The sequence below is a fragment of the Salvia hispanica genome, chromosome 2 (assembly GCF_029641045.1).
Source record: "Salvia hispanica isolate PSC_SH4W2 chromosome 2, Shi_PSC_v1, whole genome shotgun sequence".
NCBI classification, from domain to species: Eukaryota; Viridiplantae; Streptophyta; class Magnoliopsida; order Lamiales; family Lamiaceae; genus Salvia; species Salvia hispanica.
The window spans coordinates 15,926,702-15,998,790 of record NC_142693.1 but is presented as its reverse complement, the minus strand read 5'-3'; the positions used below and the strand labels follow the sequence as shown (position 1 = coordinate 15,998,790).

General features: G+C 35.3%; 3 protein-coding genes, 1 non-coding gene and 3 pseudogenes across 5 annotated transcripts in view; 4 read left to right on the top strand and 3 right to left on the bottom strand.

The window, feature by feature from the left end:
• LOC125202650 (ribonuclease III domain-containing protein RNC1, chloroplastic-like) overlaps positions 1-2,360 on the top strand; it is a 3,641-nt gene extending 1,281 nt beyond the window's left edge. Inside the window, exons 2-5 of the mRNA XM_048101099.2 lie at positions 655-859; positions 1,406-1,606; positions 1,765-1,851; positions 1,931-2,360. Coding sequence (XP_047957056.2) covers positions 655-859; positions 1,406-1,606; positions 1,765-1,851; positions 1,931-2,248 — 811 coding nt within the window. The 3' untranslated portion in view covers positions 2,249-2,360. The remainder of the gene's footprint in view (positions 1-654; positions 860-1,405; positions 1,607-1,764; positions 1,852-1,930) is intronic.
• A 2,433-nt stretch (positions 2,361-4,793) lies between these two features.
• LOC125202324 (myb-related protein 340-like) lies at positions 4,794-7,738 on the bottom strand. The gene is made up of 3 exons (XM_048100700.2): positions 7,535-7,738; positions 7,285-7,414; positions 4,794-5,484 (listed from the first exon to the last, which is right to left on the bottom strand). The coding sequence occupies exons 1-3, from the start codon at positions 7,668-7,670 to the stop codon at positions 5,193-5,195; spliced, it is 558 nt and encodes a 185-aa protein (XP_047956657.1). The 5' UTR covers positions 7,671-7,738; the 3' UTR covers positions 4,794-5,192.
• Positions 7,739-19,657: 11,919 nt separating this feature from the next.
• On the top strand, positions 19,658-24,707 carry LOC125223197 (ATP-dependent RNA helicase-like protein DB10; annotated as a pseudogene). Its single transcript, XR_016135651.1, has 9 exons — positions 19,658-19,818; positions 20,327-20,649; positions 20,833-20,973; positions 21,421-21,489; positions 21,981-22,250; positions 22,469-22,819; positions 22,949-23,226; positions 23,630-23,995; positions 24,088-24,707. The product of XR_016135651.1 is annotated as an ATP-dependent RNA helicase-like protein DB10 (transcript).
• Positions 24,708-27,675: 2,968 nt separating this feature from the next.
• LOC125213776 (uncharacterized) lies at positions 27,676-29,789 on the top strand. The gene is made up of 3 exons (XM_048114513.1): positions 27,676-28,184; positions 28,316-28,442; positions 29,415-29,789. The coding sequence occupies exons 1-3, from the start codon at positions 27,676-27,678 to the stop codon at positions 29,787-29,789; spliced, it is 1,011 nt and encodes a 336-aa protein (XP_047970470.1).
• A 6,239-nt stretch (positions 29,790-36,028) lies between these two features.
• Positions 36,029-38,077, bottom strand: LOC125215570 (uncharacterized; annotated as a pseudogene).
• A 4,581-nt stretch (positions 38,078-42,658) lies between these two features.
• Positions 42,659-42,730, top strand: TRNAW-CCA (transfer RNA tryptophan (anticodon CCA)). The gene has a single exon. It is a non-coding gene; the product is annotated as a tRNA-Trp (tRNA).
• Positions 42,731-63,039: 20,309 nt separating this feature from the next.
• Positions 63,040-64,679, bottom strand: LOC125224090 (tetrahydroberberine oxidase pseudogene; annotated as a pseudogene).
• Positions 64,680-72,089: the final 7,410 nt, after the last annotated feature.

The window sequence follows — 72,089 nt, the reverse complement described above, 5'->3', positions numbered from 1 at the left end:
TTGTCAGTACTACATTTCTGTGATGGTTTTTAACTGAATAACGTGAGAGGGGAATGGATTGCTTTAAGTTGCTGCTGAGTGAATCATTAGTGTGCCGTCTGCATCTTGTGATCCCTTATAGAATTCGTAGAGTTGATGTTGGCAGCATTCTGTGCAATGCAATTGCTCATATTAAAAGGTTTAAGTTCATCATTGTTTATTTAGTATGCAAGGTTTCATTGCACTGATATCGTTAAGTGATCAAGTTGGTATTGTTCGATGAAGTCACGTTTGGTTTTCAATTCTAGGGAAAGAAACTCATACTATAGCCCTTTGCCCTATTGCTTGTAGTATAGAATTAGAAGTGGACAATCTAGTTGCTTGTGGTCTTGCTAAACTCTTTATTCACATTGTATCCTGCGTATGATTTTTCTTCTGCCTGAGTGTTCTGGTATTTTGTATTGGAACTATGATATTCTGCTTGCACTCTGATGTTCATGACCTTGACAATTTCAATAGTATCATCTCTCATTAATCAACTTCGTGTATTGTATAAAGTATGGACCTGTTATTGTAGTTTGTATTAAAGCACCGCTTCTTGTGAGTAGTAGGGTTATTAATTTAGTTAACTAGTTATTTTAAGTTCTGACGGGGTTGGTGATATTCGTTTGGTAGATCTGTGTTCTGGGCGTTGTTTGGAGCAATATATCTGTGTTTTGGAATGCCAGAAGTATATCGTGTTCTCTTTGAAGTGTTTGGGCTTGACCCGGAGGCTGAAGACTGCCAGCCTAAATTGAGGAGACAGCTTGAAGATATAGACTATGTATCTGTTGAGTTTGATAACCGAAAACTCAGTTGGCAAGATGTTGCTGCTTATAGGGTAATTGCTTCTTCCCTTCTTATTTGTTTAACTTTTTACTGATCTTCTAGTGAGGAACTATTAAGATTTTCATGAAGAATTACAATAATTGATTCTTCCTCTATCTTCAAAGAGAGTTCCACTACATTGTCCTGTGCAATTTTCCTGATCTATTCATACCATTACTTTACATACAACACTCCTACTTGCAAATGAAAAATGTCATTCCTATGAGACACGAACTACTCGATACTGTCAAAAGCAAAAAGTTTACATTCATGGCCTGTAGTCAATAGTGGGAAATGAGTTTTGAGTTCTGAAGGTATGATAGTAAGTGCCAGAAGTAAATGTCGATTTGATCGCAAATTTCATGTCATTTGACATTTCACCAATTACCATAACAAGATGTGTAAAATAAACAAATTACTTGAATATGTTGATTTTTTTTTATGTGGTTTAAATCTGGAGGTGGCATGACCATATCTACTATGGCAGGGCATGAGTTTAAGTTAGTTATTAACATCTTTGTTAATCATATATACCTTTTAATGCAACAACTATTTTCAGCCACCAGAAGATGCCCTTTTTGCTCATCCTAGGCTTTTCAGAGCATGCGTGCCACCTGGTATGCACCGATTCCGTGGAAACATATGGGATTTTGAATGTAGACCTCAAGTGATGAGAACACTTGGATATCCCTTGGCTATGGTGGATCGGATACCTGAGATAACAGAAGCAAGGAATATTGAGCTTGGCTTAGGATTGCAGGTATTTCTTACAACTTTGTTGTAGCATCGCTGCTCTCTGGACTGATTTTATGTGCAACTATCGGATACCTGAGATAAGGCGTGTGACGTTATTACAAAACACAAGCTCGGTTTGAAATGAATTACACCTAACATCATTGTACTTGAAATGCAACCCAGCTCTGTTTCATGCATCCATCAAAACACAAGTTTGAACACCCACGGTTCTGCTTTGAGCGCTTGGAATATGTTGGTCAGAAGATCCAGGTAACGCGAGTTTCAGAACTAAGACATGTTATCCCTTCCTCTGCCAATGTTGCTTCATTTTAACAAGATTTTCTGGCAGGATCTTGTGATGGCCGAGAGGTTGCTTATGAAGCATATCGATGCTCCGGGGAAATGGCTGCAGGAGAAGCACCGTTGTCTTCTGATGAACAAGTTCTGTGGAAAGTTCTTGAGGGAGAAGTATCTCCACCGTTTCATCATCTACAGCGATCAGGTCCAGGACTCGTATGAGCACAACCGGAGGCTCAGAAATCCAGCTACAACCTCGGTTCAGCAAGCCATCCATGGGCTTGCATACGCTGTTTATGGGAAGCCAGACGTTAGACGACTCATGTTCGAGGTTTTCGACTTTGAGCAGATACAGCCAAAGGCCGTGTGAACAAGATGGACATGGTTTAAATCAGTAGTGATATGTATTCATTAGCAAAAATAGATCGTGTACAGATAACATTTTGACCATGTTATAGATGATGAATTATAATTTGCCACAACTATCTACACTTCGGAAAATTGAACAGATTTGAACAAAAAAATTTATCTAATCCATTTTTATACCTTCATAATTTTTGTCTTAATTCTCTAGATATAATTGATGATACTAATCAAACAACACATTAATGGCATTGCACTTTTGCTTTAATTGTTTGCTCAAATATACAAATGTGTCATAGAGCAACTACAAATGGTTCGAGAAAGATTTGTTTGGTGGAAATTTTGATATCGACTTTATATCCAACAAAATCATTGAAAACGATATTCAATGAGAGCAATGTATTTTAATTTTTAAATCGAACATATACTAACAACCAATGGTGTATTATTAAATGTACTTTTAAAGTACTTCCTTAGATCTGAAGTCTAACAGAATTAATGCTGATTAACATAAAGCATTTATAAATAATTAAACTGATGCTAATGGATCCATCAATTTACATGCAATATACTTTTATTTCGAATATAATAATAAAGTAAATTGTGCTTATGTGTTGCTTAGTATACTAATTATGGTCCATTGTGGCCCACACTCCTCACGATATTGTAGGCCCATTATATAAACCAAAAACATTAAGAAGATCATCACATCTTACAACACAATTATTCGAATGCCCAAATTTCCAGCTGTAATATTGAACGCTCTTTGTTAGTCTATTTATATTTATTATTTTAACATCATGTTCTTTATATATCATGCATAACATGGACACTCGTTAAAATACTTCGAAGAGAAGTTTCGTTGAACAAGTATACATGCATAAAATGGACATTCATACCTCCACGTTGGATTATACTTTGATATGGCATTTTTTGGGAAAAATAGTTGGAAAAATTATTAATTTTGATCAAGTTCTGTTTAGTTGTAAAATTACTACGAAATTTAATATTTTGCTAAGTTTTTCCATGATAAAATATTCTAATTTTCTATTTTTATATTGTTGATTTGGTATATGTGTGTTTTTAAATTAATGACATGATTGAATTATTAATATGATTTTTTAAGAAAAATGATAAAATCCACGGGTGTTCTCGTCCTTGTAGAAAATGAAAAAGTTAAAATTTATGTATTTTACAGTTGATTTTCAAAGTTGTGGAAGAAATCAGAATTTGTTCAAAATTTAAGATTTTTCAAGTAAGTTTCCATTATTATTAGCGTACTATATTCTGTTAAAACTTCATACATATCCTCCTCTAATGCACATTTTTTCATCTTTTCTTATAAATCATCATTCAACTACGAACATAAGAGTCCAGTACGTCTTTTATATATACGTGCGTATTTTAATTTGAATATCTTTTTGTAAACAAACGAATAGAAACTTAAAAATCAGCTCACAATGAATTCGAATCCAAAACTCATAAATCACTCAACCCCTATGCCAAGTTACATGCATAATTTGATTCTCTTTAAATTTAACATTGGATCACGCTTGTGTCTCTATAATTTTCACCCATTTGTTGATTTATTCGCTTCGAAACATACAACATGGTGACTAGACTAATTGGTGAGTATAATTTTTTTTTTTCCATGAAGTTATAGCCGACCCCCCATGTGACATTTACTTATCCTTCACGTGCTGCCTTAAACTATCTTTCAATTTCACACTATAAACATGTGCGCTAAAAGAATGCTAGTGGCTCAAATTTCATTTCTTATTCACTCTAATTTTATATTGAGAATATTAAGCGTTCATAGAGAGAAAGATGCATGCAAGTAAGGATAATTCCTAGAGATTAAGCTCATTTCTTTATTTTATATTTGGGCCGCCTAGAAATTGGAACTGAATAAATTAAATTATTGGACTTGGTGTTCTTTCAATTACATGGCTACATTGGGAATTACTACTATTTAATTATCTATCCACATTTGGATAATCTGGCTACAATGAGTCAATGACTATATGTGGGTTTGTATTAAATATAACTAGGTCTCTAGATTAAATTAAAAAATTGACGATTTAATTTAATTTCATAAATTGAACCTATATAATTTCCTTATTTGATTCTGTAAAATAAATTTCCAAATTATTATTATAGTAAAAAGAGGGGACCACATTCCGAAAATGAGGTAAGGAATTGGGTAGCAGTCATATTTCCAAGTGGGGTGGCAATGAACATATATAGACATATATAGAAAGTAGATATTCAATTTTTCCATATATAGATTCATCACCTTTCCACGTGGCTAATTCTCCTCAATTCAGTTTGGTATTTGTTTCCCGCATGATTCAATTCACTCATAATTTCATAATGCATTTCATTAGCATTCCACTTTATGAGGATAAGATCGACAACAAAAGGTCAGCTTTCAAAATTGATTAAGACAACACGTTAAGATGAGTGAGTTCATAATAAAAGTAAATTCTTAAGTGTAAAGCTAATTCCAAAAGAGACATAATACATAGTTTCAAAAAATTAAACCAAAGAAAGAAACAATCAGCCATCAATCATTATAACAGTAGGATTAATCATTGTTTGAAGAAGACTAAGTAGTACCAAAAGTACTAATTGTCCTAATCTCAACACTTGTTTATAATAGTATGTGTATATATAAATGTGAGAAAAAAGTAAAAAAGAAAAGGAAAACCCTTTACTCACCAAAGCTCATCATACTTTAATGTACAATATTTCCTCATCCTTTAGTATATTATATTTATATAGTATTATTATAAATGCACCTAACTTCATATTTCATCACATCATATTACACGTCGCCCCTTAATTCAAGAACTATATAAAATGGAAGAAGGAAGTAGTACTAGGGAGGAAATTTAACTACTTTATACACGGAGGTGATAGCGAGGTCCATTGAGTCAACGAGGTCTGACTCAGTATCCGTTGAGTAACTGCAAAGACCACAGATCGTCCACACTCCAGAGGTTTTCGTTTTGTTCGGTCGGAAAATGACCCTGTGGTGGTTCCACATTATTGCCATTAAAAGAAGGTGGCGAGTAGGATTCAACTGTATGGTCCGGAGGGCATGAGCTCGAGACATGGCTAGTGCTAGCTTGATCGTTGGAGTTCTCCGCGTGCTTGATATGCTTCTGAATTCGAGTCCTCCAATAATTCTTTATCTCGTTGTCCGTTCTTCCGGGTAAATGCTTTGCAATCTTTGACCACCTATATTCACAAAAATATTTAATCACTACCCAAATTAGCTACCACTTGATAATATCTCTTTGTTTTCAAGTATTGTACATAATGGAGTATATAAAGTACAAAGCCACGTGAAATATCACAAATAATTTACCGTGAAACTAGAGAAGTAAATAAGTACTACTAAGATTGGTCAAATTGATATCAATCGTGGGCCACTTTTGCTCTTTTTTTTCTACTTGCAATTTTCTTTTCTAAGATCACGCATATGTACGTGTATAGATATAGCTATATAGCCATAGAAACCATGCACAAAAAATATAGTTTTTCTTGTAATATCTTATGATATATGGTTTTTTTTATAAAGTTGATGGGACAGCTACCACTTCCATAGATTACACCTTTGAACATTTTATTGTGTGAAAACATAGTAACACGTGTAAAACGAGCTAAAATAGTTTCCACCATGGGCCACTATATTCATAGGAAATATTTCAAAAAAATTGCATCAACACATGATTTTTTTTATCGGCAAGCCATGTTCTACGGTTGACATCAAAGTTTTTTGCCATTCCCTATATATTTAAAGCAATTGTTAAGGGAAGTCTCTCCAAATTGAAAAACATTTGTTAGGAAAAACTAATATATTCCACTACCAAGTATTAGGAGTGCATGAGTATTAACACCCCTCGCATGTGTATTAAAAATGTGTTTTATTTTTCAATTAGACAACAACGTAGAAAGTGTGGCATCTCATCTTTGATTCTCTCCCTCACAGGTTGGTAAATCTTTGCATTCACTCACCATCTCTAAATTGGAAACTTTTTACATAAAAAAGTATAATTCTTTAAAGCGGCTCGAAAATTCTTTTTTTTTTTCCCTCAATGAAAAAACACTTTAAGAATTTCCCATTTTCCAATATTACAAAACCTCTCAATAAGCTTCGTTTATGGAAAATATTGCAAAACTTCTCATTCAGGGCTAAAAGACATCTCTCTCTCTCTCGGTTCACCTTATTATCAAATGGATATTAAAAGGTAGGAAGTACCCATTTCACCTAAGATGCAATTTTTACAATAAAAAGGTTAAAATGAAAAATAATATAAAATTTTTGAGGGGGGCTTTTGTTGAAAACGGGCAAAACATTATGGGCAGATGTCAATTTCAAGATAATAAATAAGCAAATGGGAGCATCTCATCCAATTGGTTGAAGGTGTAAACATGTGATTTATTAAAAATGGTTCTCCTATATATGAAAAAACTTCCATACCCCAATCTCTTTGGCTTCTCCTCTCACAACCTTCCTTTTTAGCACTAACTTACCAAATACTTATCTTCTTCTTTTTTTTTCAAATTAAGACACTATATAAAAAAAATAAAAGAATGATAACCAAGAAAATGAATTGCTAAAAATAACTAAAATAGATCATATTTAAACCTCTATAATTATCGGACTAACAAGGCTATTTAAACCTATTGGATAATAATTGTTCAAGAAAGGTATGGGTTAGATTGCCATAAACTACAAAATCGCATGTTTCTTAAAACAAATTTGCGGCTGAGTACTTAAATTCCTCACATTTAGAACTTGATGATTTCTTCCTCTCTCTCTCTAAAATCTAATCATAATAAGCCCAAATTGTAACACAATAAAGTGATAAAAAAAAGTAGACGGTTAATGATCAAATTCATACACGAAAAAACTAACAACCTACCATTTTTTTTCCATTTCAAATATATAAACGATTATTAATTTATTTAAAAAAAATTAAAACACCGCCATTTTAAAATAAAAACCCTACCGGAAAAAGAAATAGGACATACCTATTTCCCCACTTAGCATGCAGCTCCATAATCAGAAGCTGCTCCTCCGGCGTTATGTTTCCACGTCGAACATCCGGCCTGAGGTAGTTAAGCCACCGCAGACGACAGCTTTTTCCAGTCCGCTTGAGCCCTTTAAATATAGCATAAAAAAATAAATCAAAGTATTTCCATCAAATATCAAAGTGAAAAAAAAAAAAAAAAAATCATTAGGGTTTTGTTGTATATAAATGTGTGTGTGTGTTTAATTTACCTGCGGATCGAGCTAAAGAGTTCCAAACGCCTTCGCCATGATTCGCAATGTAGTTCATGAGAATGAGATCCTCTTCCATAGTCCATGGCCCTTTCCTCACTTCAACATCTATAGATTTGCATGCTTTCTTATCCATCTTTAGAGAGATATAGTGAGAAAAGAAGAAGAGAAGAAGGTATGGAGAGAGAGAGAGAGAGAAAGAGAAGGATTATGAATTGTAGAGAAGGATAAAATTAATAATAGAGGCGGTGCTCAATTTATAGATGGTGTTTAAGAAAAAAAAAATCCAGTTAAATGAGCTATTAATTGACAACATAGTGGACATCTTTTAACCTAACTTTGTTTCACCATTCGTAATGCTAATTAGGGTCTAAAACATATTATAATAATGTATATTAATAGTAGATTAATTTCAAATTTTTTCTCATATTTCACACTTCTATATATTTTAAAAAATTTCACCTATTTTTTTTTCGTTTAATAAATATGTCTCCATATGTGTACGTTGAAATGTTCCTTTTTTATTATTTTCTTTCCAAATAGTATTTAGTAGAAGCTTGCAACTGTGACAAGAAATGTACTCCATTAATTATAGTACTATTTTTGTGATCATCATGAGAAATATTACTGTTTTATTTTTGTTTGAGTAATAAAAATAAGGGTCTCACATAGTCACATATATAGATATGACTACATTGAGATGGTATCTAATTTAATCCCTATGGCATAACATGAGTGGTCGATTAAACTATGAGATCATTCATTATAGTGTGTGGGATCGGATTCCATTTAAGGATTCAATATTCATAATAACACATGATTGCATGTTATGAAATTTTGATATTGTATGGTGTGATTTACATCATTGGTGAAATCTCATTTCTATATTAAAAAGTGAACACTACCCTCTCCAAAACTTTTTTACATGGTGCAATCAATTAAATGGTACGAGGATACGTTCTCGCATCTGCACGTGTGACAATTGACATATACAAATCAAATAATTTATTATATGCAAGTTAATGGGTTGAAGTCTAGCTACCAAGTAAAATATCTCGATCGAGCGTTCAATTATAGAACAAATGTAGCCCTTTCGAAAATACTATAAATACCCTTTCATTTCTAAATTTATGTTTATATCTTGTTTTATATATCATCCCTATTTTATGTTTAAATACCATAGCAATTTATTGCAAACATGTGGCAATGGCACGTACAATAGTTTTGGCAGTATTGAAGAAGTCAATAATATTCTGGATAAGTTCAACTACTTCTTAGTAAAATTTTAACACTTGGTTAATTTAGACTTATTAATTGTGTTATATGGTTTGTCATTGTTTGCGCGCGCACCACCCGTATAATACATAAGAAATGATCAAATATGCCGGCACGGGCAGCACTGTTAATTCCGGAGGGATATGGTTGCAAGAAGAAATGATCAAATAAGAATTTTTCTCTTTTAAAAGTTAGAAGAAAAAAACTCTTTCAACCAGTAGCGGCTAAAAGAAAGTATTCTTCATTGTAGGATAAATGATGATCGTGTCATCAGTGTAGTATTTCTTACCCAATTTCTTGCAGAAATAAAACAGTAGTATTCACATTAACTGACATTAGTTTTGTATTGCACTGAAATTAAAGGGTGACATTGAGATAAATCTTTATTGCTAATTACATAAAGATGAGATATAAGAAATTATTATTTCTAATTAATACTCCATATAATATAACATTGAGAATACATATTTGTTTATTTTGTCAATATTTCAGTTACCGCATATTATTAATTTAATTCCTATATATTAATAGGCAATATGTTAATATGTGCATCAACATAAGGATTTTTTATTATTAGTCTAGTTTTCAATAAGTTTAATGACTTTATATTATTAATTTGATGACGATAACCTTGAAATAACACTAATGTTAGTACTAGTTTAGCATAGCACTAAAAGGGCTACATCGAGATTAGTCTTTATTGCTAATTAGAAAGACGAGATCTACGAAATTGCTCTTTCTTAATTACTCATATGGAGTGGAGTATAAAACTAGTATCGTCCCAAATATGTCTAATTTTATCAAACGGAGCTAGGGAGTATAATGGAGTAGAGTAGACACAATACTCTATTTTTTAACTTTAAAATAGAGAGCGTGCTATCTCTTTCTTGTCTAGTTATCATAAATGGCGGTTTAATGTTTATAGCTTAAATATTTCCTTGCATAATTTAGCTACTAGGAGTAGCTATATTAAAGTTAATTAAGTATTTCTCTATTAAATGATTTCTCATTATATTTAAAATATTAATTTAATTATATTAAAAAATCTTATTACTTAAACAATGTGAGTAACATGGAATGGAGGCGGGTAGTATAACCAAAGATTATTAATTACTTGTATAAGAAATTTGGAAGGCTAAATTATGGATGTCAAATCAAATCGAGCGCACGATGATTTGACTAACTTATATGTATAATATAGCAACCTATCTTACCTTAATCCCACTTGCGACGCCATTCATATACAGTGATTTTCCACACATTAAGAAATTAAATAATTAATATAGTAGTCACTACTCACGAGAGGCTATCTGTTCACCCGGAATAGATCTCCTATTCTACATTTCCTAATCCATTCATACTCCACCTCTCACAATTTAATAAAATAAGAGTAAAACATGCAAATGATAGTTAAGTGATGGTGGTATTATTTTATTAAGTTGTGAGTGTGAAGTAGGAATGAATTAGGAAAGTTAGAGTAGGAGATCCGCACCGCCAATCACCTAGTATTTATTTTCCTATATATATATCAATATCAATTCAAGTAGTATTTATTTTCCTATATATATATCAATATCAATTCAAGATGCATGATACAACGATTGGTAGCCCTATTAAAAGGATGCATATAAACAGGGGCGGAGCCACGGTGGGGCCAGGGGGGCCCTTGGGCCCCTCACCCATTTTTAGAATTACTATATATATATATTTGTATGCTGGTTATAATATATCAACATTCTAGTGCAGTTGGTCTAACTTTCGGTCACTTGCTTCCGCGGTGCTGGGTTCGACCCTCTCCAGCACCAGTTTTCATATTTAATTAATATATGCTCCTTCCAACTTTGAATCATCATTTAGTAAGATTTATGCTTGCAGTTCATTTGCTTTTCTTTCTTCTCAAATTAGTATTTTTGTTTACTTTCTCATATTCATTTATACTCATTTTCTTACATTAAAAACTTTTGTTAATTTTTTTTCATCTGTAATTTTGTATAAATCATTTTAAATTGTAATAGTAAGAGATGGTTTTCAAAATTTAAGAGTAGAAAATAATTCTTTTGACTATAAATATTTTTACTATTAATAAAATCAATTTTAATATTATTTCCTTTATTATAAAAAATTTGGAATAATAACTCTTTGATCTAATAAATATATAAAATCATATTTAATTAGTAAAATTGGTATTATACTCTAAAAAAATTCATCATCCATTTTTCACGCTTGGCTTTTTATATTGCTTATGTCCGAGTTGTTTTCGTGTCATTAGCACTGAAAACAATCAACAAATTTTAATGCTCGTATGGGCCCCCCACAGTAAAATTTCTGGCTCCGCCACTGCATATAAATGTTATATGTATACACTAATAATCATATTAATGGTATGCATTTAAATGTTATATGTATACTACTAAATACGAGGATGCGTTATATTGCTAATTTTTTAAGTTGTTAACTCTGCTAGCTCATCATCGCAATGTATTGAAAATGTCAACCCGAGATATTAAAATGGCAATAAAATTATATTGATATTCTAACAAAATTATTTGTTAACATTTTAATATCATCGTATTGACATTTTTAATACAATGTGTTGATAAATTAACAGAATTAGCAACTTAAGAAAATTAGTAATTCATCACATCTCACTGAATATCGTGTCTAATACTTATTGTGCGTAACTGCGTATTACTTATTGTGCGTAACTGCGTATTATATTCTTGGATGGTAAAACTTTATTACTACTACAAATTAAGAGAAAAACTTATAAGAAAATTAGTAAATGATAAACATTAAAGCATACCTAATCGTGGCAAATCACTATTATAAATATATATACACGCTCTCTCACTCTGACCATATTTGGAATCAAAAGATTAATGCAAAGCCGCGTAATGAAAAAGCCACATAATTACTTAGAAATACAAGGAAAAAAAATAAATTGAGTGCACGCTAGAAAGACTTGAAAACAAGGAAAGCATAATTATCTTTCGACAACCATTTTAATTATCCCTAATTTATCAGTTAATATGTCCTATTTGTTTAAATCAATCATCAATCCAGTTCAATTGCTACAAATAATACAACGGTTACCTTAAATTGCATTTTCACACTATTTTTAGAATTAGGAGTAAAAGATTAAGTTAGTTTGTCCTTATTTCGGGAACAGTTTCTTTTGCGTCTTAAACTGTACAGCGCAAGTATTTGGGTAATTGAGTCTCGATTTTTTGTGTTCCTAAAAGATAGTAAGTTTTTTATAGTGATATTACTAACTGGCTAACTGCACTGTATTTTGTTCTTATATATATGTCTTTCATAAAACAACACTATATAAAATCATGTGTCGAAAAACAAATGTTTCATTTTTAATACGACAGAAGAAGTACTAAAAAAAGAAAATTGTTTTATTTTTCATTAATTATCTTTATTAGAAGTTAATTAAGTCACAAATAATTATTTTGTGATTAGTTCGTGTATTGCAGAGGTGTAACATTATGAATAAGTTTTCCCCATATATATTCTCGCTTGTAAAAGTGGGGATGCTCTGCATTTGTTGTTTAAAGTCAACTTACAAGTTTTATATACTCCTACTATTTAGATACAGTGTATTTTGACTATTTAAACAATTTAGTGATCTAATAAATTATAAACTCGATTTAATTTACACTATTACTCCCTCCGTCCGTGAATAAGAGTCTCGTTTTTTTATCTTGGTCCTTCCACAAATAAGAGTCTCAGTTTATAATTACCATAAATGGTAAAGAGACCACACATTCAACTAACTCATTCCACTCACATATCATTTAAAATTAATATATACTAGTGGGACCCCTATTCTACTAACTTTCTTCCGCCTACTTTTCTGAACATTTCTTAAAACTCACGTCATTTAAAAATGGAACTCTTAATCATGACGGAGGGAATAGTAAAGAAAGTAAAGGACAAACAAGTTGTAGTAGCAAATTAATTTCACTCGAACTCGACAAATTGGTGGGCAAAGAGACTTTTGACAACTGATTTGTATCTGTACAGGGAGAGTGATAGCCTGTTCAATATTTTCTTTTTGTGACGTGGATATGTCAACTAGTCGACAAACGCTGATTACGACTAATAAGCATTTGCCATATTTCTCTATTTAGAAAGTGGAAGCCAGTTAAATTAATGCGATGGGCCCACTGTACGGATATGTGTACAAAATTTTCTTAAGCGAAGTTGATATATAAATGTACACGGATTCTAAAACCATCTAGTACAAATAGTTTTGATATGCTAATTACTACTCCCTCCGTCCCGGAGTATTAGACTCACTTCTTTTGGGCACATGATTTAAGGAATTGATATTTAAATAGTTAAAGTGGAAAGAGTAAAGTATGAGAGAGGGAAAAAGTAGGAGAGATAAGAGAGAAAAAAGTAGGTGGAGAATAAAATAAGATAGTTGCTTTTTGCTAAAAAAGGAAATGAGTCTAATATACTGGGACATCCCAAAAAGGAAAGTTGGTCTAATACCCTGGGACGGAGGGAGTAATAGTCTCATGTAGTTTAAATTATGATAATTGATTTTAATGTTTGCATTCATACAAATGTTGATTTTATACAATAATGTAATACCCAATAATTTTTTAGAAATTACTCCATTCACCAATGAACTTCATATTTTGTCATTTTACTATTTTTATATTGGATCACACATTCTACTAACTTTATCTTAATCACACGTCCTTATAATATTAATATATAAATATATGATTCGCTTTCCACTGACTTGTTAATTTCAACCAACTTTGTATTACTCCATCTGTTCAAACTAAGTTGAGTCAAAACCTTTGGGCATAGAGATTAAGAAATTGTGTTGAAAAATAGAATAAATAAATAAAGTAGGAAAGATAAAGAGAGAGTAAAGTAGATGACTGAATAAAGTAAGAGTAATTGAATGTTTTATTTTTTGTTAAAAAAGAAAATGACTCAACTTAGTTGAGATATCACAAAAGGGAATACGACTCAACTTAGTTGAGACGGATGGAGTATATTTCTAAAAATCTGTGTCTGATTAAATGTGCCCTTATATTTCTAAAGATCCGTGTCTAAAAATCCATACATACATTAATTACTGAATTCGTAATGTGTGTATACATGTCTCTAGTAATATTCAGCTCTTACTTAAAAAATGGATATGTATTTGTATTGTCTCCTATGGACCTTTGTTATCTTCTTTGATCTGCAATATTCCTAAATTAAGCATTATTGTATATGTACAAGCATTATGTTTTTATTACTACTTTTTATATGTGAAGTAATGCTTCTTCAAAATAAAATAATAGGAGTGATGCTTAATTATTAGTTTGTACACAAGGAAATGTTAGTATATGATGCATTTCCTTATACATATATTTGTCATAGTCAAGTTAAGTTAGGCGTTTAAATCTTAAAATCAAAACTATCAACGCTTTCGAAAATATTTGTTTATTCCGATTCAATCAATAATGTCCAAGTAAAATTAAATCAATCTGTGAATGAGAGGGAAAGTATCTTTAATTCTTAGCTGTTTATTCAAAGATTTATAATAGAAAGTGAGAGAGTGTAGACAAGATTTCATGAATAACATGTAGAAATTAGGTATTGAGAGCCACTTCTTATTCACACACACACACACACAAAAAGTCTTATGGAATGGAAAGACAGGAAGGGACAAATTCAAATGCTATAGATTATGATCTCTTGTCTACACATAAGCTATTAAGAAATTAATAAATCAAGGGCTTGGAATGATTGATTCCTAACATGCCATGGTCCCTAGCTCTTTAAATAATTCGCCAACCCTCTATATATTAATTAGTGTAGGCATGTATTAGTTACGTAGGATTATAAAACAAATTAAATAGGATTAATTATATGTATTAATTGTGTGAAAGCAAACTCACTCTATATGAAAGTTTGCTAGAAATGTTTCACGGTAAGAACCCTATTTTGAGAAAATTGAAAAGTTGATGATATTAGTGTGGATCGTACTGGCCACTAGATTTAATCTTGTACTTTTGTCCTCGGAATTAAGGCCCCTAATGAATATAAATTAAAGAAGATAATGTGCACTAACTCAAGGTTGATTATCTCTAATTTAAGCATGTAAATGGATTTATCGTGTGACTATATAGAAGTGAAGTTGATAGGGTTTATTTATATTTTTTATTTTTATAAAAAAGTGGGATTCATATATAGCATAATTGTTTACTATAATAATTTGTTATTACAAATGAAATGATGAACTTGTGATATAAGCAATACCTATTTAAGTTTTATCTATTATTACAAGGAGTATCTTTTAGGAACAAAAAAAATAGAGACCCAGTTATTTGGGTTGAATTCTTTTTGAAAAATACTCACTATTTAGGATCCAAAAGTAGGCGTCCATAAATTGAAGATAAATTATTTTGATTTTTTTATTTTTTTAAATCACTCTTATTTGTGATCCCTAATTTTAGTCTAGTCATGACACTAAAAAATAAGGATGTTTCTAGAAGTGTTTGTATTATATTTAAAAATATTTTTAGCCGTTTTCTAGTGAAATAGGATCTCCTCCTTGTCAATGTCACATAAAAAAGGATCCACATAATAATTAATAGACTTAAAAAGTCATTAAAGTTTGCCATAAAACAATGGAAAAAATCAAGCTCCAACAATGGTTTCCTAGACGTCGAAGTGTCAACAACAAGAACCACTTAATAATAATCAACTTAATCAATACAGCTTTTGTCCATAACTCATAGCTTTCCCAATAGAGGAAACCACTTTGATGACTAATCCATTCACAAATTTCTCAAAATGAAGAAAAAATCAAAAGAGATTATTAAATGGGCTTTTAGCATTTTCAATAAATCGAAAAGTGAAGATAAAGAGGCCCCAATAAACAAAAGTATTTTTATTTCTTAATTTAATTCCTGACCACAAGTCATTTTTATGGCCAATAGGATTACGTGGGCCTTGATTATGACAGGTAAATCACAGCCACAACTCTTTGGAAAACAAAAATAATTAATTATGGTTTTATGGAAGTTGTTTAACATTTAACTAATTATCACTATTTTGGTAAAGATCTTCACGAGGCTTTCGTTTCTAAATAGATTCTTGTTAGCTTATTAATGGGGTTTTGAGTGTGACCGATAACTGTTTTTTTTTGGGATTAATTCGTCTTCTTGTTTTTTTGTCGAATATCAGTGCTTATAATTAAGCTAATACGACAATAATTTCCAGCATTATCCACTCATTTCTTGTACACAAATATTTATTTCGGACCATCTAAGTATGGGTTAGTATTCATTGGTGTTCATATTTAGTAAAATATCCATATAATTCGAAAAGGAAATTATAACTAAAGAGGATGTGGTTGATAGTGCTTGATACGTGTAGTTAGTTTATTACTTATTCGAATTTCATCAACATTTACATAATTCATTAATTTGCTTATTCGGCTTGCAAGAATTTTAACGATATATTTTTGCATATTCTACTGAAGAAAAAATTGCGACTCCAGACATACCGATATTTTCAAGGTTCGATCGAGATATTTAGAAAGAATTGTGTAACTGAAAAAAAATCACCAAGAACTACGTAGATCTACCTTACTTTGATGTAAATGAGTTCCCTACTAGCCACAATGTGCACAATCATGATTATAATGACTCTTCCCATTTAGAATGAAAACATCAGTCATGAGCCCCTCACAGCTATTTGCCCATTGACGAGGAGGTTGCTGATACGCATTCTCCACGAAGTTCAACCAATTGAGATGGTGAGAAGAAAAAAATCAGACCACAAAATAACATAGCTGACTTGAATCTTCAATTTGTAAGAAGTTATGTATTGTTGATCTCATGGATGAGTTGTTTAAAGATTGAAAAGATGAAGACTATTACTTGGTACAAAGAAAGTAAGATTTTAAAGTTATTTTCATAATTACATATATATTTTATAAGTAAATTCCTGAACTAACATATAATTAGACATAAGAGAAGTATTTTTACTCTATTTTAATAACACTACATAAATAATAAGCAAAATATGTTTTGCATTATACTACTATTAAAATTGAAAATTCAACCAAACAATATTGTTTTAAACAAGATTCAATCTTAGCTTATCCTATAACTTATCCACGCCAGCTTCACCATGAATGATTAGTTTATTCAATTAAACAATGTGCTCACCCCTCTTGCCACAAAACTCAAATTATCAATGGCCCACAGCAAGATGGATCCAACTGCTGGCCTTTTCATATCCAATTTTCTCTCTTGAAAATATATCCATAAGCAACCCACAATTCTTAACCCAACAACCTTTGGCTATCACCAAGAGGAAAACCTAACCTCTAAAGTTCATCCCACTCATCCTCTGAATTCGTGTTAAGGCATATTGAGCCCAGAAGAAATGATTGGGCTCTTTAATAATTGATTTAGCGGTTCGAAAGTAAAAACAAAATAAAACATACTCAACCTATTGGGCCTACAATCTGGACCTTGAAAAAATTACTACTTGGCTAGAAAAAAGGAAAATATTTGTGTTTTTTAAATAGCGATCCCCTTCCAAAGAATTTTAAAAAAATACTCCACTAATGATAATTGTTAGGATTCTTGTTAGGATTCAACTACTCACTCTAGCTTCTCCCATGCACCAGAGTCTTCCTTGGAAACTTTCCTAAGCACTCTGTCAGTAAGATTCAAGATCAAGGTGCTATATGCCTTGTATTGCATATCTTGCATCCTTGCCTTCTCCTTCTTATCTGTTCCGGACTTCTTCTCTTCATCTTCACTGGCACTTAGTATTTCCCATAGGCCTTGCTACATCAAGATGGCCTTCATCTTCAGCCTCCACAATCCAAAATCGTTTCGGCTAGTGAACTTCTCAACTTCAATCTTTATTGTAGACATTTCCACAAACAACTGGTCTGCTACTCGATGAGATCAGTTCCAACACAGAAAACACACCCTCAATTGCCCAAAATCGGCTGCAATCAAATCCAATCGCCCAAGATCAGCTGGGATCGACTTCCCACCGGACGGCGCCACTTGTTAGGATTCAACTACTAACTCTAAGCACTCAATCAAGCAAGAAATTAAAGCACACCGAGAGATGCCTACGTCCACAAAGAAGTATTATGGAGTTTATTGAACGAGTGTGAAAGAAGATGGTGTCACTCTACAAGAAGATGCATGCGCTCTCAACCTCTCTCTCTAAGCAAGAACTTTCCTATCTATCTTGAATGTGTGTTTGTGCATGTTACAACTCAAAGCAAAACCGAATCATCTACCTATATATGAGAAGTTACAACCGAGCTAAACTTAACTCCCTTCTAGATGTTATAATCAGTTATAACTAATTCTTCCAACGACTAGTTTTTTGGCCTTGAGGTCTAGCTCACTCCAAATTTCTCTTTCCCGAGCCAACTGCTCCCAGCCAGATGGGCATAACACAAAAATAATAATAGGCCGACCTAGCTAAAAAGTAAAATACACAAATGTATATTTCATCGAAAATGTTAAGTGTTATTTTCTGGGATCAAACTAAGAGCATCTCCAACCATTTCACTAAACTCAAACCTATTTTAGTGTAAATGTTACACTAAATATTGATTTTACTCCAACCATTTACACTAAACTCAAACCCAAAAGAATATTCCTCACCCACTAATTTTTTATACTTTTCAATCATGCCTATATAGTTTACCTAAATTACATAATAACCCATGACACTTTGTCAATATCTTAAATTAAATTAAATAATACAAGAAAAGATTTATTAATTAATATAACTAAATATGAAATCCATAGTATCATTTTAATTACTAATATTTAACTATTTTTTGTTATATTTAATAGCATATTTGGTTTGAATAATATTAATTAATTAATAGATAATTGGTTCCATATATTTAATTAGTAATGTACGTATAATATTTAACTACCTAATAAAATAATTGATTCCATAAATTTATATATAACATCAGTCATTTAATCTATCTAATAAGTATCTAAAAACATTTGATTTTCTATTGAAACAAATTACGGCTCGTTAGTAAAATAATTAAAAATAAATTAATTATGTCGAATAATCTAATTCTAATATGGGCCAACCCACTATTTAATAACTAATCAAATATTAATAAGATAACATTAGGTTATTATTTCACATCTTCTCCTTCACCCGCGGCCTCTGTAAGTTTTTCGATCTCTGTATTTTAATTTCTCTTCCTTCTCTTCTTCAATTTTGATAAATATGAATTGATTTGGATTTAAATGCAATAACTCAAACTATAAAAGGTGTTTTTGGTATACTTTTAGTGGAAACCTAAAGATAGGTATTTTTTCTTCAAAAACCTATTATAGGATTGGTTTTGCAGTACTGTTGGAGGTAATATTCTACTGCATTTTAGGTTTTGTAGTACTGTTGGAGATGATCTAACTACTCTTGTCCCATAATAGGAGTCACATTTAGTGTGAATAAGAATTTTAAAAAATGTAAAAAATAATAATTAGGAAAAAGTTAGAGAAATTTGAGGTCCATTTTTTCTATCATTTTATAATAAAATATGAGTGATTGGGAGTTAATACTACTTATTATTTCTGTTAAAAATAAAATAAAAATAAAATATGATTCTAATTCTGCAAAACGGATAAAGTATATTTATTTTACTAATATGTTTATTAGCAGTAATCTTTTCGGCCACCTATAGGCTAAATACTTAAAAAAATAAAAATAAAAATGAGAGAAATAAAAAATGATAACTCGAAAAGTCAAAAATAAAAAAAGCGGAAACAAGTAGAGCTATAAAGTAACTTGTGTCCTCCATTTCTCGACTCACCTACGCTTCTGGTTTATAGGAGGCGTAGATCCCTCACGCGCACACACCTATTTGTAAATCACAAATCAAATCACCCAGAAGATATAGATAGAGAGAAAAAGGTGCGGTGAGGAGCAGAATCGCTTTTCTGCTTCGTTTATTCTGTAAAAAATAGCCCGCGGTAACGTTCTCTACTTTTGCCCTAAATTTAGCTGCTTAATTTTGATCATTTCAGCTGCGAATTTGCGTTTAATTAATATGTATATTTCGGTGGTTTGGAATTGCTTGTAATTTTGGTGGAATTGTACCACTAATTTGATTAGGGTTTCCTATCAAGATATTAGGGGTGAATTATGTAAATGTCTCGTTCCCACGCTGCGCCGTTTACCCTCTTGTTAATGCTAATTTGCTTTCGTAATGTTTGATGATGCCTGTTCATAGCTGTTATGGAAGTTCCATGTTGGTTTATGCTTTACTGAAATATGTATTTGGAAATGGACAAGTTTGAGACATTTGGCATGGTTTCAACACAAATCATGTATGGATTAGATCCTTTTTTTGAGTACCCACAGTATGGAGTTTTGTTTTGGTAGTATCTTGCAGTTTTGGTTTAATAATGAACCCTAACTAACAAGTCTGATAAAGTTATTTTTTTTGTTTTTCTGATTTCTCTGCAATTTATGTTACAGATACTCCATAGGGAAGGTTTGTCATGGCAGCTGCTGCAGCTGGTATAAGATATGCACCTGAGGACCCCGGTCTACCAAAACCATGGAAGGGTCTGGTTGATGACAAGACTGGATATGTGTACTATTGGAATCCAGAGACCAATATAACTCAATATGAAAAACCTGTTGCCCCTGGTCACTCAAGCTATGCGCCAGCTCATAAATCTTTGATTTCATCAGTTCAGAAGTCCCCCCAAGGACATTATAATGCGAATGATAATGACGACAGATATTCCAAAGCTAGCAATGGATTGACAAAGGCTGTTGTACCAGTATCTTATCAGGTAGCCCAAGTGGTGTTCTTATAGATATATGCAGACTTGTTAATTCATGTGTATGGATTTGTTAAAACTTTGACTGGTTCTTTTATCTGTGTTTATTGGCATCTTAGCTATTTCGGTGATGAACAAACTAAGTTGTTACTTGCTAGATGTACTCAATTGGTATTTTTTCACTACTTTGTACAGGCTACCAGAAGCAGACCAGATTATTCACACAGTGATGTAGAGGTGAAAGCCAATGTTGGATATGGACCTCTTGCTCCCACTGGTGCAGAAAGTATTGTGTCCGCTGAAGCTTATCGGCGGCGTCATGAAATATCTGTGACAGTAAGTTTCTATTTCATTAGTGCAGCCATGCTATTCTTTTTCTGCATCAGTTATTTTCTCCAAATTCTTTAGAAGAAATAACATCATGCAGTTGGCTTTTTTGTCTGTCTGCTAAAGTTAAACATTCAATTTTGTAGAAGAGTAAAGGACTAAAAGGAAGAGTTGAAAAATTTGTAGAAAAGGAGTTTACAGTGATTAAGTCTGTGTGGTGTTAAAGTAAAAATTGAATGAGATATCTGAATGAAAATAAAGATATGTACTCTAGTCTTTGATATTTCAAAATATTATCAAAACATTTATGTCCCTGTTGTGGTATATTCAGTATTAATTGTTTTTTACCTATGTTTTTATTCCTTTGTTTGCTGTGTATGTGTTTCTGATCTTTTAGTTTCTATACTAATCTTTTGTTGATTCTAACTGGTTTCATTCTCTTCATAATTTGTCAAGGGAGACAATGTCCCTCCACCATTCACCTCGTTTGAAGCCACTGGATTTGCTTCAGAGATTCTTAGGGAGGTATCAATTATATTTAATGTGTTGAATGTAAAAGTGTTAAAGATCACCTTGAGTCTAAAGTTTGAGTGAATTAACTTTCTGCAACATTGAATTACTACTGGAGGCTCATTGTGGAGATTAAGAAACTTTTTTTCCCTCTCTACTTTTGTCTCAGGTGCGATATTTGCTCCAGGAGGAGTCAAATGTCGTACGCTGTGCGCCCCTGGGCTTGCATGTATTTGGAGCACCCTTATTGATGGACCAATCTATGTGAGGGGCTTTCCGAATCATCCAAGCTTGGCTGGGACTTCTATTGGTAGCAAATCTGTCTGCCCCTTGGTCTGATTAAAAGAAGAGGTGTCCTCCTAATTTACTTGCTTCTGCAAGCAGGCCTGACTTTAGGGCGGGATGATGCTTCTTATTTCCTTGGCCAATTGCTTAATTTGAAAAGAAACCCATCTGAAGCACCACATATGCTTATGAGGCTGCTGGTGTTTTGTTTCATTTTACAGGTGCAGCATGCTGGTTTTTCTGCTCCTACTCCAATACAGGCACAGTCATGGCCTATTGCTGTAAAAGGTCTTGATATTGTAGCAATCGCCAAGACAGGATCCGGGAAGACCTTGGGTTACCTGATTCCTGGATTTATTCATCTGAAACAAAGGCGTAATAACCCAAAATTAGGTCCAACAGTTTTGGTGTTGTCACCAACAAGGGAGTTGGCTACTCAGATTCAAGATGAAGCCGTCAAGTTTGGAAGGTCGTCTAGGATATCTTGCACGGTATAGTTTCAGCAGTGCCTCTCTTATAGCAGTCTCCATAGCCTATAACCTCTTTTCTGGATAACCTTGGAGTGAAAGTAGATTAATCTAATTGTGGTTATGTGGTGTTGGCTTTAAATGGACGCCATTTAACAATAAATGGTTTTGTTTCTGTGTTCCATTTCTTTTATGTCTCCCTTGTCATCTTTCTGATTTCAATTTTGATCTGTCTGCTGAAGTGTTTATATGGAGGTGCACCTAAGGGTCCGCAATTGAAAGACATAGACAGAGGTGTTGATGTGGTGGTGGCTACTCCTGGTCGATTGAATGACATTCTGGAGATGAGAAGGATAAGCCTCCATCAGGTCTCATATTTGGTTTTAGATGAGGCGGACAGGATGCTGGACATGGGTTTTGAACCTCAGATAAGAAAGATAGTGAAGGAGGTCCCTGCTCGTAGACAAACCTTGATGTACACAGCAACGTGGCCAAAGGAGGTGCGCAGAATTGCTGCTGAGTTACTAGTTAACCCTGTTCAGGTTAATATTGGAAATGTTAATGAGCTTGTTGCCAACAAGGCAATAACGCAGGTACATATAACATTGATCTCCTGGTTTTTCTTTTAGTACTGTCTCATTATCTCATGTGAAGACAGGAAATGCTTGTCAGCACTTGTCTGTTTTGACATTTATTAATGTAGAGCTTTGTATTTTTCACAGTATGTTGAAGTTTTGTCGCCAATGGACAAACGTAGGCGCCTGGAACAGATATTGAGATCTCAAGAACCTGGTTCTAAGATAATAATTTTCTGTTCTACAAAGAAAATGTGTGACCAGCTGGCAGGTAATCTGACCCGGCAATTTGGAGCAGCTGCTATTCATGGCGATAAGTCTCAGGGTGAGAGGGATTACGTGTTGAATCAGTTTCGAAATGGAAGATCCCCGGTGCTTGTGGCCACTGATGTAGCTGCCCGTGGTCTGGACATTAAGGATATAAGGTTGGTGTTTGAATTGACTTTATAATTTATGGAACGTGCGTGGTTCACCTCCGTTTGGATTAGTTATGCCTTGAGTGTTAATCAAATATTGTTTTCAGGAGGGCTTTTTTTGTGATCTAGCAATTGTCCTCTGCCTATCAATCTTACATAAATTAATGCAGCTATAATATGATTACTAGAAATTTGGTGTTAGCTGCAGCAGCTCTTGTTCTCTACAACTGCCCTTTGTGTGTCGTATAACCATCTATGCATCTTGGCTATTGCTAATATTTTATGGGAACAAAGCAACAATTTCTTTTGCAATAATATACATTTTAGTTTTACATGTATTTTTTTTGGTAATAATTTTACATGTATTTTGGCTGTTGTGATTGGTCTCATATGTTTATGTTGTCTGTCTCAGGGTGGTTTTAAACTACGACTTCCCTACAGGAGTAGAGGATTACGTTCACAGAATTGGAAGAACTGGCCGGGCTGGTGCCACTGGTGTGGCATACACTTTCTTTTGTGAGCAGGATGCAAAGCATGCTTCAGAGCTTATCAAACTCCTGGAAGGTGCTAGTCAGCATGTGCCCACCGAACTCCGTGACATGGCTTCACGTGGTGGTGGAATGGGGAGAGCAAGACGTCAGTGGGGATCAGGCCCTGGGGGGCGTGATGGAGGAGGTCGTGGTGGCGGACGTTTCAGTTCTTCTCAAACTGGAAGGGATGGCGGAAGAGGTGTTTGGGGAATGCCATCATCCACAGATAGGGCTGGTGGTCGTGATAGGTATATGATATTTCCTTAGTTATACCATATGGGTCGTTTATTCCCTTTGCTTTAATTTCTGTAGTCCTAAGATTGTATTTCTATACTTTCAGACATGTCTCTGGTTTCTCTAACGGATACGAGACAAATGGCACTGGAAGCTTCCATCAGAGGAGCTTCCACGAGAACGGGGTGACTGCTCCAAAGATTAGAGGTAGAAGTCGCAGTCGTAGCAGAAGCCCCATAAGGATTTCAGGATGGGGGGAAAGGCCTCGAAGCCGTAGTCGTAGCATGGAGAGATTTCCATCCAAGAGCACAAGGCCCTCTTCTTATGGAAACAAGGATTATAGATATTGAGTCATGAGAGATCACATTCATCTCCTAACGTTAACAGGATGCTACCCGTTGAGTAAACTCCAATCATCAAGAGCAAGAGGACGACGATAAGAAGGGCAAGGTACCCCGAGGTTAGAGGCTCCTTAAAATGTCCGAATTCAAGGATCGATGTAGACAAGGTGCAGCTTTCATTCATGCCTTGAATGCCTTTGGTAGTTGTGTTGTCCCTTGAAATATGTCAAGTAAAGAGAACAATGTAGGGTGGCCAATTTTGCCATGGAATTTGTGTTGTGTACTGTTAAGTGTTGAACAGTTAGTATTTTTTTGGACTGCAAATCTAATGCAATGGATACGAATATTGGATATATTTCATATTGAAAGAAATTTTCTATGGAAATATACCTCCATATTTCTATTGCACTTGTAATTTTAAAAATCTATATCTATTTTGGTATGTCTGGTAATTAATTTTATCTTAAATCTGAATTTCAGAAAATAAATTATTCTCTCTGTATTAATCTGAGTATTACAAATAGAACAAAAAAAATATTTAAGTCATGTTACTGTACTAATTGGAGCATAAAAAAGATGAACACTTGAGTTACTGTATATGTGGAGGAGAGAAAAAAAATTAAATACTAGTTTTAATTGATTTATGGGATAAAATTATGTACTTTACTTAAGGTAGAATGTAATTTTACTATATTAAATCTTTTAATGAAAAGTGTCTACACCATTTAAACTATTATTATTCCAAAGAAAAAAAAAATAATAAGAGCAATTTTAATATTTAACATTTTTTTCCATCATTTTTTATATATATAAAAGGTGAGATAGATGTAGATAAAAAATGTGACTCCCACTTTAACTAATAAATTCATTTTTAATTATACTTTCTCATTGTTTAAGAGAATAAAAATGAAAACACCCTAAGGTTAAAGACCAACTTGATAAATTTTCACAATCCGAGACAATTTTTAGAAGTTAAAAGGAAATTTTATTTAGAGGTATAGCAAGAGTTTGAGACGGAAATTAATTGAATTGATCAAGAAATTAAGATCGTGCTTAAGATGTAGTAATAATTATTAGGATATGATTTTAGATCTTGTAAATCCGTGTCTATGAAATTCAGATGCTCATTGACGTCGTGTTTATGTAAATATGGACTTGGTATTTTTGTATTTTAATTTCAATTATAAATAATATTAGAACTATTACATCAATGGACAATGAGTCATAGAATTCAATCCAATTACTCTCTCCGTTCTTTAAAAATTGACCACATTTGACATTTTGGGATATCCCTTAAAAATATATCAATTCTGTTTAAGTAATCTTTTTTCACTCTAATAAGATGGTCTCATTCTTCACTAACGTTACTTCAATTACTTTTTCTTTTTATCTTTCTCTTACCAATAGTATACATTAAAATCCGTGTCGTTTAAAATATTGTCTATTTTTTAAGGAAGGAGGGAGTATATTTTATGACCCATTGTATCCTTATTATGAATATAAGTATGACTACTCGTTATTTTGCATAAAAGTATGAAAATAAATTAATTAGTTGACTGTGTTTATTGTTAGGTTAAATCCAGGGAGCTCCGACTCATTAGGGATTTAGGGTGTCAATCGCACCATGCTATCCGAATTACTATAATCTTGAGAAATATTTAGTGGCAAACAAATACAAATTTTTGAATGATGCTTGCGATCGTTTAGTTCGTCAAATTATATATATCATGAATACTCGTAGCAATTAACATATGTAGTATGGTGGGATAATTTCACTATATATGGATACAATAAGTTGAATCATGAATAACAAATAATTACTCAAATTAATCTTTCAATTAACAATTTTTGGAATCATAAATCACAAAGCAAATGGAGCACTAAAATTGAAATAGCTCAACTTCATAAAAAAATAATCTGTATGTCGTTTATGTATAGTAGTATAATATTTTTGTTATCTATGTAATCCTCAACAATTTTATGCTATTGTTAATGATGTTATCAAAACACAACATTCTTTACTAAAAAAACAAAAGCAACAACGATTTCGACAATTTTCCAATTTCAGAAATTTATAGAATACTTTTAATAAATAAAAATTTTCCTAGGAGAAAAGGGTCAAAGGAAAAAGATTAGATTTTAATGTCAATTATTACTATGATTAATGCTATCATTTGAAGAGTCAATAGCTCAATTTAAGCTCTCCCAATATAAATGCCGAATAATTATGTTAAGACATAAATAGAATTTATCTACCCATCAATTACAAATTAAATCTCCACCTCATCGTTTTAAGGACTTAATATAACTAATGTTGCAGTAAATAAAAATGGCCTTTCTTGTTTCATGGGAGTAATATAAAACAACTGTCACAATAATATACTTATATCAGTACATCTTAATGTAAAAAATAATACTAACATATATCTTCAAGTAACATTTTAATCTGGTACGTATAACAAATCTGTCAAATTATATATCACATGTAACAATATTCCAATTTGTGAGTTGCAACATAGAGAGTATTTTTTTCTTTTTAATTATCATTACCAAAAATCACAATAGCACTAACTTGCTTGCAATGATTCGATCACACAACCTATTGTTTAGAGAAAAACACAATTATACATAATTATTTGATAAACTTGCCACATAGAGAGTGCTTTTTCTTTAATTATACAGCCTAAAGGAGTTGTATCAATAATTTGATAATGATATATATGTGATTGTATAAAAAGGAAATGTAATATCAGTGCATTATATTTTATTTTATTTATTTTATTTTATTTAGACGTTTACACTCAATATATATTTACTTAAAAAAGAAAAAAAAATATTTATTTTAGATGTAAAGATACTGCAGTGGCCAATCGCCGGTCTTAGCCAAGTTTCGATACTAGTCAAATCTTAGTATCTTAATATCATTTTATACTCCCTCTGTCCCATTAGAAATGCAACGTTTTCTTTTTTGGTTGTCCCATTAAAAATGAAATATTTCCTAAGATGAAAACATCACTCTTTCTACTTTTCCCCCTCTCTTACTTTACTCTCTCTTCATTAACACAGAAAACAATACTGTATAAAATCCCGTGCCAAAAACCAAATGTTTCATATTTATTAGGAAGAGAGTATTTAATTTAGCCATATCTCCATTTCTCAAAAAATTGAATTAGCTAGAAGATCTATAAAAGGAGAACCCCTAACCATAAATTCTCACAGCTTTCATCTCTCACAAAATAGCAATTTCTCATCCCTCACCACCTTTTCCAATTAGGAATATTCACCAAAAAAATTAATGAAAACCCCTTTTTTATCACACTGATAAAGCCACATTCATCTCTCTTGCAATTTCCATGGACTTTGACACGATCAATGGAGTAAATTTTGCAATGTATTCAAATAAAAGCTTCGAAAACAATCCCTACATTCCACAAATGGATGAGGGCAGTAGCTTCACCACTGGTGGCGCTGCTTCCTCGTCTTCATCTTCTTCAAATCGATTCTTCACTAACAATACTCTCGATTACTTCCCGGTTGAGGGATCTAATTTCAACGCGCTTTGTAATTTCCCGACGTTTCAAGATCCCTTCGATCCCTTTCAAGCCTCTTTCATCAGATTGAACCAAGATTCTTCCAAGAATTCTTACATGCATGGTTCGTTTCAGACAGCGGTTGATCATCATCAGTGTCAAACAACCCACCATTTTGAAGAGTATTATTTGCAGAGCAAGAATTTTTTGGAGGAAGATGACGATCACAACAAAGGAGGGATTAATGTTGGAAAAAATCCAAATAAAAGAAAAAGAGTTGTAGATACAAAGTCAGAAATCATCAAAGGCCAATGGACTCCAGAAGAAGATGGGTAATTTTTTATTTTTTATTTTTGTAATTATATTCTTGATCTTTAATTTTGTTGATTTTTAATTTTTTATTTTAATTTTTGTAATTATATCCTTGATCTTTAATTTTGTTGATTTTTAATTTTTTTTGTAGGATGCTGGTGGAGTTGGTGGAGAAGCATGGTGTGAGAAAATGGTCTACAATTGCTCAATTGCTTCGTGGGAGAATTGGGAAGCAATGTAGGGAAAGATGGCACAACCATTTAAAACCTGATATTAAGGTTTTTCTTTGCTTCTATTTATGCATTATTTTCTTCCTTTTTAATTCATTTTGTGCCTTTTTTGTTTGATATTGTATTAGTATTACATACTAGGCTGATTAGGAATGAAAATGAGGTGGATTTGCATACCAAAATTGGTTTTCTAGGCGTGCTTAAAAAAATAAAAATAGAGTTGCAATTGACGCACTTGAGTTTTAAACAGAGTTGAAATTGACGCACTTGACCACAAATAGAGTTGAAATATGCGCACTTGAGTTTTCAGCATTTCCAAAGCGCAATGACAGCTTACCATAGTACTTTTTACATGACTTATATGTGTGCGTGTATACATATTTATATTTTGTTATGTAGGTTATCAGTGTTAATACTTAATAGTTTAAGAAGCATATGTTATGCAATTATATAAGGTGTGATATGTGCAAAAATAAAATGATTAGAATTGTATGTTAGATCTTGCAACTGACATTCTTGTAATTTTAGTTGAAGGAATGATTTTATAGGGTTGAATATGATATGTTTCATTTCAAATTCAAGATTCTTCTCTTAAGAGTGTACATTTAATATTTGAGTACATGTATTATTAGTGCATAAACATATACAGTATGTGATATTTTTATATGGAGTTATTTTTTAAGGAGTGTTGGTCACTAAATATACCTATACATATGAACATATATAGTTTAACTAAACCAACATTTTATGCTAAAAATCTCACGAATTAATTTAAATTTTGTTCTTTGGTCACATATATAGTTAAGACGAATATATGTGAAATTTTGAGAGTAACTACTTTGGTCGAATTTTTTTTTTGGTTGTTCATTTTTTTATTCTAATTATTTTTATATTTAATTTAATATTTTTATTGATACCTGGCCATAACATCACAATATTGCCACTATTTTGAATATGCACAATGCAACACTAACAAAGCACACTAATTTCCATCATATACACTACATGTACATGTTGCAGAAAGATCGATGGTCGGAGGAGGAAGACCAGGCTCTGATCGAAGCCCATCGAAAACTAGGTAATCGATGGGCAGAGATTGCACGGAGCTTGCCCGGGAGGAGTGAGAACACAATAAAAAACCATTGGAATGCAACAAAGAGGAGACAACTTTCCTCACGCACCAATGCTAACTCCACCTCAACCCCTCTCCAAAACTACATCCGAACCATCATTGTCGACGCCAAGGCCCCTTCCCCGGCCCCCACCCCAGCACCTGCCCATGACGACACCTTTTGCACGCATCAAATCGCGTCGTTGGAGACGCAGATGAACGTGCAATTTGACATCCAAAAGGAGATGGACTTCATGGAGATGCTCTCCTATGGCTATATTTGAGTTGAGGGCCTTTTTTTTAAAAAATAGAATTTATGTTGGGATTTAATTTGGTTTCTTGAATGATGAGGTGATTCATTGGTTTATAGTTTGTCAATATTTTGTTGGAATGTTATAGATTATTTATCTTATCATAATAATTGGGTCGAACACGATTGTACTTGTTGGTTTTAATATGAGTACATTTCCACTTCTATGTATTTTAATATATTGAATGAATGTTTACAAACATGATGTTATTTTATAGGCCATGGCAATTTACCAAATTATGTAGGTTCAAGTGGCAATTTACTAATACTAGTGTTAACCCACGTGCGATGTACGACAGAATATTTTTATGTTATACAATTTTAAATTGTTAATCGATTGATTAAAATAAGAAATAATATAACTATATAATATTTAAAAATGGAAAAATATGGAGTACTATATAATAATAATAATTCAATAAATATATGCTCCTCAATTTATTTTACACCTAAAGACATAAAATTAAACATATTTGAAATGGAATCAAGACAAACACAATTATTTGGACAACGATAAAGAGACTTTATCAAGTGTTGACATTTTTGAAAAATATGTTTAAAACAATCCTTCATATTTCTCTACTAAAAATAATGTAAATCACACTTTTAACAAAATAATAAATCGATAACTCATAATATTCAAAACGTCAAAATTATGACCATAAAAAATTTCAAATGATAAACTACACAAAAAACATTACATATTAATTGGTTGCATTAACACTATTATATTAATGAATAATGATAGCCCTTTTGAATATTGGAACGTTTATTTTTATTTATTGCACTTTTAAACGTGGTTTGTTGGAACATGAAACATCTATACTACTCCCTCCGTCACACTTTAAGAGTCCCGTTTGAGTTCGGCACGAGTATTAAGAAATATAAAGGAAAGTTGGTGAAAAAAGATAGTGAAATGTAGGTCCTACTTTTATATATTAGTTTTATAATAAAATGTGAGTTGGAAAAGGTGAGTGGAATGTGGGGCCTATTACCAATAATGGAGTATTCCAACCGGGACTCCTAAAGTGGGATACCCAAAAGTAGTAAACCGGGACTCCTAAAGTGGGACGGATGGAGTATTTTTTTATGCTACTTTGCAATTCTTAATACTGCAAATTTTCTTTTTGTAAAACTATACTTAATATAATATATTTTTACTCAGCATGATCACCTATAGATAAGATAATTACATTTTCTATATAAAATCAGTTGTACCCCTGAATAATTAAGTGCTAAATCCTAATTTCAACAATAGTATTATTAGTAAAGCAAAATTTGGTAGCAACCTATTTTATTTTGTTTGAACAACTAATTGTTTGATCAACTTGATTTTGATAGGTTTAATTATCTCATTGCAAATATACATATTATGCCCCACTTATTAATTCATCATAAGTGATAAAATATTATTTTTTGTGTGACACCACTTAATATAATTATAGGGCCAGTGACAATATAAATACACAAAAATAATAAATTGCGTAAAGATGAAGATAAATATTATGCATGTTTCAAGTTTAGAATGTTACAATTCATCCATCTCTAAGAATGGTTAGAAATATTAGGATAAAATTCTTGAACCATATACACGCGGTACTCTAACTATTGTAATAATAATAAAAAAAAAACAACCCACCGAACTATAAATCTAGTCGAGAAAAACCCTCTTTCCGTAAGACAAATTGTATCGTGGTTAGTGGTCTCGAATTGACGTATTATCCCCAAAGATGAAACGACTTCCTCCTAACGTATATAACATCAAACCCGCTAGACACCGATAAACTTGTTGGAGCTACAAAAATTGAGCAATACAATGTTCCTAAAATATACTCCCTCCGTCCCAGTTTTATAGTCACATTTTGCCATAAAAGTCCGTCCCACATTTATAGTCACATTTAGAATTTTCCATATTTGGACATTATTCACTAAAATTACACCCAAATGCCATTATCAACACAAAAATAAACCAAAACAAAAATAAAAAACCAAAAAGTCAAAAAGGGACCCACCTTCAACCAACTCACTTCATTTATTACACACTCCACCATCTCACTTCATTAATTACACACTCCACCAATTCCTTAAAACCCGTGCCATAACTAAATGTGACTATAAATCTGGGACGGAGGGAGTACAATAAAATGTTTAGAGCTTGAGAGAGAATGAAGAATGTTTTTGTTAGTGTGTAATACATCCACAACTCTATGCCTTTTATATAAACAAAATTAGAATATGAGAGATCATAAAATCAAAACATCATAAATTATAAAATTAAGAGAATAGAGGTTACAAATTTTGAAATGCTCCTTATCCTATTTAAAGATTTGTAACCGCCTACTCACAGTACTTTAAAAATTAGTCAAAGGGCCTATTAAAATATTTAAATAAATATTCATACTTATAAATGTTCAAATTCATGCCTAAAACTTAAAAATAAATTTGAGATGCATCATTGTTGACCATGTATTTGAAAATATGCATACTTAAATTATTAGATGCAAAATTCAGGTAATTTAGATGCAAAATTAAGGTGAGATGCATAATCAACTTACACGATGTAGCTAAATAAATGAGTATGAAGGTTAATTAATATTGATGGAAATGAAAGGTTAATTAATATTAGTCTGGTCATATTTATTCATTATGTAACTGCAGTTTAGGGTCTAAATTTAATATTTCAAAGAAAAAAATTATTCATGGCAGTTATTGCAAATATTTTAATTTATTAAACATTATGTTCAAAACATATAAATATTTCAAATTCTGCCCAAAACTAATTAATATTTCAAATTCTTTAATAGTTTTTATTTATTGCATTTACCTCCCTTTCACAAAATAATTATTAATTATATATGTATAGACATAGATTAAGGTTTTCTCTTTGTTTCTATCTTTGCATTATTTTCTTTTTCATTTAGGCCATTTTTCTGGTTTTTTTAAAAAAATATTATATTAGTATTACATTCTCCATATACTAGGCTGATTAGGGATGATGATGAAGACGAGGAGGTAATGATTTGCTTTCCAAAATCAGTTTCCAAAGGCGTGTTTTAAAAGATGAAGTACACCCTCCGTTCCATCAAAGATGACTCACTTTCTTTTTTGGTTTGTCCCAACAAAGATGATTCATTATCATAAATAGAAACACCTTTATTTTTACTTTATCCACTCTCTCTTACTTTACTCTCTTAACTTAATAGACAAACTAAAGTTGCATAAAATCTCGTGCCGCTCAAAGAATGAGTCATCTTCCTAGAGACGGAGGAATTACTAAAAAGACAGAGTTTGATATTGACGTATTCGAGTTTTCGGCAATTTTAAAAGTGCAATTCCGGTTTACCATGTTACTCAATATTTATGATGAATATATAACATTTTATATTTAGATAATTTACTTAGGGCATCCACAATGGGGCGCTCTGTAGTCCGCCTATGCACTGCCACATCAGCATTTTATTCTCCTACCCTTCCACCTGCAGTGGGACGTCCTAAAGTCCCCCCTAAGCATTTTATTTATTTGAATATTTAAAACACTACATAAATTGGAAAAAACAACTTCATTTCATTGAAAGTTCAAATTGCAGTACGAAAAAAAAACTACAAATTCTCAATGGCGGTTATGCTTCCAAACTTCTTCAATCATGTCGTTCATGAGCTGAGCATGGTCTTATTGGCTGCGCATTGAGGTCTGTCTAGATAGAACCTCATTGAAGCCCATCGGTAATCCTCGAACGTGAGGTGGGGTTGCCGTGCTGGAGCTAGATCCACCTTCATCATCGCCCCAATCAGTCACACTTCCACCTTCTTGTTTGACTATCATGTTATGCAAGATGATGCACGCATACATGACATCGGCGATGACTTCCTTGAACCAGAAACGCGTCGGACCTTTCACTATTTCCCACTGCGATTGTAGCACACCAAAAGCCCGCTCCATATCCTTCCGCGCACCCTTCTGCTTTGCCACAAATAACACGTTCCTGTCACCCACTGGGCAGCTGGACATCTTCACAAAAACGGACCACCTTGGGTATATGTCATTGGCCAAGTAGTACCCCATGTAATATTGACGTCTATTGGAGTGAACTTGATGGCCGGGCTGCGACCCCTGCATTGATCGGCGAAGAGGTTAGAGGAGTTAAGGACGTTGATCTCATTGTTCGACCCCGCTACACCGAAGTAAGCATGCTAGATCCAGAGCCGATAGTCAGCGACGACTTCGAGGATCATCGTCGGGTGGCTGTCCTTGTATCCACTAGTAAATTGGCTCTCCACGCCGTCGGGCAATTATTCCACTCCCAGTGCATAAAGTCGATGCTCCCTAGTATTCCTAGAAAGTCGTGGGTCGTCTCGTGCATATTCTTCAGGGCCTGACAATCCTCAGCAGTCGGCCTTTGCAAATATGTGTTGCTATAAGCCTCCACAACTCCCTAACAAAAATTCTTCAGGCAATTGCGGCCGGTTGTCTCCCCGACGTGAAGGTACTCGTCAAACATATCCGCCATGGTGTCGTAGGCCAACTGCCGGAGCGCAACCGTGCACTTATGCAACGGCGCAAGTCCCGGGTCTGCCGATGCCATCTTCCCGATATTGGAAGTATTCATCACGTGCCTCTTAACATGTGGACAATGCTGACAAAAAGATCTCACCGCATTCTAAAACGGCGGTGAAAAACCGTCGGGCCCACCGTGGTTGCTCGGAAAAATAGTCTGCGAGCTGACGTTGGTGAGCTACGTCGTGCTCCCGGCGGACAAACGTCCGACGACGAATCGGCCGAGGGATCTGCGCCGCCGCCGCCTGCTCGGCCGCTTCACGCTCACACACCATGTCCATCAAGCATTCCGCCGCAGCCTCATGAATGCAATCGAATAAGGCCCGAGTAATGCCTTCCGATGTACTCCAGTCGTTGCCGGGGTTCATTTTTCTAGTGAGAAAGTTGGAAAGTTTTGAGAGATGGGAGAGAATAAATTGGGAGATGGAATAAATTGGTATGAGAATTGAGTGTTTAAATAGAATAAAAATTCAAAAAAAATAAAATAAAAATTTGTACACGCGTTGCATCGTCCGCGTCACCCACAGTGGGGCGGACGATGCGACGTCGACGCGTATCGTCCGCGGACGATCTATCAAGCATGGATGATGGATTACCCATCGTCCGCATAGCTACAGTGGCAAATTAATACGGACTAGGATACAATTTCCTTGGGCGCAAGGTCCTTCATCAATTTGCATAAAAAATTATCTCCACTTGGCATTGAAGAAGTTGCAGAATCTGGAGAGAATCCCTTTTCACACATTTCTTCCATAAATGATCTTGCCTTGTCAACCTCATTTTGCTCTATCTATTTCACCTTGCATACAAAATCCATCAACAAGTGTATTATATGTGGCCACATCGGGACAAATGTTTTGTTGCGTCATAATATCTAATACATTTACAGCCTCTTCCATCTTCCCTGCCTTACAATATGCATTGATCAATATACTAAAAGTAATCGCATTAAAAGATATCTTGGAATTGATCATTTCGTACAACAACTCTCTAGGATCTTTATGTCTATCACTGTCACACAGTCCCTTAATCATGGTACTATATGTGACAAAATTAGGTAAAATACCCTTGCTGATCATCTTCCCAACGGTGAATTGTTGCCCAAAGGAAGTCTGAATAAATTCAGAGCTCATTGTTCCGGTCCACAACATGGCCTTGGTTGAACGAGCCTAGCCCGAATTCTTAAAAAACAAGGACCAAACGGCAAGAGGACACATGAATGTTTTCTGCTTAAAAAACAAGTTCCAAAACAAATCAACGGGTTGGTCTAGTTATGGTTGATGGAGAAATTTTCGAAAACAGAACTAAAGGGCCATGATTAGATGCAACGTATGAATAGATATGCATTGAGCAGTTGCACCATTGGACTAATAAGCGCTAAGGCCATACACAATAGGGTCGAGTTTAGATGCAGCTGGTGTGCGGCGCAGTTGCAGCAATGTTGCAGCTCCTGTGACGAGGCGGCCGCCAGATTATCGAACGCAGCCTAGGCTGAACACTGCCCCGAGCAGTCATTTCCCGGCCCTGTAGCAGGCATTGCTAATGTATCAGAAGAAAAATGAGGCCATGACTAAAAATGAGTCTTATAATGAATGAGACTAATTTAACATCAACAAGCGATTCAACATCAATCATAGCTAGTTTCCCATCTTTCGAAATAGAATGAGACACTGTGTGATCAATCTCCACAATCAAACCATCAAAGTACAATTTCAAGCATTTAATATGAATATATAAACAAAGAGATTCAACAGCCAAATTAGAACTTGTGCACTCTAAAGTATCTGTTAAAATAGTAATAAGGAGTGCCACCCAAACTAGATTAGCCTACACCTTCTTTGGTAAAAGTTTCAGAATCAAATCAAATAGAACACCATCATTATCTTCCCTTCGCAGAGGTTCACTCAACATCGAAATAGTGGGGTCACCAATTGTGCATCCCCCTCTTGCAATCATCTCTTTCAAGACAAGAATCGCATCGTCCAACTTATTCCATTTGAGAAGACCTTGAACAAAAACATTGTATGTCACACTATTGGGCAAGCACCCCTTGTTCACCATTTGCACCATCAAATCCTTAGCCTCTTCTATCTGCCCTCCTTTGCAAAGTGCACCAATAAGGCTTGTATATGTTATAACATCAGGCTGCAAATTTTGTGAAGGAAGCTCGTCAAACACATTTTTTGCTTGTCTGAGTTTACCATTTTTGCACAATCCTTCAATGAAGATGTTATAAGAAACTATATCTGGAATGATGCCTTTGTTTTCCATGGTATGCAACATGGAAAATGCTTCATCAATACGATGAGCACTGCACAAACCATGTAACAAGATCCTGTAAGTTATTACATCAGGATACAATTGTAGAGCTTCCATCTCTTTGAACAGCAAGCCCTCTTCGCACCGGCCTTCACCAAATAAGGCTTCTAGCATTATGCTATAAGAAACCACATCGCGCTCTAACCCTTTGGTACGAATCATGGTAAAAATACAACTTACTTCATCAATTTGTCCCAACTTGCAGTACCCGTTCATCAAACTACTGTAGCTTGTAACATCAGGCTTGATGCCGGATTTCACCGCTAGTTGGAAAATGTTTCTAGCTTTATCCATTTCTCCTTGCAAACAATATCCATTCATCAATGCATTGTATGTAACAATGTCAGGTTGAACATCAATTTGCCTCATCTTTAAAAGCATATGCTCGGCCTCTTCCATCCTTCCCTCTCGGCAAAGGGCATGTACAAAAATACTACAAGTAACCACATTTGGGAAGACCTTATGCGATATCATCTTCCTTAACATGTCCTCAGCCTCTTTTCCTCTACTATGATTGCATAACCCCTCAATTATTGAATTATAGGTCACAACTAGGGTGAAATCCCCTTCTCACCCAAGGTGGAGAAGAGTTGAAGAGCATCGTCGACCTTTCTATCTTTGCACAAGCCATCAATAACTATGCAATAAGCATAAACATTAGTTGTAGCTTCCCTTTTCCAATTGACTAAGCAATTCAAGTGCCTTAAGAGTGCCTCCAGCCTTGCATAACCCATTAAGCATAGTAGTGTACGTATATTCATTGGGATTGCACAGTTGCTCTGCAGACAACTTGTACATCAGCTTGGCTGCCTCTGGGATCCTTCGGACCAATAAAAGCCCTTTGATGAGAGTGGTAAAAGTGACCACATTAGGCTTGAAGCCACGCTTGAAGAAACTGCCTAAAATCGCAAACCCAAAATCAGGTCTTTTCAGTCGGCAGAAGCAATCGATCGCAATACTCAGGGTATAGTGATTTACAGGAGCACCCCTTTGAAGCATTTCGTCGAACAGGTGAAGTGCAAGTGAGTATTGCTTTATCTTGACCACGGCACTCAGTAACTTGGTGAAATCGATAACAGAAGGGTGCGGATTCATTCTCAACATATTCTGGAATTGATCGATGGCATCATCGGGCTCACGTATACAGTTGAAATCAAATCTGGGATAAGCAGAAAAGCATCGAATTTGTTGGCTTGGAATTGAGAAGTGAGTGATAATGTAGAAGTTTATATCAACAATTTGGCAGAAATCTTCTGAAGATTATCGTTGGTTTTGAAGACATAATTTAGAATTTCAGAATGTGGATTTGGTAAGTTATAGCTTTTATGGATTTTAATTTTCTGTTTTGGGGTAAATATAGTAATTTGTGGAGTCCTATTATATATAGTTATTTTAAATCATTAGGAAATATATTCATTGAAGGTAAATCATTCATTTTGAAGAATATAGTTGAGAGGCGCACTCAATTAGGCCAAATCAATCGGCCCAGATTTCAAACACATGGTCTTGAAGTTGAGCCTGTTCTTAATTTGTTAATTAGGATAAATTTTAATTTATTAAACAGTCCAATATAAATTTTTCGTATTAAAGAATTTAACAAATTTATTTATTGAAATTAGTGTTTTTTTTATAAAATCAGTAAATTTTGAATATGATAATAATTTTATAAAAACATGTTATTGCTAGAGATCCAAATTTCGTAGGAATTTGTAAATTAATTTTACCGCATGAACAAAATTTACATTTAATTGTATATTTGTGATGATAGAGAAAATAATCACTAGAGAGGTATTAATGGTAGAAGTAATTCAAAATAAAAGAAAGAGTTGTGGATAAATAGTTCTAACTCATCAAAGGCACATTTATACAGAAAAAATGGATTTTTTTCTATTTTTAATTATATTCTTGATATTTCACTTATGTTTTTTTTATTTTGTTTATTTTTATAGTGTTATTTTGTAGGCATGCTGTGAGAAATGTTCTAGATCTGCTTTCTTTATTCATTCACTTTTATATTTTATTTTGTGAGAGCACAATACGTGCTCAAAATAGCACATAATAGCACAATATTGATGCTACTTTGCACACAATATGCACAATGCATGTGTCATCATATTATCCTATATTTCCAATACTTTTCATCTGATTATTCACTACATGTATGATAACATAATTAAATTCCCAAGATTTGAAGAGCTTCCCATTTAACACTATAACAAAAGAAAATTTCAATGAATGGGACAAACTAGAATACACTCTGAAGTAAATTGCAAGTCCCAAAGGATTCGAGCGTATCATAAACTTTAAAAGTAACACATTTTATTCTAAACTCCACAATAATTCCTGGTTTAATTGGTTACTAAAATATGATATTGTTAATAATTAATTGCACCTATACATATATATTACTCCATAAAACAGATTAAACAAATATCATTAGGAAACAATATATATGTATATACCGCAATATTGCCACTTCTTTGCACACAATATGCACTATGGCACTATGCACTATGCACTATGCACTATGCACTATGCACACAATAGTATAAAATATTAGGGGTACATTGCAATAAAACCCCACATCTTATAGTATGTTATTTGCTAACTATGATCGAATTTGGATTGTGCGATTTCATGATCTAACTCATATAAAATGAGCACGTGACATCCTGTGTTTTCTAAAGTAATTACATTAATGTGTATATATAGCTTATTGACTATGTATTTATTGAGAAAAAAGTATTTTACACATATTAAAAAAGAAAAATCTGTATATTATCCAAACATAGATATATATAGTGTCGGTCACAAGGCAATGGAATCATGCTATTTTTTAATTTATTTTTCTTTTATAATATTGCTAAATTCATTCAAATTTGATGCAAATTATTACTTCATCCGTCTACCAATAAACGTCATATTTTGCCATTTTCATCCGTCCACCAACAATGTGATGGGGTTTGGTGCCCCTTGCACAGCGGAAGACTTGTACAAAACAAATAAATCAGATACAGATCTATTTGACCGATTATGCGATTAAACAATTCACATGTTAAACAGATAATTGCATGCTAGAACGCAAATAATTCATGCTTATAGAAAGTAAATCCTAAAACATGAATTCTACGGTTTAGAGTTACCGATTTGATTCTCCAAAGTACCGTCGATTGCTCGCGCCATCTCCACGTGATGATCTTCAATACTAGACCACAGATCTTCTGACTGGTTCCCGAACTGTATCTCGATATCAGGGTGGGCTGATCTTATCAAAATACTAGGACTCGAATAAAGAAGACAGAAAATTCCTCACGGAGAAGAGCTGGAGAATTTTTGGACTCCTCGGGGGGCGAAAATTTCCTCTACTAATAATTGTGTAATTGTCTTTCCTTTATTCTCCTATTTATATTAAGTTCATATTGGACCCAGTCAGGGATCTATGGAAGGTTTTGGATATGGGCTCCTCCAATTAACTTTTTACTAATTAAATTGAACCCCAATTTAATATAAGTTTTTAATTGGAATATTACGAACAGCCACTACAGAAGTAATATTGCACTCCCCATCTAAATCCGAAATTACAAGTAATCCGGGTTTCCATTATTTATATTATTTATTTCCCGCGCTTAAGATATAAATGTCCATTAATTAATTAATGTCTGCTATGGACTTAATTAATTAATATATTATTAATTCAAAGAGTGGACTTAACAAGAAACACTTATTTATTATTCATAGAGTAGTAAAACTCCAACTGGCCAGTTTCTCGACTAATAAAACCTTGTTCGAGCTCCTCTTGAGGACATTATCAAACGAGACTCACCTCGTGCGCGATTCAACATAATAGCAATCCTAGCACCGCTAGATATTAATCACCACTACCCAATATATCAGGATTATTGAGTTGCGAAAAACCCGCACCATTTGATAAGTCAAAGTAGTGCATAATCAATACCGTATACTCAATGCTAACGTACACTAACGGAACCAGGTGGGGTCGGGTGGGGTCGGCCGACCCCACAGCCGGTCAGTGAGTGCCTCTGAGATTCTCCCAAAATCAGCTGGCGAGCCATGGCTGCTCCGGCTCCGACCCCACGCTATGTCTTTTTTGTTGCCAAAGAAGAGAATTTGGAAGAGAATAGAGGGTAGAGATGGGGAAATAGGTTAACGGAAGATGAAAATTTCTTGAAAAATTTGGAGAATGAGATGAAGAGGGCGCTGCGGCGCTGTTGTTTACTGTATTTTAGAAAACCTAGGGAGCCTTTTTTGGGAGAGTATTGATAAATGTGTTTTATATTTTCTTATTTTTCTACTAATTTTTAGTATTTCTAATATTATAGTGTATGTGAATTGAAAATATGTACAGTAAAATATTAGAAAAAAGTTTTAATTAGTACTATGACTCATTATAGATTTTATTTTAAGTTATATTAATATTTGTAGTTAAATATAGCATTAATATTTGTCGAATCACAAATCAAATTAAATGATACAATAAGAATTTAACAAATGCTCAATTAAAATAACAAAATTATAAAAATATGTAACATATCACAAATTTGAAATAAAATACTTAAAAAAAAATAATTTTTTTTATCATAACGTAAACTATTTAATAGTATAAAGTTGTGTGATGTGATTTTAATATATTAAAAATATGAATATTCGTAGTAATTAATCATCATATTTAATAAAAGATTATGCATATTTAAATTATAGTATATGTAATAGTTATTTAAATATTATAAGTATTATTGATTATTTTTTCGACCCCACGGGTTCAGTTTTCTGGGTCCGTCATTGCTAACGTATGTAGATTAAGAAATAGTTATTTATCAAGACCTAGTCTTTCAGTAGATAGCATAAAGACACGTCTTGCTGTTAGATCCATTCAGTGCTATACCACACCAACGTCATCTTATTTCAGTAAGGCTTAGAAATAATCGGACTGACATTGCAACCTTTCACGATAGGTAGTCTAAGCCTATCTGGGTTGTGAAATTCTTCTTTTTCTTTTGCAAAGCATTGCATAGAACCGACTGTGTTACCTTAAAGTGGACGACGCCCACAACCAGTCTACTAAGCAAAAGACTTAGGCTTTGTTTGCTTCTTATACATTTAAATGTTTATAAAACATCGTATAAATACACAAGCAAACACAATGTAATAATATATTGATTCTATTCGTGCGAAACTGCTCGAATAATACTGAATCGGGTTAAAAGTGGATTATAGAGTTTTACGTATATAAGCAAGATTCTATTCGAGCGAAACTTGCTCGAAACATGCTTTTCAGTATACCAAACCTAACACAATGTCCAATTTATTTTGTATTACTTTTTGTAATGAATTTCACATTCCACTAATTTTATTACACTCACACTTTATTATAAAACTAATACTCCATTAAAAGTAAGACTATAAGACCCACCTTCCACTAACATTTATTCAATCATTTTTTTACTACATTTCTTAAAACTCGTGTCATGCCAAATGTGGACTTGTAATCGTGGACGGAGGGAGCATGTAACAACCCTAATTAATAATCTAATTTACCAAATATAATTTGCAATAAAATTTTGAACATAATTTTTATCAATTTTTTTTCTACGTCCACTCCTACCGACATGGATCTAAATTTGATCAACATGGATGTGTATATTGTATCAAAATGAATCAGTATATCATTTAACATGGACATGTTTATTGTTTCAAAATGAACCTATACATACATGGATATGTAATTTAAGATTCATATTGAATATTATACAAATCACGAATATTTTAATCGTAGCCATCAAACAGAACGGACGCTCAATTTTTCAGTTTTGGTTAAAATTTAAAGTGACGATTTCAGCTTAACGGGCGCAATTATACTAAAAAAAAGTACGAGTATGTTTTGCCTTTTTATGAGGCGTGAAATTAGTTTACCTGTATGTATGGTTTTAATAGGCAATTAATTTCACCGAGGATCCGTGGCGCAATGGTAGCGCGTCTGACTCCAGATCAGAAGGTTGCGTGTTCGATTCACGTCGGGTTCAAATCCCCCGATTTCAGGTCCTATATTTTTTCATACTGTTTTTTGAAAAAAACTATTTGGTTATGGGATTGCAATTTCACAGAAAATGATTCAAACTAATGAAGATTAAATACGACTACATTAATAAATTAACAAAGATGAATGAAATTACAAAATAAATTAAAAATTGGAAAGAATTCTGACCTTCACGGCAACATTATTTCTGCAACACTTAATGTCCATTTTATAGAACCTGACACGCAAGTCGCACGGACGAGCACAACACGTGTACATATATAGCAAGCTATGCCATCACATTGTGCAATTTCATTTATATGTGAATGGGAAGTGGATTTCCTAAAGATTGGTCGTTAATGACAGATGATGCTAAGATTTGTCAATACGTGACGTTACTTTAGGTGTAGTTCATGTATACTAGTATGTAGTAGTATTTTGTGTCTAGGTGGAGGGAGGATTTTCTTGAATTCTCTATTGAAATTCTTCATTTTTGAGGTTTGTGTTCGTTGAATTTTTAGATCAGAAGCCATGGTGGAGACGCGGCGAAGCTCTTCTGGCTCCAAGCACACACTGACTCATCCCTCACCTGAAGTAAGATTTCGTATGACAAAGCAATAAGGACACTCTTGGTGGTCTCACTGTCAGTTAACGCGATAAAGGAGCTCAAGCTCGACAGTAAGTGCTCAAGTGTTTTGTTGTCAGGTCCGGGAGGTAATATATATTTATACTCGGAATATTTAAGTATGATTTTGACAGCATCTGTTACAAGTCGTGCAGCCACAACTCACCAACTAGGCACATGTGGGAACTATGTTGGTACAAGGGAGGGTTTGCTCTCTTGCATTAGCACTATCTTCGCATTTATTCACTCGCACGATTATGTGCTTTGCACATACGAGCACGCATACTAGTACATATATATACCAATATAAAAAGTATTAACATATACAACTAGTTATGATAAATCTACCAAATGGATTACAACTCTTAAACTTAGCTTCAGCACAAGATAAGCTAAACTTTAAAATCTTAAAGCAAGCAGCAACTTTGATAAGACCATCCTTGACCAGCGAAGCTGCAGTTAACGCGATAGAGGAGCTCGAGCTTGTGGCATTGAATGCTCAAGCAGCTGCCCGAGCTAAGTTAGAGAAGAGAAGCTATGTTGGGGTTTTTATTGATAGAATACAGATTAAGGAAATTGAACAAGCTGCTAAGCATGACCACAACCAAATGTTGCCACGTTGCCCAATTCCTTAATCATGCTTAGCAGCTTGTTCAATTTCCTTAATCTGTATTCTATCATTTATTGTCATTGTTACAATTTTAAGATTAGCATGGAATCTAGCTTCTTGTAAGGTGGACAAATAGACCTGCATTTGTATAAGATGTAAGAAAGCATGCTTTGACTAGGCAGATATAACTCTCCTATTAGGAACTGGCCGTGGCCGGCACACATGCATAATCTCAGTCGGGCCAGCCAAAGATCCTGAGAAGCCGAAGTAGGAGGGACCAAAGAAGGAAGCTAAAGGAAGAAGCCAAGAAATTGCATAATGTGATGGCATTAATATTAGAGATAGGCCAGCATAACTTGCTATATCAGTATATATATATATGTACACATGCTCGTCCGTGCAACTTGTTGTGTCAAGACCTATAAAATATGATTCTTAATACATTTGGTAGATCTAGTATATTTGCTTGTCAATAGAAAAAATTCCAATTACATCTATGTCTATCATGTCATGGGCTTGAGGAGTTGAATACTCAATCTCATGCCCGAGCAACTGCAGCTTCAAAGTTAGAAAAAAGATGCTAAGTTGGGGTTTTTCTTGTCATTGGCACAATTTTAAGATTTACTCTATAAGGTGCTTAGAGAAGAGAATTGTGATTTATTAGCGAATCGAAGACCGAGCATGGAATCATGCTTCTTGTAAGGTGTCATCACCGGAGAAATAGATATATAGTATTTGTGTAAGATGTAGGAAAGCATGCTTGGACAAGGCAGACATATTAACTCTCCTATTTTTTTTATTTGTTTGTACACATATTTTTTACCATGAGATGGTAATTCTCAGTGGAATTGAATTTTAACCCCGCATCATCAGAACCTGAGTTTCTATGGTGAACTACCTTCTCACGAGTAATCCCATCCACCTCTTTCTTGATCAAATCAATTTCTTCAATCAAAGTCCGCGGATCTTGATAGAAGTGAATGCAACTGATTTGTTCATCAACACCAATATCAGTTGCTGAATGATGTCAATTATATAGGACTCAATCACATCCTCAGCTGTATGAGTTGCATCTCCAATATTCATATTGAAATATTCAAAACCTATAAATAATTTACTATACACTTACAAATCACAATAATAAATACTCCGTAATATGTGTGGAAAATAAATAGGTAGCATCTTTCCTAGTTAAAATAAACAATAGAGCTTGCTTAAGCATGTTGAAAAAATCTACTCACCCATCTGGCTTTTGGGTTCTCTTCTTTGGAGGGTTTTTGCTGAATGGTGGAATGTTTTGTCAAAGAACGTAAACACACTGTACCTTCACAAAGGCAATCCTATTTCACTGAACTATCAGGCTGCCATGCCACTAACAAGGCTCACATCGATGAGGGGATAAACGGATGCGAGCCTTGTTAGAAAGTGTTTTCGACGTCATATACTTATTTACTAATAAGCATATGCTATCAAATATTTAACTCAAAATTGTTTCGTATAGTAACTGAATCAAACATTAACTCAGAAAAAATAATTGAAATAAGTTTAAAATTAGAAACAATCAATTACACGTGACACACACATCGCACGGATGCTACACGTGTACATATACATAGAAATATTGAAAGCATTACTATATACAGGTAGGTAGTCAAGACTTAAAAAATAACATATATATTAAGTAGTGATTAATTAAAAACCATATGCTCCCCATATGCAGCTTCTGAAGCTGCTTTTTGGTGCTCATGAGAGTACTTTGTTATGATAAATAATAAAAGTATAAGAAGTAGTGTTTATTGAATAAATATTTACAAATTAAATCGTGACCTTGCAACAAGTGATTCTTTATCTCCTCAAGTTTTCTAGTGTAAAAAATGTGAGGCAAAGACGAGCCATCCTCCCAACTATAATATTAATAGACATTCACTTTGGGGGATGTGACAAATTCTTCCAGTTCATCCTTGTCTTCCACAGTATAAACCTAAGAAACAAAGAAAATGAAAGATGATCTCGGGCAGCGGTTTGAGCATTCACCGTCAAACAGCACCACACCTAGAAAATACGTAGAATCAATTTATTAATTAATTCAATCATTCTAGAGATTCGCGCCTTATGATACTTTTACAATGAATAAAAAGTCATTCAGCCGCAACTCACCAACTAAGGTCAAGGTGAGGTGTCTTCACCGAACAAATAGATTTGTAGTATCTGTGTAACATATAGGAAAGCATGCTTCAACTAGGCAGACATATTACTCTCCTATTAGCTTCTTCACATATCCCACAATTAATGCAACTTTCAGATTTGTAATACATTGGTTTCTTAGAGTTAATGCTTTTGGAGAGTCTTTTTAATTTGAGGTATAATGCTATCTTAAATAACTCTATATGCTAATGCTTTCAATATTGCTACATTGTTCTATATATTAACACGTGTAGCGTCCGTGCAACGTGCATGCCCTGACCAATAAATTGATATTATATATACCGGTTCTTCATTGTACTAGCTAGCATAACCCTAGGTATAATTTTTTCTCAATTAAAAAAAGTAAAGATGAGAAATATATGTCACCTATATGTGCCTAGTTGGTGAGTTGAGGCCGCACGACATGTTAGCTGTCAGTGGCTCTACCTTTGGGGCTGCACCTGCTCGGGCAGCGGCCTGAGCATTAACTGACAGTAAAATGACATTGTAACCTTTTTGGGAACACCTTTTAAGTGCTGGTTTTCATACCACAGGGAACATGATAAATGGTGCTTCCTATATTGATAAGGGAATAAACAAATATTGAATTGAGTAATGCAAACGCAATTGGATGAAAAGGACTTTAATAAAGTAAGACACACAGATTGAATCGAATATATTAAAGTAATGCAAACGCGATAAAGGAGCTCGAGCTCGACAGTAAATGCTCCAGAGTTTTGTTGTCAGGTCCAAGAAGTAATATATCTCCATACTTGGAATATTTAAGTATGATTTTGACAGCATCGGTTACAAGTCATGCGGCCAAAACTCACGCACATGTGGGATATATTTCTCAACTTTATTTTTCTTTAAATGGGGAAACTTTTCTATGTTGGTACAAGGGAGGGTTTGCTCTCCTGCATTAGCACTATCTTCGTATTTCACTTGCACGATTATGTGCTTCGCACGGACGAGCACGCTTACACGGTACATATGTACAATAATATACCAATATAGAAAATCTTAAAGCAAGCAGCAACTTTGATAAGACCATCCTTGACCAGCGAAGCTGCAGTTAACGCAATAGAGGAGCTCGAGCTTATGGCATTGAATGCTCAAACAGCTGCCCGAGCTAAGTTAGAGAAGAGAAGCTAAGTTGGGGTTTTTCTTGTCATTGTTACAATTTTAAGATTAGCATGGAATCGAGCTTCTTGTAAGGAGTCTTCAAGGGACAAATAGGTTTGTATTTGTGTAAGATGTAGGAAAGCACACTTTGATTTGTCATATCTTGCTCCATTATTACAAAAAGGAGATTGAATTGATTATATATATATATAATCCATTCCCTACAATCATTCACTTTTTCTTCTCCTCTCACTCTCTCATTTCTTTCCTATTTCTCCCTCTAGCTTGCACATAATATACTAGTAATAGTATTTGTTGTCATGGTGGAGGGAGTATTTTCTTGAACTCTCAGATTGAAATTCTTCATTTTTGAGGTTTGTGTTTGTTGAATTATTAGATCAGAAGCCATGGTGGAGACGCGGCGAAGCTCTTCTGGCTCCAACCACACACTGACTCATCCCTCACCTGAAGTAAGCTTTCGTATGACAAAGCAATAAGGACATTCTTGGTGGTCTCACTATCAGTTAACGCGATAAAGAAGCTCTAGCTCAACAGTAAATGCTCAAGAGTTTTGTGTTCAGGTCCAGGAGGTAATATATCTCCATACTAGGAATATTACAAGTCGTGCAGCCACAACTAACCAACTAGGCACATGTGGGAACTATGTTGGTACAAGGGAGGGTCTTCTCTCTTGCATTAGCACTATCTTCGCATTTATTCACTCGCACGATTAGGTGCTTCGCACGGACGAGCACGCATACACGTACATATATACACCAATATAGAATGAATTAACATATCCAACTAGTTAAGATAGATCTACCAAATGAATTACAACTCTCAAACTTAAAGCATTAACTAAAACAAATGAATGAAGCCGTAATGATGTAAAAGCAGTATATCTGCCAAATGAATTGCGAAATGTGTTTGATCCTAGTAGCATATCTTGATTAGCTAAACTCGAAATTCTTAAAGCAAGCAGCAACTTTGATAAGACCATGCATCCTTGACCAGCGAAGCTGCAGATAACGCAATAGAGGAGCTCGAGCTTGTGGCATTGAATGCTCAAACAGCTGCCCGAGCTAAGTTAGAGAAGTGAAGCTAAGTTGGGGTTTTTCTTGTCATTGGTACAATTTTAAGATTAGCATGGAATCGAGCTTCTTGTAAGGTGGACAGATCGACTTGAATTTGTATAAGATGTAGGAAAGCATGCTTTGACTAGGCAGAAATAACTCTCCTATTAGGAACTTCGAAAAAAGGAACTTTCCGTGGCCACATAATCTCAGTCGGGCCAGCCAAAGTTCCTGAGAAGCCGAAAAAGGAGGGACCAAAGAAGGAAAAGCTAAGGAAGAAGCCAAGAAATTGCATAATGTGATGGCATTAATATTAGAGATAGGCCAGCATAACTTGCTATATCAGTATATATATATATTTATGTACACGTGCAACGGCACTCCTATTTCACTGCCATGCCACTAACAAGGCTCACATCGATGAGGGGATAAACGGATGTGAGCCTTGTTAGAAAGTGTTTTCGACGTCATATACTCATTTACTAATAAGCATATGCTATCGAATATTTAACTTAAATTGTTTCATATAGTAACTGAATAAAACATTAACTTAGAAAAAATAATTGAAATAAGTTTAAAATTAGTAACAATCAATTACACGTGACACACACATCGCACGGATGCTACACGTGTACATATACATAGAAATATTGAAAGCATTACTATATACAGGTAGGTAGTCACGACTTATAAAATAACTTCATACTACCTCCGTCCCCCAAAATTTTCTACACTTTGACCCGACACAGATTTTAAGAAATGTAATGGAGAGTGAGTTGAAAAAGTTGGTGGGATGTGGGTCCTACTTTTAAAGTATTAGTTTTATAATAAAATGTGAGTAGGAATGAGTTAGTGGAATATGAGGTCCACTGCCAAAAATGGTAAAAGTGAAGTGTATCAAATTTTCAGGGACAAAGGTAGTATATATTAAGTAGTGATTAATAAATAACCATATGCTCCCCATATGCAGCTTCTGAAGCTGCTTTTTGGTGCTCATGAGAGTACTTCGTTATGATAAATAATATAAGTCTAAGAAGTAGTGTTTATGGAATAAATATTTACAAATTAAATCGTGACCTTGCAACAAGTGGTTCTTTATCTCCTCAAGTTTTCTAGTGTAAAAAATGTGAGGCAAAGACGAGCCATCCTCCCAACTATAATATTAATAGACATTCACTTTGGGGGATGTGACAAATTCTACCATTTCATCCTTGTCTTCCATTAGTATAAACCTAAGAAACAAAGAAAATGATAGATGATATCGGGCAGCGGTTTGAGCATTCAGTGTCAAACAGCACCACACCTAGAAAATACGCAGAATCAATTTATTAATTAATTCAATCATTCTAGAGATTCGCGCCATATGATACTTTTACAATGAGTAAAAAGTCACGCAGCCGCAACTCACCAACTAGGGTCAAGGCGTATGTGTAGAATATAAAATTTTCATCTTTAACATTTTTTAATTGAGAAAAAATTATACATGGAGTTATGTTGGTACAAGAGAGGGCTTGCTCTCCTACTTTAGCACTATCTTCACATTTCACTTGCACGATTACGTGCTTTACACATAATTATTTACTTTCATAACTTAACACTTACAACTGCATGCATCATTTCTACACTTCACTTAACATTATATATGGATTATATTTACAAATACACACTACTCAACACACACATACACGACACACACACATACACGTCACACACACACACGCACACCACACACGCACTCACGCCACACACACACTCACGCCACACACACACACACACACTCACGCCACACACACACACACATGAACGTATTCCCACATCCCTTTTATCCCTCTTTCACTCAACCAAGATGCATGAGGGTTCAAGAAGACCGATTAATCGGTTAGAAGAAGAAAAAGAAGAAGAAGAAGAAGAAGAAGAAGAAGAACTCATAAACAAAATACCTTTTTAGAGAAAAACAATCGGTAGAAACAAAGTAGAGACTTGGTTCTTCAAGAATCTTGGCGTTCAAACTCTAAATTCTTCTCAAAGGATGACAAAATATTGGTGTGTGGAAGAAGAAAATTTGAGAGGGTGAGGGGAGGGGGTTTTCGAAAATGTGGGGGCTAGGGTTAGGGGTTTTGGTTCTTATTTATAGAGTCCAATGAGATCTTTAGAATATTTGGTAAGATGTTATTCTCCATAATTAAATAATCAATATTATAGAGTAGGGAAGAAGAAATACCAAAAATAAACTCTAGGGTTCCAAGGCATGCAGGTTTCAAAAATTAGGCTATTTATTTAGCCAAGGTTTTGTTTTGGTATATTTTACGGAGTAGAATAAAATATCACGGAGCAAAATAAAAAAATAAGGATTCTCCCAACTTGGGATGGAAATAGGCGTCCCTATGCTTATTTAAATAAGACATTGATTTTTAATATTGCCTAGAATAAGGTAAGGCAAGATCTCTTGAAGTATGGAAAGATTTGGTAGAATAATTTAATTCTAGGTATGGAAGGAAATCAAATAAGGGATTAACTAAAATAAAATAATTCCTTCCTTCCCACAATAGGTGATTTTCGAAGATCACCAAGAAACAAAGGGGCTCGATTTTTCTCTCTCTTCAAAAGGAAAATAATTGGGTCTTGGATTTAATTTGAATAAATATCCCAAGAATTAAATTAAATCCGAAAAAAATAGAATTCCTCCTCTAAAAACCAAGGGGGTCGAAAATCACAAGAATTTGGGTGGCAAGTATTTTTGAAAATTTTCTCTAATATTCTCACTCACCCTTAAACAAATAATTCACCCCATAAATTAATTAATCACATATGCCACATCACTAAATCAATAAGTTTGACTTTTCAAACTTTCAACGCAAACCCTAGACTCAACTCGACCATATCATCACATGAAATAAATGCATTCTCGATTCCACGTCATCAACAATTAATTCTAGGGCTCTAAAATTAGGGTTCTAAATTCCGAGATGTTACATCCTACCACATTTAAAAAAAAATTCGACCCGAAATTTGGTACCTTTATGGAAAGAGTTCCGGGTATAGTTCTATCATCTTATCCTCGAGCTCCCACGTGGCTTCCTCGGGCCCGTGGTTTCTCCATTGAATTTTCACGAAGGTAGTGGTTTTATTTCTCAAGGTTTGGACCTTTCGATCTAAGATTATCTGGGGCTGCTCCTCGTAGCTCAGATCCGGGCTTACGGCAATATCCTCGTAACGAATCACATGCTTCGGATCGAACACGTATTTTCGCAACTGCGACACATGAAAAACGTTGTGCAAATTCCCAAGGTTGGGCGGCAGTGCTAAACGATAAACTACGGGTCCTACTCCTTCTAGAATTTCGTACGACCCGATAAAACGCGGTTTCAGTTTGCCTTTGACTCCAAAACGCGTTATCCCTTTCGACGGGGATACTTTGAGGAAAACTTTATCACCGGCGTGGAACTGTAAGTCCGTCCGTCGAACGTCGGCGTACGACTTCTGTCTGTCCTGAGCTTCCTTCATTCGCGCGTGGATTTGTCGAACGATTTCGACCATCTCTTCGACTGCATCGAGTCCAAGCGCTCTTCGTTCGCCAACTTCATCCTAGTAGAGCGGAGATCTACACTTTCGCCCATAAAGTGCTTCATATGGCGCCATGCCGATCGTTGCTTGAAAGCTGTTGTTGTAGGCGAACTCGATCAAAGGGAGTGCGGTCTCCCAACTTCCGCCTCGGTCGAGCACCACGGCTCTTAGCATATCCTCGAGAGTTTGTATCATTCTTTCAGATTGTCCATCGGACTGTGGGTGAAAAGCGGTGCTAAAGTTTATGCGTGTTCCGAGCTCGCGCTGTAAACTAATCCAAAATTTCGAGGTAAACTTCGGGTCACAATCAGACGTAATCGTCACTGGAACTCCATGTAATCGTACGATCTCTTGGATGTAGATCCGAGCTAGCCTATCCGATCCATGGGTTACGTGAATTGTTATGAAATGCGCACTCTTGGTAAGTCGATCTATGATCACCTAGATCGCGGTGTTCCCTTTGAGGGTCTTCGGCAATGCCGTCACGAAATCCATAGCGATGTGCTCCCATTTCCACTCGAGTATCGCAAGCGGTTGTAGCTTCCCGTACAGTCGTTGGTGTAAGGCTTTCACCTGTTGGCAGGCTAAGCAACGCTCCACAAAAGCTGCGACATCTTTCTTCATGTTGTTCCACCAAAAGGACTTCTTCAGATCCTGGTACATCTTTGTGCTCCCGGGGTGAGCAGTGTATGGGGTTTCGTGGGCTTCGCTCATGATCTCGTTCTTGAGTCCTTCGTCATTCGGCACGCATAGTCTCCCTTCAAAGGTGAGAGCGTTCTCACTTCGACTCGAATCTCCTCTAGTCTCACATCTATTCGTTGTGCTGCAACGATCCTCGTTCTTAGATCAGGTTCTACTACTAACGCGGCGATTCGACCCTTCACGGTTTCGGGTGTTCTAACTACTTCTATCCGCAGCTTACTCAACTCTCGCACTAGGCTTTCCTCTGCTGTCAGAAAGACAGCGAGTTGCGAATGGTCTCTACGGCTTAAAGCATCTGCTACTACGTTTGCCTTGCCAGGGTGGTAGTTGATACCACAATCGTAGTCCTTCACCAGCTCGAGCCATCTCCGTTGTCGCATGTTCAGGTCCTTCTGCTCGAAGAAGTACTTCAAACTCTTGTGATCCGTAAAGATTTCACACCTAACTCCGTAGAGATGGTGCCTCCAAATCTTTAGGGCATGCACTACAGCGGCTAACTCTAAATCGTGGGTGGGGTAGTTCAACTCGTGCGGTTTCAATTGTCGTGACGCGTAAGCGATCACCTTATTGTTCTGCATCAACACACATTCTAATCCGACCTTCGAAGCGTCGGTGTAAACTACGTAATTCACTCCAAGCTCTGGCACAGCTAACACTGGTGCGGTGGTCAGTTTCTCCTTCAAAAGTTGAAAGCTCGCTTCACACTCCGGCGTCCAATTCACCTTGATTCCTTTCTTGAGCTGATGGGTCATCGGTCTCGCTATCTTGGAGAACCCTTCTATGAACCTTCGGTAGTATCCTGCCAAGTCCAGGAAACTCCGAATCTCGTTCGGCGTTGATGGCGACTTCCACTGTTGCACCGCCTCAACCTTGGCGGGGTCCACTCGGATTCCTTCTGCTGACACGATGTGGCCTAAAAAGTTGACTTCCTTCAGCCAGAATTCACACTTGCTGAATTTGGCATACAACTTCTCCTTCCTCAACGTCTCCAGCGCGATTCGCAAGTGCTCCGCGTGCTCCTTCTCGTCCTTCGAGTAGACTAAGATATCATCTATGAATACTAAGACGAATGTATCTAGGTACGGGTGGAAAACTCGGTTCATCAAGTCCATAAACACTGCTGGGGCATTCGTCAGACCGAACGGCATCACAACGAACTCATAGTGACCATATCTGGTACGGAATGCAGTTTTGGGGATATCCTCCTTCCGCACTTTCAGCTGGTGGTATCCTGACTTCAGATCCATCTTGGAAAACACTCCGGCTCCTCGGAGTTGATCGAACAGGTCGTCTATCCTTGGCAATGGGTACTTGTTCTTGAGGGTCAATTTGTTCAACTCTCTATAGTCGATACACATTCTCATTGACCCGTCTTTCTTCTTAACGAAGAGCACCGGTGCGCCCCATGGCGAAACACTGGGCTCTTGTAGCTGTATCTTTAGTTCCTTCAATTCCCTTGGCGTCATTCGGTATGGTGCCTTGGACACAAGTGCAGCTCCTGGTTCGAGATCGGTCGTGAATTCCAGTTGTCGATCTGGCGGCGGTCCTGGTAACGCTTCGAGGTAAAAAGTCAGGAAAAAAATCTCGTACGGTAGCGACGTCTTCGATCCTTCTTTCCTCCTTCTCCTCTCCGTGGAGATAGACAAGGTAGGTGGGGCGTCCTTTCTTTATCATCGCGGTGGCTTGTAGCGCAGTGATTATGGCGGTTCGCCGGTTCATCGAGATTCTGTGGTATACGATGGGTTCCTTATTCGGGGCGTGTAGGGATATTTGCCTCTCGTCAAAACGAATCGTCGCAAAGTTCGCGGTCAACCAGTCCATTCCTAAGATTACGTCGACATCTCTCATCGCCATAACTCGCAGATCGTAAGCGACTAACTTAAGTTCTCCTAGTACGATTTCTACATTCGAGCAAGTTCGGGAAATTTCTATAACACGACATTCGATTTCCTAGCTGCTCGATATAAGCAGTTCGTAAATGTGAAATATTTCTCGTCTCGTTCTATTGGTCATGTCTACACCTCTTGTTGGTGTATCATTTCAGCGCGTGTCTGTCTGTAGAATTTATTTCCCACGTGTATCTTAAAAGGTTTAAGCTTTCACCTTCCCTTGTCGTGTCGCATCAAGAACTCAGAGTATGTATTAAGAATTCAACTTTTAATCAAACAGTCTTAACTTGGATATGGGCCGATTTCAATTCGAAGAAGCACCACAAAATGTCTTTCATCGGAAAGGCTCCAAACTTTATCAAGGAAACAAGAATAACATCTCTAGCTCGACACTTTCAAATCTCATCATTGACAATTGGTCTGAAACTGAGCGAGGACTAAGTTCCACTGAACATAACTCGTCCATTCTGAGAATTAAAAGTTTAGAGGTATCAAGAAAACCCATAGAGCTTGAGAATTTAATTCTGATGAGAGCTCGAAAGAACATGGGATGGGTCATGAAAACAGGGTGAAACCTATTCTGATGTACTTGTAAAATTATGATTCTTCCTATAAGTAGGTTTCAAGGAATGATCACACAGTAGCATTGAAAGAGGGCAGTTCCGCAAGAAAGGACATGGGACAGTTGCACAGCAAGATGAAAGATACTTAGAAGAAAATAGAACGGACAAGTAGGTTCACGCAATAAGGTAGAAAAGATTAGAAGTGGCTCAGTGCAAGATAAAATAATAAAAGGTGCGAATTCCCCATAGAATCTCAAAATGTGGTCTCAAAGGGGTCTCAGTACAACGAACGAAAAGGAGTAACACAAATGCGAAAGTAAAATGGTAAGGTGAATAAAAGCTTTAGAAATCTCAAATCCCATATCAGACTGCCCGATCAAAATTTGCAAAAATTTCGGACAGCAGTTATTGATCAAACATGTCAATGCCTAAAACAACCAGTCGCGTCAGAACCTAGAAATATAGACAAATGTCATGAAGTTGCACTAATAATGGTTTAACGGGTTTGTTGAGGGCAACTCAAAGTGATTGGAACCTTTCAGAACCAATAAGGAAGAAGAGAACATGATAGCCTTAACTTGGTGCTGAAGAAAGAAAAATCATTGAGTGTGAAACAATATATGTAGTGAAACTGAGCTAAAAAGAATTTCACTTCTGCCAAAAAGAGATCTTGCCACAAACATGGTTACAAAATAAAGGGGTGAACCAAAGTTCCAAGAAGAATATTCCATCCTTTGAAGAAAAACAAGTCTGGAGATGTGATCACACTGAAGGTCATAACTACAAACAACTTTAGGAATGAAGTTCAATGACGGAAGCTCACAAAACCAAATATCGTTCTTACGAATTTGAAGAATACTACTCAAGCAAGAGATCCAAGGTTACAAGGGCAAACACAAATTTCACGCCAAGTGAGTCATGACTCGATATAGGAAAAGAAATAATAGGTATCACTTGCAAATTGTGAGTCAAACGAGGTGTTTAAATAGATAAGGGTTCATGGTTATTCAAAACGTCCCGAAAAGAACTTAGGATCCAAGTAAGTACTGTTGATTTAAGAATCGGTCATTCTAACTACGAAGGTCGCACTCCCTCGTACAACTCTCCCGAGCCTGATCATGGTAACGTCGTTCTATGAAACCGTGGATTCCAAGTCGGGATTCATCGTATCGTCGAAAATAACTATTTTTGATGGTCGCATCTTCAAAGTCTTCTTCTCGCCGTGTCACATAGTCTTTTCGATTGCCATTATACACGTGGTCTTAATGTGTCGTAAACATCGTCGTATTTGTGTCGCGTCGCCACTTTGGCATGGCATGCAAGACTACATAGTTTTATTAGATCTTGGGTATGATCTCGCCATTGTAAGGGTACACCAAGGCTCGAAGTATCCTTATTTTTGTTGGTTCTATCACTCAGGAAAGTGATACTGCAGTTGTCAACCTACAACTAAGTTCTAGCACGTTCAGTCTGGCCTACTTCTTAGGCACTCTATAATTTCAAGCATAGCTTGGAGTCTTATACTAGTCATCCCGCGTTTCTACTGTTGATATAAGCGTTGTGATCGTATAACTAAGTCATGCTAGGTTCCAAGTAGTCTAGATCTAAGCATCGCAACATTTCAACATAAATCTCACGTAATCACATTCGCAACAAAGTTCAAAAGTTCCCCATTACCAAACAAACTTCATCCATATATTGCACAATTAACAAGTTTATTTGAATAGCATATTTCACCACATAAATCATTTGATGTTCCATAGCATATCAAGCAACGTATATTAATATATGTAAAGATTAGCACTTAATCAATGCATCATCCACCAAAATCGCATTTCCAACTTCATTTCATGTCCATCTATTTCACAATCACATAATTGCAACTACACATGCGTCATACTTCGCCTTCACAATTTCAAAATCATGTATTTTTCAACCAAATATGCATTAAAAATTTTGCCTTCCAAGTAATCAACATGTACGTCCTTCAAGTTAAACTTGCAGTTTGTATATGTAATAACAAATCTCAACATCAAGCAACACGTGTTCACAATCATACCTCAATATGTGATACATCATGCCTCATTATTAAACAGAAGCAATTACACATTTGCATAGTGTCTCCCGTTTCATATCTTCACCACATTTTCCAAAATCCATAGTATTTACTTCATATTTCACATAGGAGTTGCTTCGTAGCAGCCAAGTAATCACATTTCACATTTCACAATTTCACAAACTCGCATACAATACTTGACATATCACCATTCGGGAAGCATCGCTTCACAATCACACCATATATCCAATTTCTAAGGCATGCTTTTCACAAAGAAATACATTTTCCACCGAAATTTTCAAGAGCATAAAGTTTCAATCATAAATCATAGTCATACATTGTACCTCTTTCTTCGTGGTTGAACAGGACGAGTTGCGGTGTTGAGCCTTCCATATTTAGTTCATTAGTATAAGAGCACAAGGATAAATTTCTCAACTTTGAACAAAGACTCTTGGGTCTAGAGCGGAAAGAAACTGAGGCTCTGATACCAACTGTAACAGCCCGCCCTCCTAGGGTACAATAAATGCGGCGGCTGCTACCCAAACCGACTCTAAAGAAGTAAACATAGGCTAGGGTTTCATTTAAAGAGTATTGACCAAAAGAATTGAAAGAATTATCAGAGTATTTAAAGCAACAACTTAACCTAGAAGTTTAAAAGAAAAAGAAAGGTATCATAAATGACGATCAAAATATCTTAAGAGTACGACATAACATCCAAGACAAGGTCACAAGAAAAGGCTAAGGCCTCAAACCGAAGGCAAGATGCAAAGGTTCCAAAAACGAATTCCAAAGTATATCAAAATTCAGCGGAAGACGACCAAGAGAAAGAATAGCTATGTATGAAGACACAACTATGCTTGAAGTTCATAACCACCATCTTAATTAATTAATCAGCTCAACACCCGCCACCACTCGCCATCGTTCAACCTGCACATAAGGAAAACACATGCAGGGCCGAGTATTTTGAAATACTCAGTGAGCTCATTGCCAAAACATTTTATGAGTTATGCCACCCTTACCAAGTGAACTCGAGTTTTAAGCAGTTAAGAGAAACATCACGAGTATCACAAAATATATTTTCATAGACTGGCCAGTCAAAATAATCTCCCATTTTCTCATCAAAATAACAATCACAACATTCGATGGTGCGACAAAAGTGTGGCAAACTTTTCGCCCACGAGACCGGCCGACTAGCAAGGACGGCTTCCGATCCCCTCGTGTACACAACCTGGTAGGGCTTGCGGCCCATACTCAGACCCGAATTCGTATAAGCATATCCAATATCACATTAAAATAAACTATCACATTAAAATAAACATAGGCATGGCATAACAGTTAAACCACCCTTATAACACCAAACAACATTTTGATAAAATAAAAGTGAGTTTTTAGAGTAAAGCCCACCTCGACTGTTTAGTTTTCAAGTAGTGTCGCTTTTCCGTTATCCGGCTTCGCAACCAAAGTTTCACCTTTTAATCACATAGGCACATATCACAAATTAGGTTCAATACTACTCTTACTCATGCATGTCTCAATACTTCTTTTCCCTTTTCCATTGATTTATCTTATCATTACTAATTAATCAAGATCATGTTTATCTCACAAGATTATTTAGCCATCAAATACACACTACTCAACACACACATACACGACACACACACACACATACATGTCGCACACACGCACGCACGCCACACACGCACTCACGCCACACACACTCTCACGCCACACACACACACACATGAACGTATTCCCACATCCCTTTTATCCCTCTTTCACTCAACCAAGATGCATGAGAGTTCAAGAAGACCGATTAATCGGTTAGAAGAAGAAGAAGAAGAAGAAGAAGAAGAAGAAGAAGAAGAAGAAGAAGAAGAAGAAGAAGAAGAAGAAGAACTCATAAACAAAATACTTTTTTAGAGAAAAACAATCAGTAGAAACAAAGTAGAGACTTGGTTCTTCAAGAATCTTGGCGTTCAAACTCTAAATTCTTCTCAAAGGATGACAAAATTTGGTGTGTGGAAGAAGAAAATTTGAGAGGGTGAGGGTGAGGGGAGGGGGTTTTCGAAAATGTGGGGGCTAGGGTTAGGGGTTTTGGTTCTTATTTATAGAGTCTAATGAGATCTTTAGAATATTTTGTAAGATGTTATTCTCCATAATTAAATAATCAATATTATAGAGTAGGGAAGAAGATATACCAAAAATAAACTCTAGGGTTCCAAGGCATGCAGGTTTCGAAAATTAGGCTATTTATTTAGCCAAGGTTTTGTTTTGGTATATTTTACGGAGTAGAATAAAATATCACGGAGCAAAATAAAAAATAAGAATTCTCCCAACTTGGGATGGAAATAGGCGTCCCTATGCCTATTTAAATAAGGCATGGATTTTTTATATTGCCTAGAATAAGGTAAGGCAAGATCTCTTGAAGTATGGAAAGATTTGGTAGAATAATTTAATTCTAGGTATGGAAGGAAATCAAATAAGGGATTAACTAAAATAAAATAATTCCTTCCTTCCCACAATAGGTGATTTTCGAAAATCACCAAGAAACAAAGGGGCTCGATTTTTCTCTCTCTTCAAAAGGAAAATAATTGGGTCTTGGATTTAATTTGAATAAATATCCCAAGAATTAAATTAAATCCGAAAAAAATAGAATTCCCCCTCTAAAAACCAAGGGGGTCGAAAATCACAAGAATTTGGGTGACAAGTATTTATGGAAATTTTCTCTAATATTCTCACTCACCCTTAAACCAATAATTCACCCCATAAATTAATTAATCACATATGCCACATCACTAAATCAATAAGTTTGACTTTTCAAACTTTCAACGCAAACCCTTGACTCAACTCGACCATATCATCACATGAAATAAATGCATTCTCGATTCCACGTCATCAACAATTAATTCTAGGGCTCTAAAATTAGGGTTCTAAATTCCGAGATGTTACAGATGGTTTGTAGGAATGGATGAAATCTCCATCGACCTAAGGGGAAAGATTTTAACTGTGATTGGAACAGTTGAGTCTGTATCCATGGCCCACATAATCTCAGAAAGAGGAACCAAAGAAGGAAGAAGAAAGAGGCTAAGAAGGAGGAAGTCAAGGAAGAAGCAAAAAAAGGAAGAGCCTAAAAAGAGGAGGAAGAAAAGAAGCCGGAAATGATGCAGATGATCAGCACTGCATTGCCGTATTGGCCATACTTGACCACTTACTACCCAGTGAAGAAACCTAACAAAAATATCTACAACATGTATTATATTTCTTTAAAATGGATAAAAATTAATTTTTGATTTCAAAGCAACTTTGTAAGACCATCCTTGACCAGTGAAGTGAAGCTGCAGTTAACGCGATAGAGGAACTCGAGCTTGTGACATCAAACCACTGACAGCTAAAATGTAGTGCTGACCCGACTATTGCTGTCTTAATTAACTCTATATGTTACTGCTTTTCTATATATATATTGCTATGTTATTATAAATATGTACATGTGTAGCGTCTGTGCAACGTGCGTGGCGTGCAAGGAACTATAAAATGATAAGTTACACTATAAACTTACTAGTAGTTGATATTTACTCTCTTCATCTCAATTCTCAAAGCAAGTGTGAATCAGACTCCAGACTCGCATCTCCTAGTGGCATATCTTAATCTCAAAGCCAAACTCGAAAATCTCAAAGCAAGCAGCAACTTGATAAGACCATCCTTGACTAGCAAAGCTGCAGTTAACGCGATGGAGGAGCTCGAGCTTGTGGCGTTGAATGCTCATAGCGCTGCCCGAGGTGGTGCAGTGCATCCCCAAAGACAGAGAAGAGAAGCTAAGTTGGGGTTTTTCCTTGTCATTGGTACAATTTTAAGATTAGCATTACAAGGAGCACAGAGAAGAAAGATGTGATTTATGGGCGAGGCGTAGAGAAGAGAAATGTTGTATTTGTAATACATTTGATTTCTTTGAGTTAATGCTTTTGGAGAGTCTTAATTTAGGGTATAATTCTATTATAACTCACTCTATATGCTAAAGCTTTCAATATTGCTACATTGTTATAAATATGTACACGTGTAGTGTCCGTGCGACGTATGTGTCTGGATCAATAAATATGAGAAATATATCTCACCCATGTGCCTAGTTGGTGACTTGTGGCAGCACTACATTTTATCTGTCAAGCACGAGCTCCTATATCGCGTTAGCTGACAACGAGACCACTAAGAATGTCCTTATTGCTTCGTCATACATACATTTCAAGTGTCAGAAGCTTACTTCAGGTGAGGGATCAGTCAGTGTGTGCTTGGAACCAGAACAGCTTCGCCGTGTCTCCACCATGGCTTCTGTCTAACAATTGAACGCATACAACCTTAAATATCAAGAATTTCAATCGACAATTTAAAGAAAATCCTCCCTCCACCAAGATAAAAAAATAATACTACTAGTATATTAAGTGCAAGCTAGAGAGAAATAGGAAAGAAATGAGAGAGTGAGAGGAGATGAAAAAAGGGAATGATTGCCGGAAATAGATAATATATTCATAGGCAATTTCCTTTTGCAAGTTATGACTAAAAGAGTAAGAAATCGATTATTTTTAGTATGATAGAAAGAGCAAGAAATCTCCTTAACAAATATATGTATGCGTGCTCTCCCGTGCGGCTTGAGTGTCAAGACCTATAAAATTGAACATAAATTTTTTCAAGACACAAATTGAACCTCTCTTTCTGTCTCTCTATCAGCAATTGTTGGGGATTTATGGGCTGCAGTAGTCGACAACAAAGCATTAATTAAGAGGCTCTCTCTCATCTCATGGGCTTGAGGTATTGAATCAATCTGTCAATGAAACCATTGTTTGTGAATTGTTATGCATTAGTATAGGGTTATTTATTGATCACTACGTACTGTGGTGTTAGTTACCATTATTTATTAAAAAATTAATGATTAATTTGTTTATTTTTCAGTATGTGTTTTAAATATATGAATTGGATTAGGATACACAAAAGTTAAATTTTCACTATACTGATCAACACATTTTTATTTTTATACCCAGCATATTAATATAGAGAGCAATAAGTTGGAGTGGAAAAACTATCAATAAAAGGCGCCATCAAGTAATGCAAAATTTACTTAGCTATTGTGAAGTTATAATATTTTCCTAATTCAAGGATTCAACTTTAAGTATGGGTTATTATGAAATCTAAGCATTAATTTATTTTAAAATATACATAGAAATAAATAAAATCCAATTTTTGTTATTAAAAATCTATTTATATAAATTCAAATAAAATTTTAAAATTGGGCAAAATGATTCCTACTCGCATGTTCGGCTAGTGGGCATCACACTCGCTTGTCATTGGTTGTAGAGGGTGGGGCGTGAGCAGTGATGTCCCGTGCAATGTCTCTGCAACGCGTTCCGTGATATCTCATACCATGGGATGGAACCCACCATGGCCCTTGTTGATGATGCCATTAGCAACCTCATTCCTTGGCCATTCTTTAACTACACCACAACCCACTTGTCTCGTCGTGACGAGCTTATACAATTATACGTACCCGCTGACCGCTATTGACGCTCTTATGTTCAAGTCACAATTCACCTCAGTTTAGCCATATGTTTGGGGTGGTAAGCATGTTATATTCCAGAGTAGTACAGAATAACTTCATCAATTTAATCATAAAATTTCCTCATAAATAACATCACAAACATGGAGATCAATAAGTTTATAGTTTTGAATCAATTTGTTGACTATATAAGAATATCAATAAGTAGGATACTATATAAAAAAACATTTTAATTGCAAATCAATACATTTACTAGTACACCCTTATAAGGAAAATAAATCTTTATTATTAATACACCTTGCATGAATAACAATACAAACATTATTGTTAGAAAATAATGTAACAGAATAATCAAACAACCATCATATATCAAACAAGTTGGCAGTTACAGCAGAATACATCTCAATTCCCTTTCTTAGTCCACTTGGCTTGCAACGGCGGAATGCTCTGTTCATTCTTGAAGAAATTCGTTGGATCAACAACTGTTTTCACCCGAACAAGACGATCAAAATTATCCTTGTAATATGACTTCCCCCAAATGCTTGCGCGTGCGTAACTTGTCTTCCCATTAGGTTTATTCACTCCAATATCGAGATCTCTGTAGTTGTAGTAGGCTTCCCTGGGCGAGCTCGAGACATAAGGAGTCATGTATTGATAATACCTGCGGCTCCAGCTTATGTATCTGTCCGCGTCCGCAGCCTCAGAGTTTTGCCAGTAAGTCAAGCCGGCAAGTTTGTAGAGTGCACCGGCTCTGTGAGGAAATGGAGTTTCCGATTCTGATATTGCATCCATTCTTCCACCATACGGCACCATGTAGTATGTCGTCTCGTCTGCTTCTGGTTCACGCAACATAGTCACCATGCCTTCAATCGCGTTCAGAGGAATGGGTGTCCTTATATAATCCGACTTGGCTTTGAGCTGCCTCAGACCGGCCTGAGTCCGGTTGAGCAAAGTATCAAGTGGAGTTATTGGCATTTGGTTGCTAAATAAGGTGGATTCGATCCAGCTCATTTCTGTGCAGTCTTCTCTCACTAGCCCTAACTCGGGAAAGATTTCTTGCATGTATGAAACTAATCTGTCGGCACCGCCAAGGAAAACTGAGAAGAAATTAACTTGGACCGTGGAGTTCACCCTGAATACGATAACTCCTACGAACAAATCTTTGTCCGCTCGAGGAGCCACATATTGCCAGCGATGCCACAACGCAGAGCCGTTCTGTTTTTCCACATTCCTCGTGATTGAGAAAACAGTGACTGTTTCTGGAACATCCACCAGTTGGACCTTCCAGGCAGTGATCACACCAAAGCTGGCACCTCCGCCGCCTCTGATGGCCCAGAATAGATCCTCTCCCATTGATTTTCTGTCGAGGATTCTGCCATTGGCGTCGATTATTCTTGCATCTATGACGTTATCTCCAGCGAGGCCGTATTTTCTCAGCATTGTGCCGTAGCCTCCTCCACTGTAGTGGCCACCGACACCAACTGTAGTGCAAATAGCCCCGGGAAACCCTAAAGTGGAGCTCTTTTCCGCAATCTTGTAGTATACGATTCCCGTCGTCGCACCGGTCTCAATCCATGCCGTTTTCTCATCCACGTCGACAGTAACTTCGCTGAGATTGATCAAATCGATGACCACGAACGGGACATGGGAGACATAAGACAGTCCCTCCATGTCATGGCCGCCGCTTCTTGTTCTGATTTCCAGACCACTTTTCCTGGCGCAGCGTACGACTGGCGGGATCTGGGATTCGTGTTCTGGGGTTATGATCACTTGCGGTTTAGGAGTGGATTCCGACGCAAATCTAGGGTTTCGGATGGAGAATTGGAGGATGGAAGTGTAAGATGAGTTTGCATGAGTGTAGACATCATTTGAAATGGAGGAGTAGTTTGTTGTTTTGGAGAGACATTGAAGAAAGTTGTCTTGCTTATCAGCAATAGCTACTGATGAGCATGACAAGATGAGGAGAATAAGATGAGAGAAAAATAGATGAGATGAATTTGAAGGAGTTTTCATGGTTTATGATTATGAAAATATGAGTTTGTGATTGTGTTGTTTGAGAAGCATGCATTGTAACCTATTTATAGGAACATTAAGGTTTGACATAATCCTCATATCATAGCATATTAAAAGTCAACCGTCTCAATGGCTGCTTTATTTGAAATTCTTCTTCAATAGTAAAAGTATTTTTTATATATATTAATGTGCCATTCTTTAGATTCTATTGTCTGTTTTATTCTGAGAGGAAATATAAAAGTATTTTGATCAATTATAAATAAATTCCTTGTAATTGAGAGTTCAATTCTGAGTCCCTTGCCAATGAATTAAGGTGCTCTCTTCTTGGTATGCTTAATTAATTAAGCAAATTGAATGGCCAAATTCAAGTTGCTGAATACTTTTAGATAAGTTTAATACCAATTCCAAGTCATGCATGCTGATTATGTGGATTCAGTAATAGGTTTGACTTTCAATCGGCCAACAATTTGAATGGCTGAGACGCGGCGTCATTTGAGAGCGTTTACAATATTCACATATACCGTGTTCGGCTATTCGAGATTGAATTTATTTGAGATTAATTTTTTCATAGAGATTACATCAATTAAGGTTGTGACTAGCGTGGAGTGGATTCCTTCGACAAACTCTAATTAGCTCAGTTCAGTATCATGGAATTGAGTTTGTGAAATTGGAATTTCAGCTTTCAATTCAAAATTCAAAATTGGTATTACAAATATTTGAATTTGGTTATGATATTCAATCTCGTAAATTTAATTATTAAATTTAATCTTTCAAATTAAACGGATCAAAACAAATTCTACTTGCTGTCCATAAAAATAAAAATGTTTTCACTAATTGAAGAAACAGAAATATTGTCAACTTGACCGATGTTAAAATGTCAGAGGACCTAGATAATTATGACTTGACTTGGTTCATGAAATAGCAAAGAGCAACCATGACTTCGTCATAAATTTAATACTAGTATATCCAAATAAGTGGAGTAAGAATGAAAAAGGTATCTCTTTATTTACACATTTAAAAGTCAATTACACTTCTGTTTCCTCTTTGATCGTGTTATTTATAAGTATTTTGTAATTGTCAAATGTCAATGGTTAAGTATGCATGTTTGATAAGTTAGTAATATCAAGATAGAGAATTATATATGGACATTTTTAATTGTTTGATATCATAGTTAAGCTTAACTCAAAGCCCAATATAAGACCATGGCCCTATTTAATCTTATCAAAATTATAACATTAACCTTGTTTATGTATCTCACCAATTTGTCAAGTTAAGCCATATTATTTAATATACAATACAAATTTAGATAATTTCTTTTTTATCAAACAACAACGGAAAAAAAATCATATCTTTGCATATCTTGACATGAAGTCCGTATTTATTATCTTGTTTTACATATCTTCTCATATCTCATCTTTTGTATCAAACGACATATAATACCTTTTAGAACTTACATTTTATATTTTGTTAATTACTAGGTAGTACTAAATATACATTAGTAGAATGTAAAGCTTTTTTAATCTTCAATTTTCAATAATGAATATTACTTTGAGTTTATTGTCTAATAAAAAAGGGTTTAAATTTGAAATTATTAATGGGAATAAATTAATAAAATAGTGAAACTAACAAATATTTGTCAAAATAGTTTAAGGAGAGAGATCAAAAACTGCAACCTCCTGCACTTAAGAAAGAGATTTGAGGTTATCCACACTCCTTTATTTTTTATGGCCTTATGGGTCTCATTTCTACATAAAAAAACACACCCCCACCCATTTCTTTCCTTAAATATTCATGTGATCCACTTTTTGTATTTTTAAATATTTCTCATTTCAATTATTTATTATGTATTCTATTTAAATTATTATTTTTATTTATATGGGATTTATTTAAAATAAAATATTCACAAGAATATGAGAGCCAACTATCCCACACAAGACACAACATAATATTACCTCATATTTTTATTAGTTAATTAACAAAGAACCATATAATGGACTCATTAACAATGTTTCCGTCCTACTTCATGGTACAAGCCTCGACCTGCTCCGCTCAAACGACAAGCAATGGGAACTCTGTTTTAAGCTTCGACATTTGAAATGTATGTATGACAAAGCCATTAGGACATCCGCTGCCCGAGCAGGTGCAATGCAGCCCCAAAGTTAGACTCAATGACAGCTAAAATGTAGTGCGGCCACAACTCACCAACTAGGCACATGGTGAGATATATCTCTCATCTTTACTTTTTTTAATTGAGAAAAAATATACCTAGGGTTATGGTAGTAGTACAATGAATGACCAGTATATACAATATCAATTCATTGGTCAGGGCATGCACGCTGCACGGACGCTACACGTGTGACGCGTACATATATATAGAAAAATGTAGCAATATAGAAAAGCATTAGCATATACAGTTGGTTAAGATAGCATTATAGCTCAAATTAAAGACTCTCCAAATGTATTACAAATATCAAAGTTGCATTAATTCGGGGATATGTGAACCTAATAGGAGAGTTATGTATTACTAATCAAAGTATGTTTTCCTACATCTTACACAAATACAAACCTATTTGTCCGGTGAAGACACCTTACAAGAAGCTTGATTCCATGCTCGGTCTTTGATTCTCTCATAAATCACAATTCTCTTCTCTATAATGCTAATCTTAAATTTGTACCAATGACAAGAAAAACCCCAACTTAGCTTCTCTTCTCTATCTTTGGGGATGCACAACACCAGCTCGAGCTCCTCCATCGCATAAACTGCAGCTTCGTTAGTGAAGGATGGTCTTATCAAAGTTGGTGCTTGCTTTGAGATTATCGAGTTTAGCTTTGAGATCAAGATATGCCACTAGGAGATGCGAGTCTGGAGTCTGATTCACACTTGCTATGAGAATTGAGGTGAAGAGAGTAAATATCAACTATTAGTAAGTTTAATAGTGTCTATCATTTTATAGGTCCTTGCACACCACGCACGTTGCACGGACGCTACACATGTACATATTTATAATCACATAGCAATATATATATATATATATATATATATATATATATAGATAGATAGATAGGGAGATGATCAAAACAAGTATGTGTTTAAATCCAAAAATGCAGCCCAAATCTTGGCCCTAGGATTAGATGATCTAATGGTCAATAATTAACCCAAAACACGGAAGGTCATAATTAAGTAGTTTTAGGTCATATTATAAGATTTGGATTTATGTCATGTTAAGATCATTTTAGGTCATGCTATGCTTTGTTAGCATGACCTAAAAATAAACTAACTATGACCTAAAAATGTCTTACGTATGACCGTGTTCTGCATTTCTGTATTTAAATCTGGTCTTCATAGATCAAAACCCTATATATATATATATATATATATATATAGAAAAGCAGTAACATATAGAGTTAACGGTTTAAATGTTAACATATAGAGTTAACGGTTTAAAGGTAGCAACAGTCAGGTCAGCACTACATTTTAGCTGTCAGCAGTTAACGGTTTGATGTCACAAGCTCGAGTTCCTCTATCATGTTAACTGCAGCTTCGCTGGTCATGGTCTTACAAATTTCCTTTGAAATCAAAAATTAATTTTTTTTCCATTTTAAAGAAATAATACATGTTGTAGATTTTTTTTGTGAGGTGTCTTGACTGGGTAGTATGTGGTCAAGTATGGCCTATACGGCAATGCAGTGCTGATCATCTGCATCATTTCCAGCTTCTTTTCTTCTTCCTTGACTTCACCTTTTTCTTTGCCTCTTCCTTCTTTGGTTCCTCCTTCTGAGATTATGTGGGCCATGGATACAGGCTCAACTGTTCCAATCACAGTTAAAATCTTTCCCTTTATGTCGATGGATATTTCATCCATTCCTACAAACCATCGCTTAAAGCTTACGAGATAGCGATTTCCTAGCCTCTGATTTGATGGCAATGCATTACATAAATGTACAAGTGTAGCTAGCGTCCGTGCAACGTGCGTGTCTAGACCAATAAATTGACCTTGAGACCACCAAGAATGTCCTTATTGCTTCACCATACATATATTTCAAGTGTCGGAAGCTTACTTCAGGTGAGGGATCAGTCAATGTATGCTAGGAGCCAGAAGAGCTTCGCCGCGTCTTCACCATGGCTTCTCTAACATTTGAATGAATACAAATCTTAAAAATCTAGAATTTCACTCGAGAATTTAAAGAATATACTCCCTCCACCAAGACAAAAAATAATACTATATTATGTGCAACCCAGAGAGGGAAATAGGAAAGAAATGAGAGAGTGAGAGGAGATGAAAAAGTGAATGATTGTAGGAAATGGATTATATATATAGTCAAGTCTATCTCCTTTTGTAATAACGGAGCAAAGTTATGACAGAAAGAGCAAGAAATTGATTATTTTAGTATGACAGAGAGAGCAAGAAATGTGCTTAACAAATATATGTATGTGTGCTTGTCCGTGCAACTTGCATACCTATAAAATGACTTTTAATATATAGGGTAGTGAGAACCATTGCCTGACGGTAGAGCTGAGGGGCGTCTGACCTCTTCCACATCTCAAGAATGTGGTAGTCAAGTCTGTCATCTTCCACGTCTTCTCTGCAATGTGGAAGACTTCGGCTGAGATGAGAAATATATCCCACCCATGTGCCTAGTTGGTGAGTTGCCACTGCGCCACTTTTTCTTCACCAAAAAAGTCTCACAAGACGTGAATCTCGAGGGTGATTGAATCACTAGCCTATATATATGATGTCAATTTATTAGTCCAGGCATGCACATTGCACGAACGTTACACGTGTACATATTTATAGTATAATATAGCAATATAGAAAAGCATTAGCATATACAATTGGTTAAGATAGCATAATATCTCGAATTAAAGACTCTCCAAATGTATTACAAATCTCAAAGGCATTAATTCTGGGATATGTAAACCTAATAGAAGAGTTATGTCTTCCTAGTCAAAGCATGCTTTCCTACATCTTACATAAACATACAAGAAGCTCGATTCCATGCTAATCTTAAAATTGTACCAATGACTATAGAGAAACCCCAACTTAGCTTCTCTTCTCTATCTTTGGGGCTGCACTGCACCACCTTGGGTAGGGGTTTGAGCATTCAATGCCACAAGCTCGAGCTCCTCTATCGCATTAATCACAGAAGGAGCTGTAGGATAAGACACCATTCAGTGTAGAAGAAAAGCGTAGGCTCCTTCTGCTTTACAAGTGAAGAAGCACTACCATATACTGGCAGGGACTAGGAAATCCACAGAATCAGAGCATATCAATGGTTGGTTCACAGTTTTCTGATGTTACAGTTGAGGAACGAGTCCTTCATTCAACATATATATATAACTCTCCCGTTAGCTTCACATATCCCACAATTAATTAAAGCAACTTTGATCACTTGTAGTACATTTGGTTTCTTTGAGTTAATGCTTTAGGGGAATCTTAATTTGGTATAATGCTATCTTGACTAACTGTACATTATTATATATATGTATACGTGTAGCCTCCGTGCGACGTGCGTGCCCTGCTTGGACCAATAAATTGAGATTATATATACGGTTTCTCCAGTGTACCAACATAACTCTAAGCATAATTTTTTATCAATTAAAAAAAATAAAGACAACAAATATATATCATCCATGTGCCTAGTTGGTGAGTTGTGGCAGCAAGACATTTTAGCTGTCATACATACATTTTAAGTGTTGGAAGCTTACTTCGGGTGAGGGATCAGTCAGTGTGTGCTTGGAGCCAGAAGAGCTTCGCCATGTCTCCACCATGGCTTCTGATCTAATAATTCAACGAACACAATGTTGGAAAATATAAGATATATGTTGGAGGAGAAATTTAGTTTGGAGGAAATATTTGAGAGGAGAATGGGTGGAATATGTAGAAATGGTTTTAGGAGATGTTTTGATGTGGGGAAGAAAGGAACACTCAATTTCTCAAACTTTCTCAACTTCACCACTTCTCCAAAATGTTACAACTCTCCCCTATTTATAGCGATTCACTTCATATTCTAGAATTCTCTATAATATTTTATATCTAGATTTTTTCTCCATAAAATCTAGATATTTTCCTAACATTCTAGGAAATTCTACTAATATATCTAAATATTTTAATACTCCTAATTCTAGAGAATTCTACAAAATATCTATAATCTAGAGAATTCTCTTAAAATATCTAGATATTTTAATACCTACTAATATCTAGATAATTCTACTACAAAATCAAGTTTAATTATTTATTCCAACACCCTCCCCCCCCCCTTTAAACTTGATTTGTCATTCCGAGCAACATCCTGATCTTGATAAAGTCTTCGTACTTGAGGGGCTTTGTGAAAATATCGGCAACTTGATCTTGCGATTTCACATACTCGACTTGGATCTCCTGATTTGCAACGCAGTATCTGATGTAGTGGTAGCGGGTGTCGATGTGCTTGCTTCGGTTGTGGAACACTGGATTTTTGGATAGCGCAATCGCCGACTTGTTATCCACACAAATAGTTGTTGGCTCCTTTTGTGGCCACCCGAGCTCCGATAATAAACTTCTGAGCAATACTGCATGACAAACATTGAAGGTGGCTGCCACATATTCGGCTCCGCATGTTGATAATGTGACAATGAGCTGCTTCTTAGACATTCAAGTGAAGGTTGTGTCTCCCATGTAAAACACATATCCACTTGTACTCTTTCGGTAATCGTTGTCTCCAGCCCAATCACTATCACTGTAGCCAACAAGTCTATAATCGTTAGCAGCTGAATATAATAGGCCATAGTCGATCGTACCTTTGAGATATCGGAGTATTCTCTTTGCTGCCTTGAAGTGGGTAGTGGTTGGATTCTCCATGTAGCGACTTATGAGTCCTGTAGCGTACAATATATCTGGCCTTGTGCAAGTTAAGTACCGTAGGCTTCCAACCAAGCTCTTTTATAGCGTCGGATCCACCTTATCTTCTTTATCGTTCTTTGATAGCTTGATCCCGCATTCCACCGGTATATTGATTGGTTTGCAATCCTCCATTTTGAACTTCTTCAGGATCTCCTTTGCGTAGTGTTCTTGTGTGATGAATATTCCATCTTCTCGTTGCTTTACCTCCACTCCGAGGTAGTATGCCATCAGCCCTATGTCTGTCATCTCAAATTCTTTAGTCATGGCCTTCTTGAATTCTTCGAACATTTTTGGATAGTTTCCTGTAAAAATGAGATCATCCACATACAAGCACACTATTAAGGTATCATTTCCTTTACTTTTCACATAGAGCGCGTGCTCATGTGGGCATTTGGTGAAGCCGTTATCTTCAAGATATTTGTCGATCCTGGTATTCCACGTTCTCGGTGCTTGCTTTAGCCCGTACAAGGCTTTCTTCAACCTCAACACTTTGTCTTCTTGGCCTTTCACCACATAACCATCAGGTTGCTTGATGTAGACTT

Excerpts from the sequence above, each read along its gene's own strand:
- LOC125202324 (XM_048100700.2), bottom strand. The coding sequence starts at position 7,670 with ATGGATAAGAAAGCATGCAAATCTATAGATGTTGAAGTGAGGAAAGGG. Across the intron at positions 7,415-7,534 it reads CTCTTTAGCTCGATCCGCAG|GGCTCAAGCGGACTGGAAAA; the intron begins GTAAATTAAACA and ends CTATATTTAAAG. Across the intron at positions 5,485-7,284 it reads CATGCTAAGTGGGGAAATAG|GTGGTCAAAGATTGCAAAGC; the intron begins GTATGTCCTATT and ends TTGTGAATATAG.
- LOC125213776 (XM_048114513.1), top strand. The coding sequence starts at position 27,676 with ATGGACTTTGACACGATCAATGGAGTAAATTTTGCAATGTATTCAAAT. Across the intron at positions 28,185-28,315 it reads TGGACTCCAGAAGAAGATGG|GATGCTGGTGGAGTTGGTGG; the intron begins GTAATTTTTTAT and ends TTTTTTTTGTAG. Across the intron at positions 28,443-29,414 it reads ATTTAAAACCTGATATTAAG|AAAGATCGATGGTCGGAGGA; the intron begins GTTTTTCTTTGC and ends TACATGTTGCAG.